Below are 72,089 nucleotides of genomic sequence, written 5' to 3' on the forward strand. Positions count from 1 at the left end.
GATGAAGATATATCTTTCACGACGATTCCCACAAATATGTAAATATGTTTTTTAGAAACATGATCCATGCACGTGCATGTTTCTCTACATAGGTGACAAGGAGACATTTTACCATGTACAATGAGGAGTGTCTCTTAGCCTTTGATGCAGAATCTTCTTCAAACATCAACATCTTCTCCGTCATTCTAGATAGGTGTATTACTGTATTATTCAGACACATATTTGAGAGGTACTTTCCCTTTGTAAAGAGGGGGGGGGGGTGCCCAATCTTCTACGAGTTCTTTTCTGTTTTAGTATAAAGAAAACTTTGAAGTATTCTGATGAGATATAACGACTATTGGAGGGACTTGCGAGACTAGTTTATCTTAGAAGTAGATCCGCATCATGCCGGTTTGCACCATAGGGGCATCTATGATCTTAAGCAAAGTGCCTAATGACAAGACTCAGTTCCACCATTTCCTTAAAGTTCTTATTATCAGGTTTGTGATGCTATATATGGTGTTCAAGTTGGTTGGCATCCTTTGTGGTTTATTTGCGGCATAAATAAATCTTTTTTCCCTTATTTAGATTTTGGATTATATCCAACACCTCCAAATTTCTTCCAAGTAATCACTTTCCTGAAATTCGTCCCAAACAAACCTCCAATCCCAGAGGTGTTTGAGAGAGAGAGAGAGAGAGAGAGAGAGAGGAATCCTCTGAGAATCTCCACAATGAGAATCTCCAAATTGTGGATACACTTAAAGAAAACTCAAAATTTGTGCAAAATCGTGAGTCTACAAAAAGAACACGTGAAAAGAATTAAAAATAGACTTGATCTTGGTGGACTCCAAAATTTTCCAATGGAAAAGAGAGATGGGTAATGGAGGGAATTCTTAATTTCATTATTTTGGGGGGAAGGATACTATGTTGGTCTCTGTAAATGAAATGATGATCAAAGTTTTTTCTTTTTTGACTTTATAGTTGACATTTTTAGATGTGCAAATGATAACATCATAAAGATATACAACAACAAATCAAGACAAGTCAACATGAAAGGAGAGGAAGAAACATGGGACCTAGTCTAGATAAGCTTCCGTTATAAAAGATATAATTTTTGTTGGTTAAATACGCATACCCTATAAAATGAATCTAATATTCTTCATGTCCTCCTAAGGTTCTGACAAGTCCACACGCACCCCCTAAAAATTCTACGTATCATCCCTACTTTTCCACCCAAAGCTAATTAAGTCCACACTAGGCGTTAAATGCTAAAAAATGACCAGACTACCCTTTCTTCTATTTTTTCTAAAATTTGAAAAGACCTAGTTTTCTTGACCTATTTGCTAAAATTTGAAAAGACCAAAATGCCCTCATCTTCCCCAAATCATCATCTTCTTTTACAATGTAGATACCCAATACTACTACTACTACCACTACCACCACCACCACCACCACCACCACCGCTGCCATCCACCATTAACCCCATCACCACCGTGAAGCCCTACCTCCAGCACCACCTCCAACTCCTCCACCTTTACCAATTCCACCACCGAGTCCCCCTCCCTTGCCTATTCCTCCACCAACACCGCCGCCCTAGTATGTGACTGAGAGAACGGGAAGGAAAACTGTAAGCGAACCAAGTGATTGCGCCTTTGGATCCCAATGATTCCCTTAGAATATGAGGATCCGCAAACATGCTAAGATCTCCCCAATCTCTCTCTCTCTCTCTCTCTCTCAGTTTCCCACTGATCCGTGCAGCAGAGTGGGTCTTCAAACGAACGAGTGCGAGCTCAACAGGTCATCTTGGGATGTGATTGTGTTCCCTCCCCAATCGAACTTCCTTTACCCAGACGAATACTTGGTCAAGAATCGATAACTTTTCTCTACTTAGTTCATGTTTTTTTTTTATTCTTCAGATCTGCAAAAAAATGCAATCTTCGCAGCCCACTCTTTTGCGACGATCAATAACATCTACTTCTTGTTCTTTTGATTACTTATTTTACTTTCGCGTCTAGGGTTTTCGTATTTGGGACTCTGTGTTGAAATTTGAGGGAACCCTAATCCCATTGCTTCAACCTGGAATAGCTTCTTGTGGTTTCTTGTATTTGTTTCTATCTCGTCAATCACTTTCTTAGGTCTTGTCTCGGTCCTCGGGGTTCACTTACAGCTTTGGTGACTTATGCAGGTGGATGGGTATGATATCGTTGCAGGAAATGGAAGCGGGGCCGAATCCCTGATTGCAGTGGACAGGTCGGTATTCTTATTTTGATTTGCATTCTCGTATTTGGTGGAGTATTTTTTAGGGTTTTGGTGTTGGTAGAGGAATAGGCAAGGGAGGGGGACTCGGTGGTGGAATTGGTAAAGGTGGAGGAGTTGGAGGTGGTGTTGGAGATGGGGCTTCACGGTGGTGATGGTGTTAATGGTAGGTGACGGCGGTGGTGGTGGTATTATTGGGTATCTACATTGTAAAACAAGATGATGATTTGGGGAAGATGAGGGCATTTTGGTCTTTTTAAATTTTAGCAAATAAGTTAGGGCAATTAGGTCTTTTCAAATTTTAGAAAAGATAGAAAAGGGTAGTTTGGTCATTTTTTAGCATTTAAGTATTTATCGCCTGGTGTGGACTTAAATGGCTTTAGGTGGAATAGTAGGGGTAGTATGTCAAATTTTCAGGGGGTGCGTGTAGACTTGTCAGAACCTTAGGGGGCCATGAGAAATATTGGGTTCATTTTAGGGGGTATGCGTATTTAACCCATTTTTTTTTTGGTAATGCATTATAAAAGACATAATGGGATTTCAATCTTTTCTAATCAACGCTAAAAACTACCAAACATCAAAAGCAACATTCTCTTGGATAATAATAAAAGGAGAACCATTCTCCACATGGGAGTGTAGGGGTCATGTGCAGCGGCAGCCAATGAGAACACGCGGTGGAACATTGGGGGCGGAAATTCCGCCATTCATGGGGGCGGGTTGGTTATTTCTACACCCAACCCCCAATGTGTCTAATTGTGGCCCCTACGTCCCATGCAGGGAACTTTTCTCCACCATAAAAATAACCCACCAAAATAGATAGATTCACCTTGGTCTCTACAAGTTATAGTGTTTCAGGGAAGGTGTTGGCATAAAAAACTAGAAATGTCATGTAGGGTTTGCAGCGCGGATTGGAACAAAGGTACAAGGACATAGAGGTTTTAAGCTACGTCTGGTAACGCTCCCAATGAACAACTCATCTATCATCTCCTGGTTAACTCAAAAGGATCAGGCGGGGTGCCTTTTAAATCTATTCAATCTCGTTTTGTCTATTACATCTTGTGTCTATGATTGCAACTCACTTTTAAAGATGATGCTACTGTGTCAGTTGCTATTAGGTTAATAAAACAGGCTAGGATTAGTAAACTAACTTATTCTATAGTTCATGATGTAGGTGAACTCATTTTCTGTTAATTTAATTTTCCAGTTTCCAACAAAAAGAAAATAGATAGATTCATAAATATAAGATTAAAACCTTTTGCCTTCTCTTGACTACAGTACATCACAGTGACTACAGTACTAGAGGAACTCAAGGGAGAACCTAGGGATTGGAGAGGGAAGTGGGGAGGAGGTAAGCAGGAGGGAGGAGATCGGTCCGAAGTGATGTCGCAAGCAACTTGAGCGAGGGACTAACCAAAATCAGTTCAGAAACAACAGGAAAATCTTCTTATTGGAATGGTTACAAAAAAGGCTTCATCAGAACTTCATAAAAGCTTCAAAACAATGCACAGATTATCATATGGTTACAGATCATCTAATCTTGCTGGAACCTTGCTAAGAGTTCTTGGACTAGTTGCTCCCTTTCATAGCAAAAGACATAGTAATAGTGAAGTGAAGTGGAGTACACAAATCATATTGAAGGTCCTTAGCTATTGTATAGTATACTACATTGTAGTGACTTAGCTCCAAAAGGTTTGAGGAGCATTATGTATCATATTCTTTTTCTCCGGCCAGAGGATATTAGGTCACTGTGACAATTATATTTCAGAATCAACAGATGCTGGGCATAGTTTATGTTCGTTTTTGTTTAAGGACACCGGTTTATTCAATCTTTTACTAATGTATATTTTGAATAGTGGATTACTGTTTAGGGGGGTTATTTGATATAACAATACATATTAGATTTGATATACACAAGGAAGAAAACATACTTCCTGGTAACTGCTGTCTATCATGTATATCAGCACACATGTTAAAATACAAAGAGTGTAAGAGTGCAAGTGAAAATGAAAATTTCCAGAAACAGTCTATATCAAATGGTCCTAAGCACCCACTGGATCAAAAATCATAGAATTTATTTATTGTAAACTGTATTCTATTTTGGCTTACAAACTCATACCATATGGTTAATTTCCAAAGTCTTGCAGAACATCTTTTTGGGATCATAGATGGGCTACTCAGCAGCAAAGCATTAATGTCAAAAGAAAAATATACTAAGACGAGAAGAAACTTGCTTTCATTTCAAATGAGAGTAATTTGCAAAAGAAAAACTGCACAGGGGATGATGAGCTGATTTCCCATGAAACAAAACTCATGATGACAGAGAGAAAAGAGAGAATGGACAGAAACTAAAGATTACATGTACCAACCATGGTCGATATCTATCAGTTCAACAGAGGAAAGAATTTTCCCTTCCCCCAATTTCTTACTTCTCACCAGAAAATCCAAAAAAGCAGACATCAAGCCACTTTTCCCAACTTTCTTGCACTGCAGGTTTTTACTGTGCAAGTCAAGAGGCCTTCAATGAACATGACGAAGACCCACTGGCTTCACCAGAAGCGGTTTGATTTGGTCTCATGGATGTGCCTTCAGCTGGACACTCAAACTCTGACACATCACCAATATCCAAGGAGTCTGGAAGATCAGGGTAGACCTGGAAACAGAATAAACAGTTCACTGATAAACTGATCAGCACGGATCAAGGACTGGTTGATAAGAGGTTTCTTTTCTCATCTTACACAAACAAGAAATCAGGTTGAGCACAATTCATTATCAATAGGAATTAAGCTGTTCAGTTTTAAAACATTTTTTACCGACTGCCAGTGTATGGGCTGAAATAAATAGTATAGCAGAATTATGTTAAAAATACTGATCAATTCTGGATGTTAACAACAATGTTAATAAAAAGGAGATGCTATTCCATAAAAAAAAAAGTTTAAATTATAAATTTTCTGTCATCAGATTCTTTGAGGTTCGTTCATTGACCTCAAATGACATATTCATTATATTGCAAAATCTGTGGACCATCTGACAGAAGCAAAAGCAAAGACAAAAAAAAAAAAAATAGAAGACAAATAATATTGGTAGCGGCCCCAATCTATAAGTTGAAATATATGCCGGTAGGTAAAAAAATGGAAAAAAGAAAACAGAAAGATAAGACTCTCAAAACATTCACAGTAACCCCAAAAAAAAAAAAAAAATCCAGTAAAGACACCTTAATAAAAAGAGTTTATAATGCCTATCACCAGATCAGTTCATTACCTCAAGTTGATGCAACATATCAACTGATGCTTCTAGGTCACCCTCGTTTACGGAGTACACATCAGCAAGTGACTGATCTGATATATCAGGAAAAATGACGCCGAGATATGCCAGATGCATCTCAGACTCTTCATGAATTCTCTGTATATCTGTCATACCACTTGGATTCTGTGACCATGAATCATGAGAACCATAAACTGATTGGCCCTTCTGTGTTCCATCCTCAGAATTGAGTAGTTCTTCAATGCCATGGATGTTGAAGGCAAGAGAAGCTTCTCCTCGGATCTGGGTCTGTTCAGTAACTTGTTGGTTCTCAGATGGAGATCCAGACCAGGCAGTTCCATTACCCCTCTCCGTACGTTCAGCAATTATCTCAAATGCTTTGTTTTCCTCCCCTCGTTTGGAGAGAGGTACGTAAGATACTGCATACGGATTCAAAGAAGACGTTCCTGGCTTCATTGTCTAAGCTTATGGAGATCTCCCTGTTCAAAGATGAACGTATCACCAGAAGGAATGCATGATTAATACTGTAGCAGATAACCCAGAGAATAGCCATTTCAATACACAAAGCAAACAGGACTACTCATACAAAAGTTTTTTTTTTTCCCCCTTTCTGGGGTGGGCCGGGGTATGGGGGACGGAGTCTAATCATTGGGTCAGGATAGCCACATAGATTCATTTAGTAAAATTCATCCCTCTAAAAAGCTTCCAGGTAAAAATAAAATGGGTTCAATAAAATGTGTAAATTTAAGACGCTGAAATAATTAGAAATCCATAATAATCACATGAAGACATCACCAAGCTAAGCATGACCACCTCAGTTACTGAATCAACAAAATAAGGGGGAAAACAGGGAAAGAACAAGAAGAAAATTCCCAAATTAACTGAAACCATCCAAAATGGTCAGTCTAAACTTTGGGGGCAGGGTACACCCAAGAAGAAAGATAGATAGGTCAATATAGGCAAGGGATTAACTTCGAAAAAATATTATGCTTCATAGGTAACTAAAGTTGTTATACAAAAACGACCAGAAAGAAAATATCAAGGGTAAAAAATACAGACAATTTATTCATGAAGACTTCAAATGGACATGATCTCCTCCCATGTAGTGAAGAAAATAAAGTTGTAACAAGGCCACTTTTTCAAAAATTGGGAAACTGATCGGTGAATCGGCTGAGACTGATCCCGATTATGGCCAATTCGACACAGCCAATTCACCCAAGAAACCCCCAGAATCGCTTAGTTTTCAGATCTGAGGGCCGATTCTAGGGTTCTTGATTAGGGTTCTGGATTGGAATCAGCAGGGACTGATTCGATCCCCAATTCTGTGTTCTAAATGCTGAATGAGGCTCTTCTGCAGCAATATGAAGAGAAAAAGGTACACAATCGGAGGAAGTCCAGAAGCTATGGAAGCATATGACCCTTTTCTTTGTATCTAGCATTTATGACCCCAGTTCAATACATACAGCTTGTAAGATTTGAGTGAGCAAGAAAAACAGAGTTAAAGGAAATTAGAATGTGTTCCTTTACTGAAAGTTTTGTCACCCTCTCTTTCCATCTCATCTCCAATTCAAAGCCAAAATAGTGGAAACAATGTATTACACTTCATTTCTTGTCACCGGGACCCACAAAAAAGGAAACTAAACTCAGAAAACATAAAAAATTCATTCAAACAAGAAAACAAGAATTTGCTCAGTCCAGCAATATGGATATATCCACTTGATAATTCCAGAAAGTTATTCAGAGTCTCATAGGGATAAGTACACACAACGAAAGATAACTAAATACATAAACCACAATCACCCAAAAAATATATATATATATAACAATAAAATCGAACTAAATTCAACCACCATACAGAGAGAGAGACTTGGGATTAGGGTTTCCTGCTCTGAAAGATAATCCGCGGCACTCGGCAGGGAATTTTTTTTATTGGTTTGAGCATATAACCTATGTGTTTTACTATGCGTACCTAAAATGGCTTCTGATGTCTGAGAGGGTTATTGAACCTTTTTGGGTGGTAGAATAGGGGCTACTAAACAAATCATAAAGAAAGAGAGAGAGAGAGAGAGAGAGAGAGAGAGAGTATTGGCCGCAGTTCCCGTTAATAGAGAGGATGGAGAATCTGAGAAAGAAGGAATTTAAGGCATTCGAAAGGCAGCGATAAATGCTATACCAAATTTATACGAACAATTTAACCAAAAAAAGAAGAACTAAGAAATAAATAATTGAGCAACGGCAATAATCAATCTGGATGGGAAATCTGAGATAAGACATTCCTTTCAAAGTCCATGAGGAAGATCAAGATTTCTCCTTAAATTAACCATCGAAAATGAAAATTCAATATAACAACTAATGGATCAAAACATTAACTTCTCCAACAGAGACATAAAGATTCAAAAAGAACTTTTCAGATGGAGAAATTACAGAGAAAATAAAGATACAGAAGCAAGAAAGGGAATCGATTTAAACCTATCTGTACTTGCAGGACGCAAAGCATTAGTTGAAACTTGAAAGCAATGAAAACCTTATTCGAAATCGGAGAAGACCTTTGTCTGCAACTTGAGGGAATTCAGAGAATTATGAATCGTATTAGGCGTCGGAAGACTGAAAATAAAGAATGGAGAGAATCAGACCATGAATGGAAACGTTAAGAAAGAAAGGCGTTACTTTACTTGATGACGCTTGTGATGTGAAAGATTAAAATTGAAAGTTAACTTTCTGAGATTTAATTATTTATTGTCGATACTAACCTAATCATTTCTCATAATAAACGAAATCAATTGGTGTGTGCTGCGGACAAATAAGGGTAGACATGTCATTTGGTCGTGTAGTTAGTCCCGGTTGACCCTGTAACAGATCTGGACCGGCTGGGCTTTCCAAAGGGTTGAGCCTTCGTCGATTCTCATGAACTCAATCACGTGTGGGAACATAACGATGGGCCCTGGGCTGGAAAAATTCCCGGTCCCAACATGGTCCCGGGCTTGTTACGACGGTGCCAGTCGGGGCCATGGCGATCCAAGCATTTGATGAATGGCGTGGCACCTTGGTTGTTGCAAAGGCAGTGAGTGGAGGCTTGTCAACCGGTATGGTTTCGGTAAAATGGTACGGTTTCGGTAAAACGGTATGGTTTCGATACGGTGTCAAAAATAGGTATCAAATACCGATACTGTACCGTACCGTTTAAAAATCCTATTTTCAATACCGCAATCGTACCATCACGATACGGTTTCAGTATGGTATGAAAACGGTATAAACACAACACAGTTTCGGTATGGTATGCAAACGGTACAAAAACGGTATGAATTCCATTTTTATAAAAAAAACTATAAAAACAGCATAAATTCGACATGAAATGGTTTGAAAATCGTTTTTTTTTTACCGGCATTAGAAATGACGCTTATTCGGTATTGGAACCAAATTTTTTTTTTTTTTTTGAGAAACTAGTCATTAAGCAGCAGAACATTAATTACAAGCCCAGTAAGAATTTAAACAACTTTACATGGTGTCCAAAATTAATTTTAATTTTGAACTTACTTCAATATGCAAACCCTAGATCAATGGTAAGCCAGAAAAATCAATCTCCATTTATCATTAGCGATTGAAAAGGAACCCTTCTTATCTCCACAAATGTTGAGAATTCTCTGTCCATTGGCTGTTTCCATGGTTCCCCATCCATCTGCAAATAAGCTTTTCTCCATTCCCCACCTCTAATTTCTAGCCTAAGTGCAGCAGCCTGCACAATATGTTTAACAAACAAAAGACACTGGTTCAAGTTCAACAAAGAGAGAAGAAAATCGGTACCCAGAAATATCTTTAAACACACCACACATATATATATATATATATATATATATATATATATAGAGAGAGAGAGAGAGAGAGAGAGAGAGAGAGAGAGAGAGAAGTAGCAGCTTTGAGGAAATAAATCAGAAAATAGAAGAAACCACATCACAGAGAAGGAAATCAAACTGAAATTTTTCACAAATTTTTCAGTGATTCACTTGAAAAAAAAACACAACTACACTCAGAGGTAACCAAGAACGAAAGAGAGAGAGCAGCAACAACATATCTTTAAACACACCACATAGAGAGAGAGAGAGAGAAAGAGAGAGCAGCAGAAAACAAGAAGAAACCACATCACAGAGAACGAAATCGAACTGAATTTTTTCACAAATTTTCCAGTGATTCACTTGAAAAAAACCACAACTACACTTAGAGGAACCAAGAACGAGAGAGATTCATTGTGTACCTGATAAATCTCCATCTTCGCGGTTAGGGTTTTTGCTGAACTGAAGAAGACGACCCTTGTGAGAGGAGTTGTGTTTGAACTTTGAAGAGGTTAAGGTTACTCCATTACTCCATTACTGTGAGACTGAAGTCTGAAACTCTGAAAGTCGAAAGCGTGAAATGCTCCATTACTGTGAGACACTGAGACTCAAAGTCTCAAACTCTGAAAGTCGAAAGCGTGAGAGGACGAGAGGCTAAGCTATTAAGAAATTAGGGATTTAGGTTTAGGGTCTTAGGAGTTAGAAATTGATTTTACAAATATACCCCAAAAAACGGTATGGTTTCGGTATGAATTCTGTATAACGGTACAGTAACTGTACATACCGATGATATTGTACCCAATACCGATACCATACCGTATTGTGGTCAAAACCGTTTTACTATACCGTACCGTATCATTTTTTCAACGGTGCGGCTTGGTAAGGTTTTACACGGGCGATTTCGGTTTCGGTTGCACATTGACACCCTTTGACTAATTGGTAAGCCAAGGTTGAAGCTACCGTAGCTGAAGGTGGTTACTTGGGCTTTATAACCAAGGGCATGTTGACACCTTTTAGGCCTTTCTCACCATGGGCCCTATGGACCAATGGGGGCTAGGCCGGTTTGGAACGGCTAGCTCACTTTGGTCAATGATGGCCATCTCTGAATTAGGCACCTCTCCAAATTCACTTGGTGACTTGGCCATTACATGCATTCTATTTGAAGCCCTCACTCCATACTTAATTTCCCATTCAAGAGTTTTGAGCCTATTACCCCCTTTTCCATCACTTGAATACCACAATCCTCCACTAAAACTCCAACATCAAATCCTAGAAACATCAATTCGGTGATTTTGATGCTTGGCCAATGAAGTATTCGAGTACAAGAGACAAGAGAAGCCTCCTACAAGTGGCGATACTTGCTCAACATACAAACCTCCTGAGTTACAAAAGGAAAACCTCCATACTTTTGTTTTGGTCTTCTCACTAGGTAGGAGATCCTCTCTCTTTATACTTTAACCAAGTTTTGTTGTTAATTGCTTAATCTTCGCATTGCATCTCCTGAAGGAGTGTGATCCCATATCTTTAGATGGTGATCACACCTCTTCTCTCTTCTCCTGTTTATGTTTATTTACAGTCTTTTTTATATAATGAAGATTTTACATCTATGCATGCATCTTCACATGATCCTCATCCCCCATAGTTTAAGACTGCTTCATGCATTCGTTCTTATTAATCTTTTCACCTGCCATACATATGCACTTTCAAGCTTTATTATTAATTTCCATCATTTTTCCATGTCTAGCTTAGAGTCATTTATGTTTAGGTTATTTAGGTTTTAAGTCCTTTATTTTACATTCCTGTATACTGACCCTCATCTTGCAGCCGAACCTCCGGGTATGTGTTTCTCTACCTCCCCTTGTATTTACTTTCTCGCAATTTTTCTTGTTTTTACATTCCTTCCCCAAAGCATGTTATGACTTTACCCAATTGTGCCTAGCAATGGAGAGACCGGCAAATCCGGGCGGAGTGGGGTGCCTAATACCTTCCCCGGATCGTAACTTGACCCGTACCCAGACCAACGAACCATTTGTCCCCAAAAAGGCATAGCCTGAGAGTCATTATATTTACAATTTTTGGGTCCTAGACCCTCCTCTAGGTGGCGACTCCCTCACATGCACCTCTCTCTCTCTCTTCTCCCCAAAGAGGGAAGAGGTGGAGGACACTTGGCGATCCCCCACCATGCCATTGTCCTCACAGTTGGCTGAAGACCAATTTCACCTTGGTCCGTTTTGGTTGGCTGAAGACTAATTTTTGATCAGCTGAAAACCAATTTTTTGGTTGGCCGAGAACTAGTTTCGCCACAAATTGTTTTGGTCAGCCGAAGACCAATTTTTGGTCAATCGACGACCAATTTCACCTTGTCCCGTTCTAGTTGGTCAAGGTTTTGGTCGACCGAAGACCAATTTCACCTCGGTCTATTTTGGTCGGCTAAGGTTTTAGTCTTGCTCAATTTGCATGTCATTGCACCTTGGTAGGTTATGTTCGGTTTTGTTGTCATGCATCCTCGGTAGGTTATGCTTGGCTTTGGTGCCTTGCCACTATAATAGGTTTTGGTCAACTTAGGTGTCGTGCCATCACAGTAGTTTTTGGTCGTCTTAGGTATTGTGCTGCCTCAGTAGGTTTTGGTCGGCTTTGGTTTCATGCCACCTCGGTGGTTTTTGGTCGGCTTTGGTGCCGTGCTACCTCGGTAGGATTTGGTTGGTTTAGTTATCATGCCACATTAGTAGCTTTTGGTTGGCTTTCGTGTCGTGTCACCTTGATGGATTTTGGTCGGATTTGGTGTCGTGCCTTGACTCAAAATTTACTCATTTTTCCTTTGGACTGTCTTGCTTAAACCAATAACTCAGTTCAATTATCCCAACTTCAATTGTCGTGACCATGATCTGAGGTCAGTCCAGTTTGAAGTTTTGTACTTAAGGCACGTGCCTAAGTTTTTACCTTTATCGGAATGGTTTGAAAAATAACTCACATCCATTTTGGCGACCTAAATCAGCTTCATTAAAAATTTTGAATTTGAGGATACAAATTGCACACAACTGCTCGTAATAACTGAACTGAAATTTATGAACCAAACTAAGCTAAACTAAGAGCTAAACTACGTTACCGATAGTACTTCCTCAGATTTTTTGAGCTTTAAGCTTGTAGTATTTCCTTACTCCCCAAAGTGTCCGGATGGTATGTAACTGATCAGATCATTCTAGTAACGTTGTAGTTACTCCGAGTAGGGTCAACACTCAGCTTATGTTCGACAACCTTTTAGGCTATACCAGGCATGTCCGAATCCAACCAGGCAAAGATATTCGATTTTTCCCTAAGAAAGCTGTTCATCTTATTGCGATGTGTGCCTTGTAATAACACCCCAATCTAGTCTTGTTCACCCAGTCGTTGTGTCACACTCCGAAACCACCCCCTAGGACGATCCGATGGTTGATCCGAATACCCGAAGTATTCAAACGCCTCCAGGATCTAGATGCAGTAAATACACCTCACAAACATATAATATTTAAAATATAACAAAGTTTCATAGTCAGAGTACACTCATAGTTAATATTTACATATAGTTTTAGATATATTGTCTTCTTCCCATTCCCTACATTCAATTACATCATATATACAATTTCCAAAAGGAAAATGTAACCTAACTAGTATTTACAATGGATTTTCATTCATCAAAAGAAATGTAGGGAAATATCCAAAAAGAAACAGAAAACGTCTTCATCATCAGTCCCTATTCTCCAGAAACACCTTGATCACCCTCATGATAGGGGTCACACCCCTCTGGGTTCACACTAGCATGCTCACCACCATCATCCCCTCCGCCTCGAAGTAATCCTCCCCGCCACCATAATATCCACCTGCATGATCATCTAAAAGAAATGATTACACAAGGATGAGCTCCACCGAGCCCAGCAAGTGAAGGATAAACCACACACAAACATAAGCAAACAAAATCATATATGCATGAATTCAATTTTATTTTTAATTCCACCTATCAAAATGCCTAAATCTCTAAGTCTGTGCTACACCAACAACTCGGGAAACATTTTCGGTTCCTTCTCACTTCCTCGAAACATAACCTCAATTGTTATATATATGGAGCCCGCACTGGTCGTAGTACCTCTGACCCCACCGTGGGTAGACTCCGATAATCATAGCCTGGATCCCATCCCAACGTACCACCACACTCCTCAGTGATAGGGGCCTATGATCACCCAACACCTGAACCCCTGTTGGTAAGGGTTGTAGTACGAAGGAATGACATTTCTACCCTTATGCAGACCAAATGGCATCGTACAAGGTGTACAATGCTCCTGCATCCCATACTACAGCACACCATACCTTTCGTTTTCAAGTCGACTACGACATCTATTCTAACACAAGAATTTACATTTTAAACCATTCCACATTACATCATTTACAATCCACAGTTCCATATCCATAAGCCATAAACAAGATAATCAATAGAACATTTCCAAATAAAAGCAGTTATTATACATGTGCATGACTCCTAATAAACAATTCTAAGATGAATTAAACATTCCCAACAGAATTCAGTGTCCATCCCCACTTACCTTGTTAATCTAATCTCTAAAAGTTCCCGCTAGCCTTCGCCGCGAATATTTGGTCCTAACCTATAGTGATTGATCAATGAAATAGCATTAAGTCATGTTTGGGGGCCTTAGGGAACCCAAGGCATACTTAGGACTTGATATGGGGTGATTAGAAGTAAAAAATAAGAGAGACAACAATTTTGGTGGATCTGGCTGGCTGATGGATTGGCTACTCTGATCGACCGGTCAGAGTCAAAGGCAACTTAGCTCGACTGACAAGATGACCTTTGCCCAGTACATTAGCCATATCTTGGCCAATAGACATCCGTTTGTGCCGAATCTTTTTGCGTTGGCAAGATAACTGAAATTTTCATTTTTTTTTTGTGTTTATACCATCTCCAAAATCTTACGAGAAGGTGACTCAAATTAGGCTAGAAGTTGTTGTACACAGTTTTGGGTTTACAAATATCATCTATCTTTATCTGTTACTTTGACCCATATAAAAATAGAATTGGACAATCTCTATTTCTATAAAAATGAAGTCCTATAAGTCTATTTTCAAAAAAGAATTGAAATCAATCATTTTTACTTGTAAATGAGGTAGATGTGCTCTCTGGACTGCCGATAGGTCAATCTATCAGCTGCCCAGAATTTCACAAAAATCAATTTTGAGATGGGATTTTGGGATGCATGCACGGGAATTAGCTTCTAAATTCCATGGATGGTGACGGATCAGACATGCATGCATAGGATTTGGTTTCGAATTCATGAATTCAACCATGCATGGCTGAAAATGGTTCCTAATTGTTACAAACTAGCATATAAGACATGGAATGGTTAAGTAATTAACTTAGAATTAAAATCAGATTAAGTTTTTAGGTTTGGATTCAAGTATGCATGAAGAAATTGGGTTCCAAATACCCAAATTTAACATGCAAATGATAGATTGATAAATTCTTTATCATAAAACAGAATTTCAACTTTACCAAAAAAAAATATAAGTTTCAACATGATTCATAAGTTAAGGAGAAGGTATTTAGATAGGGTTTTGGATTAGGGGTTTTTGGTTGGATTCAACCATTTGGTTTCTGGAATGATGTTTACTCAACTAATTCATAAATTGGAATCTTAATTTAGTCTACAAAGTGGGTAATTGATAAATTTGATATGGGATTAGGTGCATGCTTGATGGGTAGAGTTCTAAACACATGAATTCAGCTATATACGGCTGAAAATACTTTCTAAATGCATCAATTAACATATCAATGAGAGATGATTAAATGTTTCAACTAATCATAAACAGATGTAGGTTAATGGTCTAGGAATTGACCCATACATGTAAGGATTTGGGCTTGATTTGCATCCAAGTGAGCATGCATGAGATTATCTGATGATTCCTATTCCAAAACAGAATTTAATTTCAATTCTAGGCTTAGACAAATGAAATCTACAGAATTGAGTTAAGAGAAGGGAAGAATCCTTAAAGGGGTATTATAGAATAACATAGACTTGAGTCCAAGAGTGGAGAATTAAAGCCAAATTGAACAACATCACTACAGTCCAGGTAGAAATGGGAAAAATCAATGAATCAGAGATTGGATCTTGTCATGCATGTATGGAAATGGATTTTAAATACTAAATCCCTTGCATGCAAGATGAAAATTGGTTAGGAATTAAATCAGATTAGGTTTAGCTTTGTGCCAAGGGTTTGGATTTAAGCATGTATGAAGGGATTGGATTCTAATTGCACAATTCCATTGATTTAATCATGCATACAAATTTCATTCAAAAGCTTAGATTCAGAAATGAACTGAATTAGATTTAGGCAGCAAAATCAAAGAGGGAATTTGGGTTAAGCTAGGATCTATTTAAATCTGAAATCAATAGGTTGGGTTCTACAACGTAGTTTACCTTATACAAGTTGAAAGTCAGCAATTGAGATCAGATTTTTGGAGGGTTTATTAAGGAAAACTAGGTTTATTGAAGAAGGAAGTGAGAGGAGGAGATTCGTACCTGATGAACCACAAATCATCCCAACCTATCAGAAGATGCCACGTGTCCCTGAACAACAAGAGATCCACCCAGACACCAACAGCAGGAGATCCACCCGGACACTACTAGCAGGAGATCCACCCGGACACCAGCTACACCTTGGGCGCCATCCACCAGGGCGCCAGCCGCCCTGGGCACCACCCACCTTGGGCCAAGGACCACTTGGACATCTTTCCCTCTCAGGCCTCATCCACTGAGGTGTTGAGACCTCGACAGGGTGCAGGTACAAGCTGGACGACACCACCACCACCTCGCCAACAAGATATGCACCACAGCGAGGACTCCGGGCCATCACCTACCACTTACGTAACCCAGATGGACTCAAGCACCAGGGACCTTATCTACCACGTAGAAGGATCTATCCACCAAGAAGGACAACCCTACTGGGATACTAAGTCTCACGGGAAGACAACCAACCAGGGAGGAGCCCTGCTACTCAAGAGTCCTCCACCCACGAAGAAGACTCCACATCAACTAGGGACTCTCAACTCCGCCACAGACCACTATAAAAGAAGAGGTATCTCACACCCTCAACCCATCTTGAATAATCACTATTCATCTGTTTGCTCAGGAGATCTGACTTTGGCATCGGAGAGCCCTAGGCCGGAACCACACCGGTTCTCTCTGGTGACTTCTTGGTCATCTTGCAGGTGACGGCACTCGCAGGACCACCCGACGATTTTCTGATGCAACAATACCTCAGTTTTCAAAAAATTCGGGTAAGCAAACCCTTTCTTTCTCCCTCCTTTCTTCTTCTTCTCCTCCTTCTTTCTCTCTTCTTCTCTGCTTCTCTTCTCTAACGATGGTAATAGTAGAATGGGTTTTAGTTGGGTTGGCTTTTATATATATATAATGGGTCCAACGATGGTAATAGCAGAATGGGTTTTAGTTGGGTTGGCTTTTATATATATATAGTGGGTTCTAAGGGTAGAACTGGAAATGGATCCATTTACCCCAAATCCGATTTTATTAATCCGATCTTGTGTACACAGTCCGATACGCGGATCCTGCATACCCAATATTATTGAGAAAATATTCCTACTAGGTAATTGAGATGCGGTGGCGAGATCCTTGACTCAAGACACCGAGCTCCGCACTCTAGAGACCAAGATTTGCAATGGCAGTAGCACTGATTGATGTAAGGTGTCGACCTGTGTCACCGACCAATGGACGGTTCTATGTTGTCCAAGTGTCGGGACACCCTGAGCGTCGGTGTTTTTGCGCATTAACACATTCCCAATATTATTTATTTTCCTAAAATACCTGATACACAATTAAGGTTGCTTACCGTGATTGGTACATTTGATGGTGAACCTTGCAATTGCACAGGGGAGGTATCCGTCGTTTTGCCAGCATATGACGTGTTGCCGTATAGATTCCTTATTCATCATCTACCCATTTGAACATCCAACCAACGTTCCATAATGTACTCGATGCTACGACTTCGGGTTTCGGATCTACATTTGGATTTGGGTCAAAATAAGCCAAACTATAACACGTTGACAGAAGTCATCTTGAAGTTCTTTGATCATTATAAGTAGTGATTCTCCTGACTTGTCTTTTCCCCAAAGAGTCGTTGCATAACATCACCGATAGACCAGTAAAATTGACTCCCTTTTATGTAGGGAAGATCATCTTTAGGTGGCACATAGAGATAACAACCTTTAGGGTGCTGAGTCCTACCCGACCTAAGATAGCATTGTAAGCTGAGGGGATATCAATGACTAGGAAATTTGTCATTATTGTGGATTGTCGATAACCCATCCCTTCTTGATGACATTCATGAACTTTTTGCATTAAGTCAAGAATTCTTCTAAGTTGTTTGGAGGCTTCTTATAGAGGTTCCAATTGAAATCTTTGTCATTAATCCCAGCGAGAAGTGTAATATACTCAACCGAAGGATCCAGGTCTTCTATCTCTAATCTTACCCGGTTGAAGAGGGCTAAATAGTCTCTAATGGTCTCATTACTTCTCTGCTTCACGATTGTCAAACTGACCAGGGTTTTCTTGTGACTTCGGCTGCTTGGGAAGACGGGAGCGAAGGCAATGCTGAGGTCCCAAAACACCTCGACTAACTTTGGCGCAAGTTGGGTGAACCAGGTTCTGGCTGCTCCTCTCAAAGTGGTAGGGAAAGCTCGGCACATGATGGGGTCGAAGGTGCCATCGCAGTACTTGAACATTAGCATCTTAAATCCCTTTGGAAATGGCACACTCATGATTTTATCAAAAAATACCGTCTTGCTGGAGAAGACTGGCTTCTTGGCCCTGGCTTGGTTTTGCATCACTTTTTCGAACTGCTCCCAAAGTTCCTTAACTTGCTTATTAAGGTCTTGGTGGTCAGCCTCCCCTTTACAAGGTTCTTCTTGCTAGCGCTTGGAAAGCGCTTCGTCATGGTCTCCATGGAGCTTCGACCGTTTGTCACTTACACGATTCCTGGGGTTGTGGCCGAAGTTAGTCAATCCCAAGCTATTGTGTCTACTGATATGATTCTCTTAGGGCATTGGATCATGTACTCCATGTGAGTGGGCTTGTGTAAGTGCTTTAGAGTTCTATTGAATGGTCTGCGTCAGATCACAGAGTTATTGTTGCAGGGCATTAAACTATGTTTGAGTGACTGGAGCCTACAGATCAGGTGGTCCTGCATCTTGGGCAATTTGATTGCGCCGATGGTACATATGCCACATACCCCGGCTTGGGCTCCTGCCCCCATGGTTAGCAATGCATGGCACAATAGGAGGAATCCGTGAAGGATTAGGAAGACTTTTTTTAGGGTGCTGAGATTCTTGATTGCGTGCAAAGTTACTCTGACTCTCCTCACCCTAATTTGAGGCTGCTACTAGTGCATTTCTAGTAATCGTCATGATGGATGGATCTTACTCTCTTTGCTTCTCACAGACAATGCCAATCTGTAGCTACTGGAATCTGGTTGCCTGCAAAAAATGAAGGACACTAAAGAGACCTGAAGCGGACTCCAAGGAGGGGGACTCTTTGATGCCCAAGTCAGACCCAAGCAACAATAATAACTGTGAAGGAGTACAGAGAGACTAATAAGTCTGGGTGAAAGTGAATGTCATACCTGGGGACCCTCCTTTACTATATAAAGGAGGGGTGGTTGCAAAAGTAGTTATTGAAACGGTTCCTAGAGTTTGTGTGACGGTTGATAGCTCTCCTTATTCCGATATCCTCTTATACGTGTCAGAGTGGGCGCATGGTTCTATTGATTCAGGGATTGTGCTTTACAGTGGTTGTTGTGTGGAGTCCAAGTTCCACTAGAATCAGGATGTCCCAAAATCCATTCCCTAATGATTATTTTCAACTTTATCTTCACTTTCTGCATTGTGTGGTCTTTGTCAATATGTCGTCCATTAATTGAGAGGTTATTTTTATGTCATCACCATCAAACTCCTTCGTCACCCACAAAGCTTCCTCTTTAAGATTTGAAGATAAACATTGCAAAGGAACAAAGACTTTGAATATCTCTCCAATTCTATCAAGTAAAGGAACACTCAAAGAAGATGTGGTTTCGAAATTTTAAACATGCCCAACAAAAACAACAGGACGGCCACAACCTGGATGTTTCTTCTAATAAGGTGATCAATCGTTGGGAATGCATTGACATTACATCTCAAAGAAATGAAGGATTGCCAAGGTATGTTCATTTGGAACCATACTATTTTGGTCCATTACACCTTGGGGACAACCTGACAAACCAAGGCTCAAGTAAACTTAGAAGAGAAACTCCATGATTGGGAAGCTTTCTAAATGACTATTGAATTTCTCCATTTGCAAGCTCCTTCTAACCGAAAGAGCAGCCCAAAGCTCAAGGAGATCTTTTGAGATTGTGGGGTTCAAATCCCATTGCCCGTCCTTGAAAATAGAATCCACTAGAACCATATTATCGGATTTGGTAGCATAGCAAATATGGTCACTATATCTATTAAGGAGGACTCCAAACGGGTGTCAATGATCAAGTCAGTCAAAGACGAGTCTTAAGTCCATTTCCAATAATAAACTGCACAAATTGTTCCTCCTTGTATCTATACTTTGTATCTATGTTTCAATATCTTCCTTTATACCCAAAAACAATTCTTTAAGGATATATTTGGATGCCAAGATAAGAAAATAAAAAAAAAAAAAAAAAAGAATTTGAGGAGATAGATACACACATAAATCAATCATTGCATCATCATGATTTTGGCCTCATTATGTTCATCATGATTTTGGTCTCAGTATGTTTTTTATTTTCTTTGAATAAATTTCTTGTAACCTTAGAACTAGCCCATAACTCATGTAATCGCCATGTTTTGAAAAAAATACATGTATCTTACCATTTTTTAAAATTAATAGGATAAAGTACACGTATCCCCCTATAATGCACCCAATATTCCTCGTATCTCCCTAAGTGGTTCAATATTCCACGTACCACCCCTCAATATTCCACGTACCACCCCTGCTTTACTCCCCAAATGCAGGTCCAATCCGTTAAATACCACCGTTAGTTGCTAAAATTTTGACCATTTTACCCTTTGCTCCATTTTCTTAAATCTGAAAAGACTTAATTACTCTCACTTATTTGTTGCCCTAAACTAATCAAAATGACCATTTTACCTTTTGTTTCATTTTTATAAATGAAAAAACATAATTGCCCTCACTTAATGTATTACCCTAACCTAATATAAAAAGACTATTTTACCCCTAAATATTTGTTCCTAAAAACCAACCCAACATAACCGTTGCATACCCAGTGGAGAAAGAATTCAAGAAACGAAAAGCTTGGGAGGACCTGTTGCTCCGGCAAGGCGTCCAGCTCCCTGCTCCGGTGACTTCCTTCCTTCTCCGGCTACGATCTAACGCTGCAGGTAACTCTTCTCAGCTTCTCCTTCTTCTACTTCTTCTATGCTCTTTCTTCTCTGCTCCTTCTCTGTCTCTTCTTCTGCTTTCCTTCTTCTTCTCCTTTCTTCTGATTTCGCTGTTTAACCTAAAACAAGTGAGCGACTCTATCGAATTAAAACAATTTATGTTGCAGCTAGAGATTTCCCCGGTACGTCGGCTACAATCTTCTCCCACCGATCCTCGGAGTCCTCAGGATGAATTGCCAGGGCATTCTCGAACGCTTTCTCCTGCTCCCTACTCCACAAGGAGCTACTGCCCGTCTCATCTGTGGTCATCTAGCCTTGTTCAAATCTGCCCAGAAGGGTTTCATCCACAGGGAGATAGATAGCTTGAAAGGGGACACAGAATAGGAAATCTACCAAATTATGGGAAATCTACACCAGAGTCAATCCCCAAAATCATAAGTGAATGCACAAAAATTGAATGAAACCTAACAAAAGCAACTCTTTTAAGGGCTCAATCTCATGAAATCCCTATAAAAAATGAAATCGTCGAAACCCAAATTCCTACTAAAAGGAAAGATATTATTGAAACCTGAGCATCCGTCAAAATTTTCCCAAACGAATCCAATCCATTTATAGACGACACAAATATTTTCGATTACCGGAAAATCGGCCTCTCTGGTTGGAGACTTGAATGGTTCTCGAGGGTAATCTTTCCTGTTGAAGAAAACACCCCCCCCCCCCAAAAAAAAAAAACTTAAAAATGTAACCTTGCACAGAACTCCAAGATTTCAGCTGCTTTAAGCACGATTCAAGAAATGCCTTTCTTTCTAAGAAGTGACGGAGATTCAGGGTCTGTACTTGAAGATGAATCAAACCCACTTAGAATGTGTGGTAAAGAACGGATTTTTGAGCCAGAAAACGACATTCATTCACAAAATTTAAAAAATAAAGAATTAAAACGCGTTGTGGTCTTTTTGTAACCCCAGAATTTAACAGGATAAATGCATTTTATCCGTGAAAACGAGAAAGCAATCTGATTGGATGAGTTCATAACTTAAAAAGAAATTTATAAAAAAAAAAAAAGGAAGGAAGCGGCGGTGGTGGGTATGTAAAAGAAGATGATGATTTGGGGAAGATGAGGGCATTTTGGGATTTTTAGGAACATATATTTAGGGGTAAAATAGTCTTTTCAAATTAGGTTAGGATAATACATAAATGAGGGCAATTAGGTCTTTTCATTTATAAAAATAAAACAAAAGGTAAAATGATCATTTTCAATTCGTTTAGGGCAACAAATAAGTGAGGGTAATTAAATCTTTTCAGATTGAAGAAAATGGAGCAAAGGATAAAATGGTCAAAACTTTGACATCTAATGGTGGTATTTAACGGATTGGACCTATCTGACATTTAGGGTGTAAAGCAGGGATAGCACGTGGAATATTGAAAGATGGTACGTGAAATATTGAGCCGTTTAGGATATCACGAGGAATATTGAGTGCATTATAAGGTGGTACGTGTACTTGCCAAATTACCTTTAAAGAAGGGAAAACTAAAATTCATAATGACGGGGAAGTCCCCGTCCCTAATCTCTTGCCCATAAAAAACAGAATGAGAGTTTTGTTAAGAGTAAAAAAAAATTCAGCTGTCGATAGCGGCTCCACCAGACAACCCTCGGTCGCCGCGACACCAGCAAATGACGCCAGACCTCCGGCGAGCATAATCCGGCGTCTGACCGCCCATAAAACCCCCCTTTATCTTCTTCTTCCCTCCTTCACTAATCTTGCTACCGCCTTGCAACTCCCTATTTTTTTTAATAAAAAAAATCACCGGAGAATTCAAATAAGAGTTACATCTCTAATGCAGAAGAATTCAATAACATAACCCTAATTTGAGTTCAATGAATTGATCTCTATTAGGCTTATGACAAAATTTGAACTTGAAAATAATAAATTGGCTTGATTAGGTTAAGAGCAGGTCAAGGAATTAAACAAACAGAATGGTTAATAATTAGAAAACACAGGAATATTTAAATCAGAAGCTTAGGTTTAGGAAGAATTTTCAATATTTCAAAACCAGATCACAGAATAGAACTTGAAAATAGATTTTTCTATGACTAATAGGGTCTTATTGTACTGTAATGATTCTCAGAATTTTCCAGGGACCAGTTGCAGGTATTGATAGATCATAGAATAGGACTTGAAAATAGAAATAACAGGAATAATTTAACAGAAATCTGAGATTATGAAAACTCAGAGTAGCATAACAATCAAACTTAAATAAAATTTAAGTATCTAATTGATGCAATTAACAAAATTGAACATATCACTTGAATCGGAGAGGGAAAGAAGACTAAATCTCTGACCTGTTTGAAACCTGTTGCGTGTGAAAACCTCCGATGCCCGGTTCGCCCACGGATGAGCCTGCAAAAACCAAGCGATGAGCACAAGAGAGCCGGTGTGGCTCCGGCCTAGGACTCTTCGATGCTCAAGTCAGGTCTCCAATGCAACAGCGTAACAACTAGTAAAAAGCCAGATGATCAATGGTGCTCCATACCTGGGTATTTATGGAGTGAGGAGGAGATGAGGCGATTGGGAGAGTCCTAGTATGGTAGGAGTCCTTCTTTCGGAAGGTTCTCTCGCATAGAGTGGAGTGGAGAGCCATTTTCGGGGTCGGACTCTTATTAAGGTAAGAGTCCATGTAGAGTACGATTCCGTGTTGCTGGGATCGTGGCTTGATCCTTATCCCATGATTCTCGGGATGTGCTTACGTGGCCAGGAGATCCCCGGTGGGGCGTTATGGCGGCTTCAGAGGAGGAGGACTCAGCTTCGGAGGTCGGCTTAGGAGGGCGGCCTGATGGGTCGGCATTGGCCGTCACCTCATCCTGGGAGGTCGGCCTTGGCCATCACCTCGGCCTAGGAGGTTGGCCCGAGAGGTCAATCTCGGCAGTAAGCTCGGCCAGGAGTTTACGGTTGACCTGTATGAGCTCGGCCTTAGCCGCTGGCCAGCTTGCGCGAGTCTGGCTCTGTCAAGTGACTTATAGTGGAGATGGGGTCGGCCCAGTTTCCTGCTCGGCCCAACTCTGTTCTCGGATTGAGGTCGGGTCAGCCCTGTGGCAGCCTCTGATAGGTGGGGTGTTTTATGCCTCATCACAGGCCCCCCCACTCATCAGGGGTCGGCTCAGCACTGATGAGTGAAATTTCCTGGTCTGCTTGTCTGAAAGATTTTTGTGGTCGAGCCGAGCTTATTTTTTGCCTCGGATTTGACGTTGCACGGTCGACGGTTGGGTGTCAGTGCCACATCAGCGGAGTCATTATGGTAGGCTCGGGAATTCGAAACGTCCTTTGATCTGGGCCGTTGAATTATGCTGAGTTCTGTTCGGCCGTTGGATTAGTTCAGGCAAAAAATTATAAATAGGCGACTCCTAACTATTCATTCTTCACTGCTCTAAATTATTGACTCCTCGGCAAGCTCGGATTCTTCAGCTCTGTAGCGCTCGGCGTTTACTAGTTCGTGATCAGCTCGGCATTTGCTTCGTCCGCGCTCAGCTCACCCTCAGCTCTTCTTCAACTAGTAAGTCTTCTCTGCCCAGTATGTCAGTTGGTAGTAGTCTCATGGGCGAGCTGTTCGTCGGGGTGGCAGAGGGCGCTAGTTCGAGCCGAGAGCTCCCTGCTCGTTCTCCCACCATAGACTTGTTGGGCTCGACTTCGGATGAGCCCGATGTAGTAGAGCCTCGTCAGGCCCAGGTGGCCAAACCTCCGTTGCTCCTGGAGTTCTACCACGCGGCCCAGCCAATTGCCACAGACCGAGCCGAGAACTCTGGGTCGTCCTCATCCGATGAGGAGTCAAGTGAGGGAGATTCGTCTGAAGTGGGGGTTGGCTCGGTCAGCTCTTCCGCTGACGTCCCTGAGCTCGAAGAAGGGAGTGTCGGCACCGTTCCGAGCACGATCGCGAATGCCGACCTCGACTATCTGAGGATGACCTACGCCATCCTCGAGGACATCCAGCTCCGAGCTCCTAACCCAGGGGAGATGGCCTGCTACATCAGGCCCGGCGAGGTGGCTTTGTACGAGCTGCCCTTCAAGTATGCGTTCAGGCTCCCCGTCCTCGGCCTGGTGGACCAAATCTTGGACCACTTCCATCTGTCCCCGGGTCAGCTGGTGCCGAACTCCTGGCTGACCGTGTATGGCTTCTACGCCCTATTTTGTGAGTTGGGCCGAGGAGCAAGCGTAGCGCTCTTCTCTCGGCTCTTCTTCTTAAAGAAGTCTCCAGAAAAGGGTTGGTATTATTTCAGTCGCCGATCTGGGAAGAGTGCATCCCTGGGAGCCACAAGTTTTTAGTCGGCATGCCGAGCTTCAACAAGCAGTGGAAGCCCCGCTTCTTCTTTGCTTCAATCCTGAACAACCCTCTCCGAGCCGAGTGGAAGGAGATCCATTTGAATTATGTCAATAGGGTACTACCCCTGACTGAGAACGAGGTGACCTCGCTCGACCTGATCCTCCAGCGTCCGCCCTTCGATGTCCTCCAGCTTCAGGACGAGGGGTTTCTTCAGAGGTGCCATATGACCCCTGGTAGGAGCCCGAACCGAGCCCGTCTCCGTTGTCCGAGCTGACCCCTTTACTTAGCTTTCTTTTCTTTTTTGACTTATTTTTTATGTGCTCGGTTTCTCTTGCAGTGGTTGGCCACATTCCTCCTATGGATACAGCTCGGCTAAGGGCCGAGACCCTCGCGGACCGAAGGAAGAAGAATGCAGAGAAGAAGTCCCGAGGCGAGTCCTCCAAGGCCCCCAAGGGCAATGCCGTGATGCCGGGTCTGTCGGACGCTGTGGTCGACCTTGAGGCCGAGAAGAGTACGGGCCCAGTGGGGTCTCCGAGAAAGGGGAAAGGCCGAAAAGGCGAGAGAAGCCTGCCGAAAGACACCAAGCATCAGAAGCTCTCGGTCAATCTGACAAGTGGTGGTCTTCCGCCCGTGGCTTCACCCCCCAACATCTCCCGATACGTCTTGGGGAGGGCCTCGGCCAGCAATGTTCCTGTGAGGCCGACCTGGCGCCTCTTCCCAGGGGACTCGGCCTTGACGTCGACCACCCACGCCAAGGAATGGCTGGATGCAGGTCGGCTTCCAATCGACAGGGAGAAGCTCGAGACGCTGTCTGACCCCGAGCTCCTCTCCACCCTGTTCCAGGATTTCAACATGGTAAGTTTCCTGGTCGGCTCTTTTGATTAGATCTGATCTGTGTAGTCTGTCTTGACTTTTGTTCTCATGCTTTTTTGTAGGGTTTCACGAAGGCAGTGGAGACCATGCTTTACTTTGAGCGGCTCCTGACCGAGAACCATTCCTTGGGCGTCCAGTGCAAGAAGGCCTATCAGGACGCCCAGGATGCCGTTCAGAGGCGTCGAGAGACCCAAGAGAAGCTCACTGCCACCGTGGCTGAAGTAGAGAGCTCTCAGGCCGAGGTGATCAGGCAGAGAGAGAAGGTCCGGGCTCTGCAGGCTCAGCTTGCCGAGGTGAGGGAGAAGACCAAGGAAGATCTGGCCACGGCTCAGGACGAGGCGGTCAGCGACTATCTCCATTTGAAGGAGTACGCTGATGTGTGCCATGAGATTAGGAAGCCTCCCTACGCCGAAGGTTTCGAGGTAGGCCGAGCTGAGCTTTTGGCCGAGATCAAGGCGGCGTACCCTGATCTCGATCTCTCCCGTTTTGATGATGACGCGACTACCTTTGTTGGGGAGTTGGGAGATGAGGAGGGAGCCGAGGTCACCCAGGCTCTGCCCCTTGAGGAACCTACTCAAGCTGACGTCTCCCCTCTTGACGCTGGACCAAAAGACCCTCCTACCGAGCCTACTGCCGTGGACACCACCGAGGTCGCCTCCAAGTCCAACGCCGAGGAGATCGAGATGTAAAAATTTTTTTTTTTTGGGGGCCGAACTGTCCATCTTGTAACCGTGCCGATCAGTCGGCTTATAGTGAATGAAAAAAACTATTTTTGCCAGAATTTGTCCAAGTGTTTTTGCTCAGCACTCTTAACCTTCTTTTCCTTGTGTGCTCTGTTATATTTGTGGCCGAACTGCCGAGTCGTTCCGCTAGCCGAGCTTAGGAACTTGTCTCTTTTTTACCCATGCTTCACGGGGTCGGCGGCTCGGCCATGCCATGCCCGAGGTCAATGTGATCCTCGCTTTGGTTGGTTAATTCGCCGTTCCCTTCGGTCTGATTGGACAGGCTATCTTATAAGCGGACACGTGGCCGAGCAGCCTTCCTGGCCGAGCGTAATGCCTTAGCTTAGTTTTGAACTTTGTTAGGCTCGGCCAAAGGGGGAGTTTACTCTTGAGAGGTCGGCCAGGTTTATGAGAACCGGTCTCACGACTTGATTGCCAACCTATGAGGGTCGGTCTTCGAGGTCAGCCAGGTCTATAAGGACTGGTCGTACGACCTGATTGCCGACCTACGAGGGTCGGCCAGGTCTATGAGGACAGGTCTATGAGGTCTATAAAAACTTCTTCAAATTTTTTGAGTTCCAAGGTCTCGGTACCTTCTTGCCCCCCGGAGTCTGCAAGCGATATGTGCCAGGGCGAATTTGCTTGGAGACTATGTACATGCCTTCCCAATTTGGTGCTAACTTTCCTTGCTGCCTGGGCTGGGACGCGCTAAGCTTTCTGAGAACAAGGTCGCCTTGACGGAAGTGCCGCTCTTTTACTCTTGAGTCATAGTACTTTGCCGTCCTCTGTTGGTATGCCACGTTCTGGAGTAGGGCATGTTCTCGAACTTCATCGAGGAAGTCAAGGTTAGCTCTCAGTCCATCTTCATAGGTCTTCTCATCGAAGTTGAGCACTCGGTACGATGAGGCCATAACTTCAATCGGGGTGAGGGCTTTGGTCCCATAAGTGAGGCGAAAAGGACTCTCCCCGGTTGGAGTTCTTATTGTCGTCCGATATGCCCATAGGACACTTGGGAGTTCTTCCACCCATCTCCCTTTGGCCTCATCTAACCTTTTCTTGATGCCAGCGAGTAATGTTCGGTTGGACACTTCTACTTGTCCATTTGCTTGCAAATGAGCTACTGAGACAGGTCGGAAGTCATTGTAGAAGTGTTCGCAGAACTCTCGGAAGGCCGGGTTATTGAATTACGTGCCATTATCTGTGATGAGCACTTTCGGTAGCCCAAACCGATAGATGACCTTATCTCAGAAGAATTTCTCCATGTTCTTCTCGGTGATGGTTGCAAGGGGCTCAGCCTCGACCCACTTGATGAAGTAATCGATCGCCACTACCACGTACTTTCTGTTTCCTGATGCCGGGGTGAAATCTCTGAGAATGTCCATTCCCCACATAGCGAAAGAGATTGGGCTCAGCATTGAGGTCAACTTTGTTGTTGGTCGGCGTGGGATTGGTACGAACAGTTGACACTTCTCTCACATCTTCACATACCTCATGGCCTCTTCTTGCATTCTTGGCCAATAGAATCTTGCCGAAGTATCTTGTATGTAAGAGCTCGGCCACCCATGTGACTCCCGCATATTCCCTCATGCACCTCGGCCAATGCATACTCGGCTCCCTTCGGTCCAAGGCATCGGAGAAGAGGGGCCGAGATTGCTCTTTTGTAGAGCACTTCGTCGATCATGGTGTATTTGGCCGCTCGGATCTTGACCTTTCTTGCTTCGTCTCGGTTCTCCGGGAGCAGGTTATTCTCTAAATAGTTGACAATGGGGTCCAACCAGGTCGGCCCGTCCTCTTCAATGTGCTTTACGCTTTCTTCTTGTAAGGAGGGCTTCTCCAAGATTTTAATGTATACTGATCGGCTCAGATATTGGAGATCGGCCTCAGCCAACTTGGACAAGGAGTCAGCCGCGGCATTCTCTTTTCTTGGTATTCGAGTCATCTCAAAGTGCTCGAGTTCGGCGATCAGATCTCAGGCTCAGCTCAGGTAAGCTACCATCCTTTCGCCTTTCGCCTCATAGTCTCCATTGACCTGGTTGACCACGAGTTGGGAGTCTCCTAGCACCTTTAACCGCTTTATGCCCATTGCTTTGCTGACTTGAAGTCCAGCTAGGAGGGCTTCATATTCAACCTCGTTGTTCGAGGCGGGAAACTTGAACCTCAGGGCATATTGGATCAGAAACCCTTCGGGGCTGATCAGTATTAGGCCGGCCCCGCTTCCTCCGGAGTTGCTTGAGCCGTCCACATTCATGGTCCAAGTCGGGTCGGTCTTAGCCCCAACCTCTTCTACTGTCTTTTCTTGAGGTCGGGCCCTATGTATTCGGCGATGAAGTTGGCAAGGGCTTGTCCTTTTATCGCCGTCCTCGGATGATAGCTTATATCGTATTCACTTAGCTCCATCGCCCAGGTGATCAGCCGTCCCGAGACGTCGGGTTTGTGCAATATCTTCTTGAGTGGCTGGTCGGTCAGTACCGCGATCGGATGAGCTTGGAAGTACGGCCTTAGTTTCCTTGCGGCCGTAACAAGAGCGAATGCTACTTTCTCAAACCCAGAGTATCTTGTCTCGGCATCGACAAGAACGTGGCTGATGTAATATATGGGCCTTTGAGTTCGACTTTATTCCCTAATCAACACCGCGCTGACCGCTACAGGGGTAGCGGCCAAATAAACTTGAAGCTCCTCTTTTGGCTCGGGTCGGCTGAGAAGAGGCGGGTTCTCCAAATATTTCTTCAACTCTTCAAAAGCTTCCTGGCATTCGTTCGACCATATAAAGTCCTTTGGGTTCCGGATATTCTTAAGGGCCTTAAAGAACGGTAGGCACTTGTCGCCCGATCTCGACATGAATCGTGCCAACGTCGCCACTCGTCCGTTTAGCCTCTGTACTTCTCGGATCGTCCTTGGAGGGCTCATCTCTTGGATGACCCTGATTTTTGCAGGATTGGCTTCGATGCCTCTGACGGAGACCATGAAGCCGAGGAACTTTCCCAAGGTCACGCCGAATGCACACTTGGCGGGGTTCAACTTCATTTGGTTCTTCCTCAATACGCCAAAGGCTTCTCCCAGGTCGGCCAAGTGGTGTTCGGCCTTCAAACTTTTCACCAACATGTCGTCCACGTAGACTTCCATGTTTTTTCTGATCTGCCTGCGGAATATATAGTTCACGAGGCGTTGGTATGTCGCTCCGGCGTTTTTCAATCCGAACGGCATGACCTTGTAACAAAAATTTTCTTGGTCAGTTCGGAATGCCGTGTATGACTCGTCCTCCTCATGCATCATGATTTGACTGTAGCCGGAATATGCGTCCATAAAACTCATCATCTCGTGACCTACTGTGGCGTCGATCAAGAGGTCAATTCGAGGTAGCGGGTACTCATCTTTTGGACAAGCCTTGTTGAGGTCGGTGTAGTCGACACACATTCTCCACTTCCCGTTCGGTTTAGGGACCCGGACGACGTTAGCCAACCAAGTCGGGAATTTTTCTTCTCGGATGAACCCTGAGCGGCGAAGCTTCTCCACCTCTTGTTTGATCGCGGTTTGTCAATCAAGTGCGTAGTTCCTTCTCTTCTGTCGAATTGGTTTTCGACCTGGGTCCACGTGGAGCCGGTGTTCGGCTATATGCTTGGGTATGCCCATCATGTCGGTGGCCGACCAGGCAAAGACATCAGTGTTTGCCTTTAAGAAGGCTCCGAGTTGATTCCTTTGATCTTCATTCAGTAATGATCCGAGCTAGACCACCTTTGCTGGGTCATCTTTGCTGAGATGAAATGGGGTCAGGTCTTCCACGGGTCGTCCTCTCCTCTCGATAAGCTCATCCCGCTGATTGCCATTCCTCGGACATTACCTTTGTTTTACTTGACAAAAGTAGCATAGCACTCCTGCGCCTTCTTCTGGTCACCTCGGACCTCGTCGACACCATTCTCGGTGGGGAACTTCATCTTCAAGTGTGTCGGGGAGATGATGGCTTGGAGAGCGGTCAATGAAGGACGGCCGAGTATGGCGTTGAAAGCCACTATCGACCGTACCACCATGAATTTGACTTGAATCGTCGCCTGGCATGGAGCTTACCCAATCGTGACCAGCAGGTCGATTGAGCCTTTGATGGTTGCGGCAGCTCCCGAGAACCCGTGAAGTGAGGTGCCTTCTGGCTTGAGCGCTTCATCGTCGAAGCCAAATTGTCGGTACGCTTCTAGTGACATAAGGTCCACGGATGCGCCGGTATCGACCAATACACGGTGGACGGGTCTGTTCGCAATTTCTACCTGCACCACTAAAGCATCATCATGAGGTAAACTTATACCTTCGAGGTCCGCCTCGGTGAAGGAGATCGTCGACACTGGCTTGAGCTTCTTGGTGGGCATCTCGGCAACTCCAATGAACCGTGCGTTTGCCTTAGCCTTTCGAGTCGTCTCTTGTCTGGGCCCTCCGAGGATAGTGTATATGGGGGCTCCCTTGTCACTGCTCGGCCCAGACCCGTCCTCTTTCTTCTCAGTTCGGACTTTATCTTCCTCTCGTTCGACTCGCCTATTGTCGGGCCTCGGCTTGGCTCTTTTTTGATCCCACTCTTCGGGCCGCCGACCCCCACGATCTTCTCGGCCTCCTTTGACATATCGCTTTAAATGGCCCACTTTTATCAGCTCTTCGATTTCTCTTTTCAGCTGGTAGCAATCCTCGGTGTTGTGACTGGTGTCTTTGTGGAATTGACAATATTTGTTGGGATTCTGAGATGACCCCGCTTGCATCGGTCGGGGTCGGCGGATGTACCCCCCGTCCTGTATTTGCATCAAGATCTCCTTGCACGAGGTATTCAGTGGAGTGTAGTCGGGGCTCCGAGCTCGGTCCGACCTGTCAGCTCGGTGATCCGTCCTGGGCCGTTTGTCTTCCCTACGGTCTTCTGTTGTCGGCCTTTTCTTGTCGGGCTAGCCTTCGTTTCCCTTTCGGGCCTGGAGGACCTCGGCCATATTTGCAAATTCATTGCATCTCTCTAAGAGTTCGGCCAGGTTTTTGGTCAGCTTCCAGGCCAAGTCCTTGATGAGGTCCATATCGGCTAATCCGTTGCTCATAGCCGTATGGGTCGTGGCCTCATCCAAATCCTTGATATCTAAGGATTCCTTGTTGAAGCAGGAGATGAATGCTCGGATCGACTCGTCGGGCCTTTGCTTCACACTGAGGAGGTTGACCGTTGTCTTCTTGTGTTTCATACTACTCTGGAAGCATGTGATGAATGCTCGACAGAGTTGAGCGAAGCTCTTTATAGAGTTCGGCAGCAACCAGGAGAACCATGAGGTCGCCGCGCCCTTGAGGGATGCGGGGAAGGCTCGATGAGAAATGATCTCGGTTTCGCCGTACATGGTCATCATCGCATTAAAGTAGTTGATGTGACCTGTCGGGTCGGTCGTCCCATCATATCGGTCGAACGGGGGAGGTTTGAACCCGTTTGGTAGCAGCGCGGTCATGATCTCAGGAGGATATGGGTGACGCCCGACCAACGAATAGGCGTCCGGGGTCGCTTGTTTCTTTAACCCCTCCACTTGCTCCTCCAAGTCTCGTAGCTGCCTCTCCAGCTCGGTTTCAGGTGCTCGGCCAACTGGCTCCTCGGCCCGTGGTCGATAGGGTCGGCCGTCCCGTTGTGGTTGGCCATTCTGGTCAGCTCGGTCCTCACCATCCTTCCTTGTTCTTCTTTCTTCCTGGAAGTTGGACCCACGGGGGCTCCCCTGCTGTTCTTCTCGGGTAGGCGAGCTTTGACGTTGGGGGTTATGTCGAGATCTTTCTCTTATTTTTGCAACGCGTTGTTCATTCGGTTCTTTCCCTTGTTCTCGGACTCTTCTCGGCTATTCGTCCTCTCTGAGCCATCCAGAAAATACCGACCTCCTCGCTACCGAGCCGGCTGGTTTGATTTCCTACCCTATTCGCGGGCTTTGGCGATGCTCTTTCTTATCCCATCGAGTGCCTCTACTAGGGCGCGAAGGTGGAGTTTTCTGACGAGATGGGTGTGAGGACGCGGCTCGGCTCAGCTCGGCCCTACGCCGGCCGCCATTTTGCTGTAAGTTCCTCTCTGTGTGGACCGGAGCTGGAGGGGGCGCGGCCAGTGGTTGGCCCATCAGCCTTCCTCGGGCCATCTGGTTCATGAAGGTGCGCAGCATCTCGTTGGTGTGGAGCATCTGCAACTGCAAGTCCATAACCTGTCGATTGTTTGCCGGGGCTTCGGGGTCCAAACTCTCCGGCTAGGGTGGCGGCGATGGTAGGCCCATCCCGTCCAAGCTTGGCTTGGCTTGTACCCGGCCAGCCGCGATCGTGATTAGCACACCTCCCCCATTCCCACCCTCTGGTGGGGGAATGGCGCCTGTGATGGGCTGCACACCCCCTGCCCGAGGGGGTCTTATGTTTATCCCCTGCCAAGAGGCTTCGGGGGGCGGTGGTCGCCTCGTCTGCTCAACGGGTTGTGGGTCGTCCGTGCGGGAAGTCGAGCCATGCTGCCCTGATCTCGTGTGCACCATTATTGTTTCTCTTAAAGTTGGTAGAAACGACGATGCTTACTGATGTCGTTCCCACAAACGGCGCCAAATCTGTTGCGTGTGAAAACCTTCGATGCCCGGTTCGCCCACGGATGAGCCTGCAAAAACCAAGCGATGAGCACAAGAGAGCCGGTGTGGCTCTGGCCTAGGACTCTCCGATGCTCAAGTCAGGTCTCCAATGCAACAGCGTAACAGCTAGTAAAAAGCCAGATGATCAATGGTGCTCCATACCTGGGTATTTATGGAGTGAGGAGGAGATGAGGCGGTTGGGAGAGTCCTAGTATGGTAGGAGTCATTCTTTCGGAAGGTTCTCTCGCATAGAGCGGAGTGGAGAGCCATTTTCGGGGTCGGACTCTTATTAAGGTAAGAGTCCATGTAGAGTGCAATTCCGTGTTGCTGGGATCATGGCTTGATCCTTATCCCGTGATTCTTGGGATGTGCTTACGTGGCCAGGAGATCCCCGGTGGGGCGTTATGGCGGCTTCAGAGGAGGAGGACTCGGCTTTGGAGGTCGGCTTAGGAGGGCGGCCTGATGGGTCAGCATTGGCCGTCACCTCATCCTGGGAGGTCGGCCTTGGCCGTCACCTCGACCTAGGAGGTCGGCCCGAGAGGTCAATCTCGGCAGTAAGCTCAGCCAGGAGTTTACGGCTGACCTGTATGAGCTCGGCCTTAGTCGCCGGCCAACTTGCGTGAGTCTGGCTCTGTCAAGTGACTTTTAGTGGAGATGGGGTCGGCCCGGTTTCCTGCTCGGCCAAACTCTGTTCTCGGATTGAGGTCGGGTCGACCCTGTGGCAGCCTCTGATAGGTGGGGTGTTTTATGCCTCATCAAAACCTCAATAAATTTCTCACCACAAGGTATTCCTATTTAGAATATGCAAGAACAATGCCAGTCCTCATCTTTGTTGTTTTCAGCTACTAAAATCCTCCTCCTAATTTTTTTTTGTGGTGAAATCCTCCTCCTAAAATTGACTCCTATAGTTTCTCCTTCATCATCCGTCATCCTCCCCATTCATAATGATCATAGAGTCTGTTCTTGAAGTCTTCCATGAGATACTTAGCTTTCAGTTCTTCTTTAGATCATTTGATGCAATTTGATTGCAACATTTTTATTTCTCAGATTACTTCTTCTGGTCAAGATGACTATTTGTTGATTAATATGGAGAGATTCTCTTATATAGATCATATTCTGAAGGGATTAGGGCATGGTAGTCCATGGAGATCAGTCGGGAACCCACAGTTCTTTACCAAATATCCCAGCCAGAAACTTCGATGTGACGGATTTCAGTGACGTTTTTGGTGGCCCTCTGCGGGTTTACGGGCCTTGATGCAATGGTAAGATTGCTTCATTGTGACTAAGTGGTCATGGGTTCGAGTTTTGAAATAGTCTCTCTGCGAAAGCAGGGTAAGGCTGCATACTTTATGATTCACCCCAGACCTCGCAGTGGCTGGGTACGCCCCTTTTAATGAGGGTGGGCCTTGATGCAACGGTAAGGTTGCTCCATTGTGACCAAATGTCACGGGTTTGAGTCTGGAAACAACCCCTCTGCGAAAGTAGGGGTAAGGCTGCGTACATTATGGGTCTATGACCCTCCCCAGACCTCACAGCGGTGGGAGCCTCATGCACTAGGTATGCCTTTTTTTATTTATTTGGTGACCTTATGAGGCGTTCTTCAGTCCATGAACTGCAGCATAGTGTTGGTGATACTTTGGATTCCTATGCGTATGGAGAAGAAAGAAGAGAACGAGAAGGAGAAGCAGTTACCTCTTGCAGTTCATGGTTTCCTCTGGTGATACTTAAAAATATTTGTGCGAAGAGAGAAGAGGGAGATTCTTTACCTTCGCTGCTCAGGTCGCCGATAGGGGAAGAACAATGGTGTTGCAGGTCTTCAACGGTAAGTAAATGAGGTTTCAAACATATGGGATGAGTTATATAAAGGGATATAATAGGGTTAAAATGGTCTTTTTCTTTTTATTTTTCAAAGTTTTAAGTTAACACCATTACTCAAACTAGGTGTGGTTGTTTAAATTTTCTTTTCTTGGCATCCAAACATAGTCTAAGGCTGCGTTTGGTAACGGTCTGAACAAAGAACGCCCGTTCTTGACTAGAAACGTTCTTTTACGTTCTTGGTCTAGAACGGCATTCTGAGACCGAAAATGACCGTTTGGTAACGTTCTCAAGAACGCTGTTCAGAACGAAAATGGTGTTTGGTAAAATCTGTTCTTCCCTATTTGATATTAATTACAATAATACCATTTCTTTATCAATTATAGCAAAAAAAGACTTGTAAAATCCTTTTCTCTTACCAACCTTAAAATATCTCATTAAAATAACCAAGTAAGTATAAAAAGATGTCAAATTTCAAAGATGCCATTAAAATTGGGTTCTTGAGTGGATTAGTAGTATAACTAACTATGCTATGAATAGTTGAATAAAGAGGGCCGTGGTGGACTCGAACCACCATCCTCTTGGAACATGCTCATGTTCCCAGTGCTCTACCAATTTGAGCTAAAGTCCCATCAAGTTGTCAATGAATTAACACAACAGATTAAACCAAATTATATTCTCCATTCTTTTGGATTCTAGAAAGCCAAGAGATTCCATAGACTGAATGATCTTAACTAACTGAAGCACTTGGCTATTTTGGACATGAGAAGTAAGGAAATTTTTTGTTTTTCAAAGAAAAGGCTATTAATACAAACAGAAAAATGGTGGTGCCAATGCCAGAACCTTTTGAAATTGGTCCTAAGAGATAACATAGATGGGCCCTGCTCTTACCTGCCATTCATTGCTTCCTTTCTCAGTAATTTCTGTCTTCCCCAATCCCCTGTCTCCTATGTGAGTGGAAAAAAGTAAAGGAAGAAAAGGTATGGAAATGAAAGTTGAATCAACTTATAATTTGAAGGGCAATCATATGATAGTGGAGAGTCAACTAATTCCAGTTCAAAACCCAAATCAGAGGAAGATCAGGTATGCCCATCATAAAAACTCAGTTGTGGATTGCTTTTTTTTTTTTTTGAATGTTTTATGGCTTAAACAAATGATGAATTGAAATGGAATTATAGTCAGATTCATAGGAATAATAGATAGTTTGGGCACAAAAAAACTAAGGATTAACTGCTAAAATAAAAAAAAACCCTAATTATCTGACTCTAGGTTCCCAAATGACACACTGTAATAAGCTTGGGGAGCAATTTCTCACAATTGTCTTCCACAAGAGAACTTAAAACAAAAATCAGGTCAGAACAGAACAACTAGCAGTTCAATATCACAGAACTCAACAAAGCAAATAGTAGAATGGCTGCAATGCATACATATGAAGGCACAAAGGGAAATAGAGTATATTGCTGCTACAACATAATAATTCAGTGATCATAATTCGATAAAAGTTGAGTACTAGGATTCCTAGCCCGTGAACCCTAAAAGATGAAAATAAAAAAGGTAAAAACAAAAATAAAACATAAACAAAGAAAAGAGAGACTTGAGCTACCTTGATCACATTTTGATGGTGGAGATGAGACAGATGAGTAACTTCTCTAGTGAACTGCTTGTCCAGCCGAGCTGCTATGGCTCCATTTTCGTCGTCATCAGGTGGGCTAAGAATCTTCATAGCAATAGGTTCATCCTTATAAATTCCATGGTAAATTCGACTGTGAGCTCCAATGGCAAACTTAAGCCCATAGAACAACTGAGAGAGATCAACCTTGAATTCTGCAGTAGTTTCCACCGCAGTGACCCTTCCTCCTCCATGATCAAAGTACTTCGTCCATGATGACTCCCATCGGCTATTCAATTTATCAGAAATCGAAGTTGACGACGACGAGGAATCCGATGCCCAAGTACGATGAGAATCTCTAGCGAAAATCTTCCTTGGAATCTTTCTATCGGGTTCTTTTCTTCGCGGGCCTGGAGTAGAAAATCTCCTCTTCTCAGATTGAGCTTCCTTAAATGAATCCGAGAGATTAGTGTCAGGAAGAGGAGATAAAGATCTGGTGGTCGGATTACGTTGCAACTGTCCGGTATGCACAGAATCACGATTAAGCCCCGAATTTAACTGCGAACCGTGATCCTGTTGGATGGAATGCCTCGATTTCAACCTGGGATCACGATTAAGCCCCAAATCTCTGCAACAGCTTTCTAATCTTCTTCAAAGCATAAAAAACTCCTTCAAATTCCAGGTCTCACAATCGGATTCCTGAGATAAAACCGTGTGTAACAGTATAGATTTGTCAAATCTGGGCTTTCCAAAACCATAAACGAACTTCACAAATAGAGATGACTGAGAGAGAGAGAGAGAGAGAGAGAGAGAGAGAGAGAGAGAGAGAGAGAGAGAGAGAGAGAGAGAGAGAGAGATGAGAGAGTGGTTTGAAGTTCTTACCTTGAAGCCGCAGTTGCAGGTAGAGGTCTCCCCCTCAGCTGTTGCTTCTCTTCCCCTTCTCTTCCCAACGTTTGATTGCAAGGAGCCTTCTCCAACTTCACGGGTTTTCACGGGTTTTCATCGATTTTAGATCGTCTAATCGTTCTCGTTCTTTACAGACCGTCTCTCTGCAAAGAACATTTTTTGGTGCTCAACAGCGCCGGTTCGTTCTAAAAGAACGAAAAAATGAACCGCAAAATCAAACACTTTTTCATGTTTTTTTGTTCTTTTTGAACAAAAGAACTGTTCAGAACGTTGTTCTGAACGTTACCAAACACACTCTAAGGGTTAGAGTATCTATAAAGAACCATTGTTAAGGTACTTATGAGAAGCCCATTTTACCCTTGAGTCTCTACTTCATTAAGAAAGTCCAGGACTTTGAACCAGAATTTACTTATTTAGTTTGATTTACATGTTATTTTCATGCCAGGCTATGTTAGATGAAAAATTGCTTAATTTTTTTTTTTAAAAAAAAGCTAAACCCAATTAAGATATAAAGAATTAAGAGTGAGTATCTCAACCATTTATTTCTAAGGGTAAGCTTCAGTCAGTCAAGATCTTCAAAGTCCACTCAGTCTTTTTTCCCAATAGAATAGGAGGTTTCCTCTGTGTTCCTAACTAATTCAGTTCTGGCAACTACACATTCAAGGCTTTGGACATACCCAGAAGCCTCTTACCCTGAATTGAAGATGGCTGGCTACCTATGGTACCGTCCACCGTTTGTCAACCTCCTCAAGTTATGCTACTACTTAACCCGAAATGCAGGCAGACACAACACGCAAGCAACAAAGCGAATTCAGTCTCCTATGGTGTTGAAATTTGTGTTTTGAAAAGTGTTTTTCAAAGATTCCATTAGAAATGTCTTTTTGAAATGTTAATGTTTCAAATATGAAAAAACTCATTCCCTCCACTTTTGGTTTATTTGGAACACTTTATGTTTGTGTGTATGGTGACTTGAACTATGGACCTCTTGTGTAAACTTGTAAGGAAACCTGGAAAGGCTTGAGAACCTCTTCAAGTTTAGTCCCACATTGCTTACGGACAAGTGGAATGGTGAGGTAATAAGAGTTCATGTAGCTTACAAGGAACATAGGGTTCTAAGGGAAGTCTCCCTTGTCCCATGTGTGAGGTTGGGGTCCGGGATGCTTTTCACACATGCGCGCCGAGCCGGCCCAGGCCGTGGTCAAGGCCAAGGTGGGGTGGGGCTGGTGTGGATGTGGTCAAAGATGGTAAAAGAGATACATGCACCACATACATGAGCCCTTATCCGAATAGGCATCATGCACATGCATTGTTGTACGTATAGACACATGTATATACATGCATCCATACGTAGGGACATGGTATGTACACATACCTATATGTAGAGGGCTCTATATATGGGGGTGTACATGTACAAGTGTGTAAAGACACAACCCATACGTACAGTGTTCTCTCTGCATTCTATTTGTATTGCTTTCTTCTTCTTTCCTTCCTGATTGTTGAGTAAATACCTTCGGATACTCCGTATTGTAATCACTTTTGGGTGTTGTCAATAGTGATTGAAGTGGTTTTATCTTGGTGGTAGAACGCCAAGGTCAACCCGGATCTGCATGTATAGGGGGTGTACAACACCTTAAGGAAAATACTCTTTGTACGATTCCACTTGTGTTACTGTTTGCTACTTTGAAAGAAACAAGAAGACTGTCATTATGGTTGATACAACATAAAATCACCTCACCAATCAGAAGCCGCCACGTGGCCGAGTCGGGGTCACCCCAAGAAATGAACCGAGCTGAATCAGAAACTGGGCCAACCTGGTCTACGTCAAGTCGTATGTCTGGGCCGAGCACTTTGCTGAGCCCGCGACACATCACCCATGTCGACCTCCTTGGCCAAGCATACACAGGACGTCCTAGGCCGAGGTGACTGACGAGATCGACCTCCCATGGCCGACCTCCATAGCCGAGCCCTCCACCAAGGTCATCACAACAGCCTGCCAGGAATCGCGGAGCCACGTCAGCACCACCCGAGTATCCTGAGATAAGGATCGAGCCACGATCCCTACACGATATTGAATCACGCTCCCATTAGGACTCTTACCTTAACAGGAGTCCAACCCCAAAAATGTCTCTCCACTCCATTGTACATGGAAGAGTCTTCCACGAGAAGAACTCCTCCAACCGCCTTATCTCCCTCTATAAATACCCAGGTATGGAGCACAATCTCACAACTTACTTTCACTAGCTGTTACGCTATCGCATTGGAGACCTAACTTGAGCGTCGAAGATTCCTAGGCCGGAGCCACACTGGCTCTCTTGTGCTCACTCGATTTTTTGCAGGCTCATCCATGGGCGAACCGGGCACCGGAGGTTTCCACACGCAATAGATTTGGCGCCGTCTATGGGAACGACGTCAGCAAGTCATCATCGTTTCTACCAACTTCATGAGCAGCAACAATGGTGCACACGAGATCAGGTCAACATGGCTCAACTTTCTGTGGGGATGAGCTGCAGCCTGATAGGCAGGTGAGACACTCGCCACCTCCTAAGACGTCACGATTAGGTGCGACTGGAAGACCTCTGTGAGGTGGAACTGCACAACGGAGTGTAGGAATCGCGGCTGATCCGCTCCCACCACCGATGGGTGAGAATAGTGGGAGGGTGGAGGATGCGATGGCCGGGGAAGGGCGCCCCCAGGCTGAGCCTAACCCGGATGGGCTGACCTTGTCGCTGCCGTCGCCTTTGTCGGCTAACTTGGACCCCGAAGCTCTGGTAAACAATTGGCAAGTTATGGACTTGCAGCTGCAAATGCTCCACACCAACGAGATGTTGCGCACCTTCATGACCCAGATGGCTCAGGGCGGGCTAATGGGTCTGCCACCGGTCGCACCTCCGCGGGCACCCACGCGTGTCATAGAAGATCCACGACAGTACGGTGATTGACAGAGGGCCGAGCTTAGCCAAGCCACATCATCCCATCCCCGAGGCCGAAGAACTCCTCCTCCACAACTAAGTGGGGGTAATCGACGAGATGAGCTAGGACATCATCGAACCCCGAGGGCCGCAGAGGACATCGAGCCAGCAGGGTCAGCTGCGCGGAGATCGATCTTTTCTGGATTACTCGGTGATGACGAAGGACAGAGGAGACACCAAGACCGGCGTGTAGAGCCCTAAGGGCAACGTGCTACAAGAGAAGAAGAAGATTCTTGCCGTAGCTCCCGGCGACAAAGTCCACTTCGCCAAAGAGATGGACGAAGGAGCCCACATGAGTCTGACCATAGAAATGGCGGGCGCGTGGGGAGGAGTGATGTGGTCTGAGGTGAACATAATGGCAAGCCTCATCAACGCGAGCGAGAGGATTAGGATGGCCGACCTCATCAGGATAAGCTGGCCGACCAGAATGGCCGACTTCAGCAAGAAAAAGTGCAAGATCCCATCTGAGCTGAGGAGCAAAATGGCCAAGCTCCAGAGTCTAAAATGGAGAAAAGGCTAAGGGAGCTGACCGAGCAAGTTGAAGGGCTTAAGAAACAAGCCACCCCGGATGCTTACTCACTGGTCGGGCGTCACCCCTATCCGCTTGAGATCATGACAACACCGCTTCCGATAGGGTTCAAGCCACCTCCCTTTGATCGGTATGATGGGACTACCAACCCGACCGACCACATCAACTACTTCAACGCAATGATGACCATGTACGGTGGGACAGAGATTGTTTCTTGCCGAGCTTTCCCCTCGTCCCGAATGGGTGCGACAACTTCTTGGTTCTCTTGGCTACCACCAAACTCTATTACAAGCTTTGCCCAACTTTGTCGAGCCTTCGTCACGCGTTTCCAAAGTAGCATGAAGCATAAGAAGATGACAGTGAACCTCTTCAGCGTGAAGCAGAGGTCGGACGAGTTGATCCGGTCGTACGTCTCTTGGGTCAACAAAGAATCCCTAGATGTTAGGGACCTGGATGAAGCCACAGCTCACACCGCGATGAGCAATGGACTTGCACATGAGGACCTGATCAAGGACCTGGCTCAAAAATCGACCAAAAGTATGGCCGAGCTCCTTGACAGCTGTAACAAGTTCTCAAACATGGAAGACGTCCTCCAAGCACGCAAGGGGAAAGAAAGCAAAAGTGAGAAGAAGAGGTCATCCACTGGCGACCGAAAAGATGAGAAGAGGACCCGGACTGATTGTCGATCTAAAAGGGCTGACCGAGCTCGAAGTCCCAACTACACTCCCTTGAATGCGTAGCAGAAGGAGATCCTGATGCAAATTCAAGACGGTGGATACATCCACTAACCTCGCCCAATGCAAGTCGGCTCATCCCGAAACCCGAACAAGTATTGCCTGTTCCATAAGGACAATGACCATGACACTGAAGACTACTATCAGCTGAAATGAGAAATCGAAGAGCTGATCAAAGCAGGGCATTTGAAGAAGTATATTAAAGGCAACCGGGAAGAAAGGGTTAGTCACCGAAACGACGACCGTGACCAGAGGAAAATTGAGCCGAAGTCAGATGGTCAAGCAAAACAAAGGCAATGTCCAAGGAATGGCAATGTGCTTCGAGCACCTCCCTGAGGATCAACGGGATGAGCTCACCGAAAGGAGAGGACGACCCGTGGAAGACCTGACCCCATTCCCCCTCAGCGAGGAAGACCCAACAAAGGTGGTCCAGCTCAGATCATTGCTGAGCGAGGATCCAAGGAATCAGCTTGGAAACTTCTTAAAGGCAAACACCGATGTCTTTGCCTGGTTGGCTGCCCACATGTCGGGCATACCGAGGCATATAGCCGAGCATCGACTCCACGTGGATCAGAGCTGAAAGCCGATCTAGCAGAAGAGAAGGAACTACGCCCTTGATCAGCAAGCCGCGATCAAAGAAGAGGTGGAGAAGCTTCGCCGATTAGGGTTCATTCGAGAACAAAAATTCTCGACTTGATTAGCTAACGTCATCATGGTCCCTAAGCCGGATAGGAAGTGGAGAATGTGTGTCGACTACACTGACCTCAACAAGGCTTGTCCGAAAGATGAGTACCCGCTACCTCGGATCGACCTCTTGATCGATGCCACTACTGGGCACGAAATGCTAAGCTTCATGGACGCATACTCCGGCTATAACTAAATCATGATGCATGTGGAGGATGAGTCATACACGACATTCCGAACTGACCAAGAAAATTTTTGCTACAAGGTCATGTCGTTCGGATTGAAGAACGCCGGAGCGACATACCAGCGGCTCGTAAACTATATATTCCGCGAGCAGATTGGAAGAAACATGGAAGTCTACGTAGACGACATATTAGTAAAGAGCTTGAAGGCCGAGCACCACTTGGCCGACCTAGAAGAGGCCTTTGGCTTATTGAGGAAGAACTAAATGAAACTGAACCCCGCTAAGTGTGCATTCGGCGTGACTTTGGGAAAGTTCCTTGGCTTCATAGTCTCTGTCAGAGGCATCGAAGCCAATCCGGTAAAAATCAAGGTCATCCAAGAGATGAGCCCTCCAAGGACGATCCAAGAAGTACAAAGGATAAACGGGCGAGTGGCGGTGTTGGCACGATTCATGTCGAGGTCGGGTGACAAGTGCCTGCCGTTCTTCAAGGCCCTCAAGAACATCCGAAACCCGAAGGACTTTGTCTGGTCGGATGAGTGCCAACAAGCTTTTGAAGAGCTGAAGAAATACTTGGAGAACCCGCCTCTTCTCAGCCGACCCGAGCCAAAAGAGGAGCTTCAAGTTTACTTAGCTGCCACCCCGGTGGCGGTCAGTGCGGTGTTGGTTAGGGAAGAAGGCCGAGCTCAGAAGCCTATATACTACATCAGCCATGTTCTTGTTGATGCTGAGACGAGATACTCCAAGTTCGAGAAGATAGCGTTCACCCTTGTCACAGCCGTGAGAAGGCTAAGGCAATATTTTCAAGCTCATCCGATATCAGTGCTGACCGACCAGCCTCTTAAGAAGATATTGCACAAGCCCGACGTATCAGGTCGATTGATCACCTGGGCGGTCGAGCTGAGTGAGTATGACATAAGCTATAGCCCGAGGACTGCGATCAAAGGACAAGCCCTTGTTGACTTCGTCGCCGAGTGCACAATGCCCGACCTCGGGGCGAGGAAGAGAAGATAGCAGAAGAAGTCAATACAGAAGCTTAGGCCGACCCGACCTGGACCATGAACGTTGACAGCTCTAGCAACCCCGGGGGAAGCGGGGCAGGGCTGATCCTGGTGAGCCCCGAGGGCTTTCACGTCCAATATGCCCTAAGGTTCAAGTTCTCAGCCTCAAACAATGAGGCTTAGTATGAGACCCTCCTGGTCGGACTCCGAGCCAGCAGAGCCATAGGCATAAAGCGATTGAAGGTGCGAGGAGACTCTCAACTCGTGGTCAACCAGGTCAATGGAGACTATGAGGTGAAAGATGAAAGGATGATAGCTTACCTGAATCGAGCACGAGATCTGATCTCTGAGCTTGAGCACTTTGAGGTGACCCGAGTATCGAGAAAGGAGAATGCGGTGGCAGAATCCTTGTCAAAGTTGGCCGAGGCTGACCTCCAACATCTGAGCCGATCAGTGTATATAGAAATCCTAGAGAGGCCCTCATTACAGGAGGAAAGCGTCAAACACATTGCGGAGGATGGGCCGACCTGGATGGACCCCATTGTCAACTACTTGGAGAATGACCAACTCCCGGAGAATTGAGATGAAGCAAGGAAAGTCAAAATCCGAGCTGCCAAGTACACCATGATCAACGGGGTGCTCTACAAGAAAGCCATCTCAGCGCCACTCCTCCGATGTCTCGGTCCGAAGGGAGTCGAGTATGCCTTAGCCGAAGTACATGAAGGAATATGCGGAAGCCACATTGGTGGCCGAGCTTTGGCATACAAGATACTACGACAGGGATTTTATTGGCCGAGAATGCAAGAAGAGGCCATGAAGTATGTGAAGACATGCGAGAAGTGTCAGCTCTTTGCACCAGTGCTGAGCCGACCTGCAACAAAGCTGACCCCAATGCTGAGCCCGATCCCTTTTGCTATGTGGGGGATGGATATTCTCGGGGATTTCACCCCAGCATCAGGGAATCGAAAGTATGTGGTCGTGGCAATCGACTACTTCACCAAGTGGGTCAAGGCTGAGCCTCTGGCAACCATCACCGAGAAGAGCATGGAAAAGTTCTTCCGAGATAAGGTCATCTACTGGTTCGGACTACCAAAAGTGCCCATCACGGACAATGGCGCGTAATTCAACAACCTGGCCTTTCGAGAGTTCTGCGAGCACTTCTATATTGACTTCCGACTAGTCTCTGTGGCTCATCCACAAGCAAATGGACAAGTAGAAGTGTCCAACCGAACATTACTCGCCGGCATCAAGAGAAGGTTGGATGAGGCCAAAGGAAGATGGGTGGAAGAGCTCCCAAGTGTCCTATGGGCATATAGGACGACTGTAAGAATGCCAACTGGGGAGAGCCCTTTTTGGCTAGCATATGGGACCGAGGCCCTCACCCTAGTCGAGGTCATGGCATTGTCATACTGAGTGCTCAATTTCAATGAGAAGACCTATGAAGATGGGCTGAGAGCCAGCCTTGATTTCCTTGACGAAGTTCAAGAAAATGCCCTACTCCGGAATACAACATACCAACAGAGGACGGCAAAGTACTATGACTCAAGGGTAAAAGAACGGCACTTTCGTCAAGGGGACCTAATCCTCAGAAAGCTCAGTGCGTCCCAGCCAAGGCAGCAAGGAAAGTTAGCACCAAATTGGGAAGGCCCGTACATAGTCTCCAAGCAAATTCGCTCAGGGACGTATGCTTGCAGACTCCGGGGGGCAAGAAGGTACTGAGACCTTGGAACTCGGAAAATTTGAAGAATTTTTTTCAGTAATTTCCTTAAGTATTCTACTTGACACGGTTTATGATGAGCATATTTGTATTCGACTTCGGCCCCGACGTTTGATTCGATAAAACAAAGTCTCTCTCCACCACTTAGCGTATTTTCAAGCTCCAAAATTAAGTCGTAAGACCGGTCCTCATAGACCTGGCCGACCTAGAGGACCGACCCTCATAGGTCGGCAACCAAGTCTTAAGATCGTTCCTCATAGACCTGGTCGACCTCGAAGACCGACCCTCATAGGTCGGCAACCAAGTTGTAAGACCGGTCCTCATAGACCTGGCTGACCTCGAGTTCTAAGACCAGTCCTCATACACTGGCCGACGTCTAAACCAACAACTACAAAAGTGCATTACGGCCAAGCTAAACGAAAACTAAAGATCAAGTAAAATATCTAAGGCATTGGGCTCGGCCATAGCGTCAGATCGGCAGCATAGCCACTCAAATGGTATTCGACCTGAGCTGACGTATGGCGTCCATGCTATCAGGCCGGCCGTCCTTGAGCTCGGCTACAAGACCGGGTCGGCAGCTCAATCTTAACATTCAAAACTATAAGGAAAAGGAAAATAAGCAATTACCGAGCTAAAACACTTAGATAATTTGGAGAAAAAGAGATTTTCATTCATTGCAAGCCGACTGTTCGGTATGGTTACAAAAGTGGGTAGCTCGGCCCAGCAAAAAAAAAAAAAAACAAACTTTACATTTCACTCTCCTCGGCAGTGTTCTTAGAAGCAACCTCGGTGACCTCCACAATAGTGTGCTCGACAAGGAGGTCTTGGGGCTCAGCACCAAGGGCGAGGGGATCGGCCTGCATAGGGTCCTTGGTTAGCAGAGCCTGTGTGACCTCGACGCCCTCCTCATCTCCCAACTCCTTAGCCACAGTGGTTGCATCATCGTCAAAGCGCGAGAGATTGAGATTGGGATAGGTGGCCTTGATCTCGACCAAGAGATCAGCCCGGCCTGCCTCGAAACCATCAGCATAAGGAGGCTTCCTGATCTCATGGCATATGTCAGCGTACTCCTTTGATAGGAAGTAGTCATTGATCGCCTCGTCCTGAGCCAGAGCCAGGTCCTCCTTGGCCTTCTCCAGCTGAGCTTGCAGAGCCTTGACTTTCTCCTCTGCCTGGTCACCTCGGCCTTAAAGCCCTTCACCTCAGCCTCGTCGGCAGTGAGCTTCTCTTGAGTCTCCCGATGCCTCTGAACGGCCTCCTGAGCATCCTGCTAAGCCTTTTTACACTGGACGCCCAGGGAGTGGTTCTCGGTCAAGAGCCGCTCAAAATGGAGCATGGTCTCCACTGCCTTAGCAAAGACCTGCAAGAAAGCATCCGAACAAAGGTCAGGTCAGACTCCACAGGTCGGATCCAGTCACAAGAGCCGAACAGAAAACTTACCATGATAAAATCCTGGAACAGAGTAGAGAGGAGCTCGGGGTCGGACAGAGCCTCGAGCTTCTCCCTGTCGGTCGGGAGCCGACCCGCGTCCAGCTGCTCCTTGGCATGTACGGCCGATGTCAAAGCCGAGTCCCCTAGGAAGAGGTGCTAGGTCGGCCTCAGCGAAACATTGTTGGCCGAGGCCCTCCCCAGGATGTATCGGGAGATGTCGGGGGGGTGAGGCCACGGGCGGAGGACCACCACCCGACAGATTAACCGAGAGCTTCTGGCGTTTGATGTCCATCGGCGGGCTCAGCTCGCCCTTTCGACCCTTCCCTCTTCGGGAGGGGCTTAGCGGGGCTCTATCCTTCTCGGCCTCGAGGTCGACCACCGCGTCAGCTGGGCTCAACAGCGTCGCCTTGCCCTTCTGCGCCTTGGAAGACTCACCTCGAGGTTTCTTCGTGGCGTTCTTCCTCCTTCTCTCCGCAATGGTCTCGGCCCTGAGCCGAGCTGAATCCATTGGGGGAATATGGCCGATCACTGCAAGAAAGATAAAACATTAGATGCATACCAAAAAAGAAAGAAGACTAAGCAAATGGGTCAGCTCGGGCGACAGAAAATGGCTTAGCTCGGGCTCCTACCAGGGGTCATATTCCACCTTTGAAGGAACCCCTCATTCTGAAGCTGGAGGACGTCGAAGGGCTGACGCTGGAGGATCAGGTCGAGCGAGGTCAGCTCGTTCTCGGTCAAGGGCAATACCCTGTTGACGTAGTTCAAGTGGATCTCCCTCCACTCGGCTCGGAGAGGGCTGTTTGGAATGGAAGCAAAGAAAAAACAAGGCTTCCAATACTTATTGAAGCTCGGTGTACCAACCAAAAACTTGTGGCCGCCCAGGGCTGCACTCTTCCCAGATCGGCGGGTGAAATAGTACCACCCCTTCTCTGGCGACTTCTTCAAGAAAAAGAGCCGAAAGAAAAGCGCTATGCTTGCACCTCGGCCCATCTCGCAAAACAGGGCGTAGAAACCATACACGGCCAGCCAAGAGTTTGGCACCAGCTGACCTGGGGACAGGTGGAAGTGGTCCAAGATCTGGTCCACCAGGTCGAGCACGGGGAGCCTGAACGCATACTTGAAGGGCAGCTCGTACAAAGCCACCTCGCCGGGCCTGATATAGCAGGCCATCTCCCCTAGGTTGGGAGCTCGGAGCTGGATGTTCTCGGGGATGGCATAGGTCGTCTTGAGGTGGTTGAGGTCGGCATCAGTGATCGTGCTCGGGACGGTGCCTACACTCCCTTCTTCGAGTTCAGGGGCGTCAGCGGATGAGCTGACCGAACCAACCCCCACTTTTGAAGCATTGTCCTCACTTGACTCCTCATCATCGGATGAGGATGATCCGGAGCTCTCGGCTCGGTCTTCAGGAATTGGTTGGGCCTCGAGGCTGGACTCCAGAGGCAACGAAAGCTCGGCAACTTCAGCCTGACGAGGCTCCCCTACACCGGGCTCGTCCGAAGTCGACCCCAACAAGTCTATTATGGGAGAACGAGCTGGGAGCTCTCGGCTCGGACTCGCGCCCTCTGCTGCCTCGACGAGTAGCTCGCCCATATGACTACTACCAACTGACATACTGGGCGGAGAGGACTTACTGGTTGAAGAAGAGCTGAAGACGACCTGAACACGAATGAAGCAAAAGCAGAGCTGAGCACGAACTGGAAAACACCGAGCACTGTAGAGCTGGGAAATCCGAGCTAGCTGAGCAGTCAACAACTTGAAGCAGTGATGAATGAACAGGGAGGAGTCACCTATTTATAACTCTTGGGCTGAACTGATCCAACGGCCAAGGAGAGCTCAGCACGATTCAACGGTCCAGATCAAAAGACGATTCAAATTCCAGAGCTCATTTATGGCGATAGATGACGGGGAGCTGGCAGCTCAACTGTCAGACCGTACAATGTCATGTCGCCGACAAAGTAAGGTCAGCTCGACCACAAGAGGAACCAACCGAGCTGACCAGAAAACTTCATTCATCAGCGCTGGACCGACCCTTGATGAGTGGGGGGGCCTGTGATACAACATAAAATCACATCACCAATCAGAAGCCGCCACGTGGTCGAGCCGGGGTCACCCCAAGAATCGAACCGAGCTGAATCAGAAATCGGGCCGACCTGGTCTCCGTCAGGTCACATGTCTGGGCCGAGCACTTTGCTGAGCCCGCGACACATCACCCATGCTGACCTCCTTGTCCGAGCATACACAGGACGGCCTAGGCCCAGGTGACTGACGAGATCGACCTCCCATGGTCAACCTCCATGGCCGAGCTCCTAAGCCGAGCCCTCCACCAAGGTCATCACAATGGCCTGCCAGGAATCGCAGAGCCACGTCAGCACCACCCGAGTATCTCGGGATAAGGATTGAACCACGATCCCTACACGATATTGAATCACACTCCCATTAGGACTCTTACCTTAACAGGAGTCCGACCTCGAAAATGTCTCTCCACTCCGCTCTACATGGAAGAGTCTTCCACGAGAAGAACTCCTACCATATCAGGACTCCTCCAACCGCCTCATCTCCCTCTATAAATACCCAGGTATGGAGCACAATCCCACAACTTACTTTCACTAGCTGTTACGCTGTCGCATTGGAGACCTAACTTGAGCGTCGGAGATTCCTAGGTTGGAGCCACACCGGCCCTCTTGCGCTCACTCGATTTTTTGCAGGCTCATTCGTGGGCGAACCGGGCACCGGAGGTTTCCACACACAACAATGGTATTGTAAGTTATTTTATTTCTGTATTTATTTCATATTTCATTCAGGTATATATATACATTTATATACAAGCAGATTCTGTTAAGTCTTATATCGATTGCCTAGAATCCTATTTCTAATATATGGTACTTCAGCATCCCCTTCTCAACCCCAGAGGCTGCAACTATTAGAATCATCAGGAACTTAGGAGTTAGTGATGATATTTTTGTGAATGAGGAGGCTTCTGCAGCTGGGGAATTGGTTCCTCCAGTGTACAAAAAAGTCCACAAGGACCATGACTCTGAATCAGAGTCACTTATTTAGTTTAATGTACTAGTATATTACGTTGTCCCCCAACTCAGTGAAATTAAAAAATGCTCAATTGATTTACCTCAATACAAAGATCTACAAAGAACTAACTTAAATTCTCGAATTGAATTGATTTAAATCAAAGATTTTATGTCAATTTTACAAAACAATACATTCCCTCATATAAAAAGATCAACTTATACATACAGAAAAGGCTGCCTCTGTTTCAAAAGTTTCAGCTTTGGCCTATCCACGGCTTTCAAATTCAATGCAACTCCCTACTACTATTAAAGATGTTCTTCAAGTACCCTCACCATCTCTGATTACATTTCATTCTTGTGTTAGTTTTTCAAAATCCTTCCTGTGGCCACCATCGAGGCCAAGGGAATTTCATGCCCAGTCGTTCGGATGTTTCTAAAATGTCATCATTTCTGAGATCATTAGTTGCATTCTTTTTCCCCAGAAAATCCGATGATGGCATCAATTAAAGACTCCAACGACTGATTTTTCAGAGGAAAAGTGTCAGGAACCAAATGCTTAGCTGCATTCTGCATTAGTCCTTGAATTTTTCTACAACATTATCTATATAAGCTCCGCAAGAAGTAGCTCTAGTCCCATCTACCCTCATCGACTGTAAATCCAAAACTTCCCTCCTAAAAGAGAAACCATTGTCTGATAGAGATTTTATTGGTGAAAAACCAGGATCATCATCATTACCCAAATAAAAGGTTTCAAAGTATTTAGTACAAACATCTCCTTTGGCTTTAAACTCTTTGTGATGATCAATAACTACTCTACAGGCAAGATTCACTGTATGTTCTTGCGAGCTCAACAAGAAGGTTTCTTGTGCTGTTTGAAACTCCTCTAATGGGCCACCACCACCACCACCATCGCTTGGAGTTTCCGAAAGAGAGCACATCCTGATTCCGGCGGACGCAACTGAGACTCCATCACTTCATTCCTGCATTGTTTCAAAACTCTTATTTTTTTTTTGAGAAATTTTTTCTGCGGGGAGTGTATTGCCCATGCCTAGACAAAGTTTTAGGCAAAATGACAGCCCTGCCTCCTATGAAAGGCAGAAATCCTGTCCCCCATGATGCTTCTACTCTCATTGGCCCTACATGCATACAGGGGCCACACTCACCTACAAAGAATGCTCCACACCCCTCCTGCCTTTTTGTGATAAATACTAGGACTCTTGATGCTGTTTGTAAAATGGTTTGAGGTAATAGGAGGGAGCTCAAAGTTTGTGATCAAGTAGATTTTAATTTTACAATTCTTGTGTTAAGTTTCAATTTAAGCAGAGTTTATCAAGTGGACCAAGTTTTCCTTCATCTTCTCCCTTGACCGAGGGGCTTCGAATGGTGTTCATAGCGTATCATGCATGAATGGAGGTATTTTTGACCATTCATCAATGAAGGGCAAAGATTGATGTGGTGTGAAGGAAAACTTTCCCCTCATCAGGTGACAAAATTGAGTTCTTCAAAATCCAATATTATCAAAGAATGTGCTATAATGGGTGTAATATCATAAATGTGCATGGATACACATCAAGATGCATGGTCATATATGCTAGATATTTGATTAAATTTTGATCTAAAACATGACACAATATGAACGTTGACTTGTCCATCTAATGACTAGAATTTCTACATTAGCCTACCATGTGGCACAACTAAGTGGACCATAAGGGTGATGGACCAATGTTATAGCATTCTCCCCTAAGTGGAATAGCATGTAAAATCATTGATTTTTTTTTTCTTTTTCCTGATAGTTAATATTATTGGGTTAGGTCTTTTATGGTCCATCGTGAGCCTTCGCTAAATGACCTACCTTTTTATTCCATGTGGTATGGTTAGATGATATTCAAATTTTGTGGACAAGTAGAACCTAAATTCTTTTATTCACATGTCAAGTTTCTATCTAAACAAAGTTCGCCAATTAATAAAAGGAAGCATTGAATGTTCTAGACTATAGAGAAATGTATAAAATTACAAAGGAGATAATGAACATAAATCAGGATGCATATGGTTGACCTTGAATATTAAATTTTACATGTGCCCTATCTAGACCTTCCATTGTCTATCCAACCATCAAAATTGCATACCACATCATCCTGCCAACTTGAAAAAATAGAGGCTTGCCATGAAAAAAAGTTTATCTACATTGGTTGTGTGATGAAAATTTTGCCTCATATACACCGTCGTCTAGACATAACTTCACAACTAACTTAATTCACCATTGATTTTCAGTGGTGGCACATCAATTAGATCCTTAGATGGTCATTAAAAAAAAAACATTTTTCGAAAGAAATGCAATAAATAGGCTTTGGTTTAGTGCATGGCACACCTAGGATTTATGGTCTTCCTATTCAACCCTATTATCTGCTATGTTGTAGATTAGTTGGAGCCTAATTGTATGGACAGGTAGGGCCTAGGAATCCGTAAAATTTTGCCCTAATAGAAGTTGTCTATGTGGCAAAACGAAGCTTTAAAAATCCACTAGGGAGAGGAAATTTTTGGAAAATTGTTGAAAACAAATGGAAAATGAAAAATCCCAATATATGGAGAGCTATATGATGAAAATTGGTAATGAAATTTGATGAATGAGAACTTCAGACTGTATTCTATATCATCAAATTTGTCACATTGCTCTTTCACGTAGCACAATTAAGAGGGCCGTATAAAGAACCTTTTTTCATAATAAAAATCATTTTATAAATAAAACAGGTTATATTAATGTCTTATTTTCATTTTTTTAATAGTGTAAACAAAATTTCAGTACCTTGATCAAATGCATGAGAGGTGTGATTGAACAACCATTGAAACTTTAAAGACATGTATTTCATGAGCAATGGTTAAAAAAAAAACCACCTTACTTTGGCATGATATTTGTTTATAATAAGTTAACAACTCAATGACCCCATTTTTCTATTTTCTTCTTCCAACCCAAATGTATGTTGTAAGAATATGAGAAAAGAATAATAATGACTAAAACATTGGAAGAAACCAAGCATTAGATTTGAGTAAATTTTATAAACAATACTTTTAAGGTATCAAGAGATTGAAGAAGATAATAACATCAATGTATTGATATGCTGGTTTAGAGATTATTGGCATTGTCGAGGCTGCTAGAATTGGAGAATTAGATTATGTACTAGAGGAGCCGAAGGAAATAAGAAAAACATAAAGAACTACACACAGTAGGAGACGACAGAGATAGAAGACATTGTTACCCTGTTGGAGTTGGGGAAGAGTGTTTATCTTAAGGAAATTCTTGTACACAAGTAGCACAAATACTCCTGATCAAAGAGAATTCGGCAAGTGGACATGTCTATCATGTCCATAAGACACCTTGGGGAAAGCTATTATTAATTTTTTCTTTTTGAGAGAACTTCAACAAGTGTTCGCTACTGTTTAAAACTCCAAAACATAGTTTGAGCAGTCTAATGTATGGGTCTCTTCCATTGGGTTAAACATCTTGCTCAAAAGAAATGCATTGACCGAATAAAATGTTAGGGATTAACTCAAATAAATTGTACATGGAATGTATGCATGCAAGATGTCTTCTCTTACTGTCGGAAAGTTAGTAGTATCTTTACCATCTTTCATATGCATTCAAAGGAAACAATACTTAGTCATCAACTTCTATCACTTCAACTAAGATTCAAGTTCCAAGTACGACGAATTTCTTTTGAATTGAGCAATTGTTTCAACAATGTCAATAATTTATCAATGGTAATTTTTAGTAGGACTGCTATTCATTGCCTCGACCGCTGGTGAATTGGGAAGATAAATTTAATGAGTACAAATTTAATTCTGATGGTAAAAAATTTAGACATATGAAAGACTCTTAATTTGTTGAATATTTACTCTAATTGTTCCTTAATGAGGTACACCAAGGCTTAAAAAAAATGATGGTGATATGTGAATATATTTTCTGGCAGATTATTCAACATATGTAGACTTGAACTAGATGTCGTTTCCACCCTATAATGATTAATAGTTTGATATATATATTTTTATTAAAACCAAATTTCATATATCATAAAAGAAACAGGGAAAGCAAGAATCAATGAATCAGAGTTAAGCTTTTGAGACAATATTTTCAAAATGAACCAGAGAACTCACCTAACCAATTAAATATAAGATCACTCTCTCCGGCATATATCAGAAATTTTATTCCACCCTCCAGAAGAGCAGGTATTTAAAATTCTAGATTCTTCATCAAGTCCACCATCATGGCCTGGGGAATTATTACTATGTCTAATGTGTAATCCAAATATATGATTGGTAATTTTGGATTCCAGGATCTGTGATTCCATTTCCAATTTCCATGAATTTTTCTATGAAAGTGCTAATTTTTTCCTTCCTTTTAACCTTTTATAATAGTCTTATATAGTGTCATCAAGAAAAACCCATGCCCAACCTACTCTGGTATGCCTCACACAACCATATTCCTCTCTTCCCTTAAATTTCATTTCGAACAGAGGTTTTGATGCAGCAAGTTGAAAAAAAAAAATTTAAAATTGTGGAATCCCCTAAAAATTTGCATTGCATCCAAATGCTTGAAAAAAAAAAAATTAATTTTCATAAATTTTTTTTTTAATTTTATTTTACATCAGTCAGTCTTTTCCATAGAATAGAATAGGCGGTTTCCCTGTATTACTAATTCAGTTCCAGTGTCACTCTCCATTGGAATACTTATCATTCTTTTTTATGTAGTATTAAGAGTAAGTGATGATCTTTTTGTGAATGAAAGAGGCTTCTGCAGCTGGGGAATTGATTCCCCTAGTGTACAAGAAAGTCCACCAGGACCATGACTTTGAAGCAGAGTATCAATATCAACCGATAGGAATCCCAATTCCTATAGTAGTCCTATAGTCGGTTGATACTGTCCATGGATACATTTTCACGCATTGGTTGGCCCTTGGAAGTTTTCTTGCTTGAACCTCTCTGCATTACTGTATACTTCCGAGCCTCTGTATATGTCAATCTCTGTCTATTGCTTTCAATGGTAAAGATGAAACCCCATGAGCTGCATTCACTGCACCAAATTGGTAATCCTCAAACTGCTCTTTCTGCAGGTGAGATTCTTCATGCGAGTTGTCAACAATAATTTCTCCAGCGATGACTCCACATTGCAGAGTAACAATCTGACTCAATTTTTTTTTCCTTAAAAACCCTTATATTTTTTCCCAAAGCAGAGTCGTCAATTTTTTTTGGACAACAGTGTCTTCTCGGAATCCCAGAAATTATCCTCTCTAACTCCCTAGAGCTCGGCAGTGCTAGGTGGAGATGCCAACATGTGGCAGCTCGGACATCGAACGGTTTGAACTCATTGATTATATTGAGCTCGGACCATTGGATATCCAAGCTGCCACGTGTTGGCATCCCCACCTAACACCACAAGCTCTCCAAATAGGAGCTCTAGCCCCATTTTCCCTCATTGACTGCAAACTCAAAATTTCCTCTAAAATGCTCTGGCTTACAGATGAAGACTCATATGAGAACACCAAAACCTCATTCCCAAGGGAGAAACCCTTTTCTGCTAGAGATTTTTCCAGTGAAAATCCAAGATCACTATCTTTCCCTATATCAATGGTTCTAATGTTCTCAGAAGAAACATCACTGTGATAATTATCAACTTACTCTACCGGCAAGATTCATTGTTTGTTCTTAGGGTTTCTTGTGTTGTTTGAAACTCCTTCAATGGAGTTTCAAACATTGATTGGCACTTGGAGGTCTTCTTACTTGGACCTCTCTCTTCATTACTGTGTACTTCCGTTTCTCTAGGTATATTCATTTATGGGTCTTTATTCATTGCTTTCAATGGTGACGTTGAAACCCCATGTGTTGCAATCACTGCTCCAATATGGTGGTCCTGCTTTCTCTTTTTTTGCAGGTGATTCTTCCTTTAAGTTGCTAACAATAATTTCTCCAACCATTCCTCCACATTGCAGACTAAATAATAATCTCCCAAATTTTCCCCAAAATAGAGTCACCAGATTTTTCTATGAAATTATTAATGGGGATCTTCTCAAGAGAGACTGAGGATCGCTCAATGGAAGAGAGATTGAATAGGGTAGGCGGGCTGTTAACAAGTGTGATGATGAAGGGGTGGTGGGTTTTATATTTTATGTGGGTTTTGTATTTAGGAGGAGAGGGTAACGTGGAGGGAGAGAGAGATGGAGGGAGTAATGTGGGAGAGAGATTAATGGATGGAGAGAGAGAGAGATAATGGGGGTGCGGGGGGGGGGGGGGGTAACGTGGCTGGTGTGAATGAGAGGGGAAAAGAAGGTGGAATGGGGAACGTGAGGGTGGCACGGTGGAGGTGAAGGCCGCGGCTCTTCTAGGCCGTGGTGGTGGTGGCTCTCTTCAAGGAGTAGAGGGGTGGCGCTCTTCTAGGCGTTGGCTGCTCTTCAAGACTGCCGATGGGTGGCTCTTCAAGGCCAAGGAGGGGTGATCACAATAGGATCGATTGGAGCAAAGGCTGCACAATATTTCTCTTCAAAATTCTGTCCCAATTCCATTCCATGGTTGGGATTTATAGCTCAAGAATTGGTTACAAATATTTGGTAAGATTGAAAAATAAAATCTAGAAATAATGGAAACTTTCCTAAACTACTAAACTTGCAACCCAAGTTGCATATCACAAAAAATCCTAAGCACATAAGGAAACTAGTAAATAGGAAAGCCAATAATCCTACATACATATAGAAACTAATAAATAGGAAGGTAAATATTCTAAAATCTATAAGATATGCTAGGCCCCAATATCTTGTGCTCCAAGGGATGATGTGGCACCTAGGTGATGTGGCGAAGGAGACGAGACGGTTGGCGTGCCCATGTGGAACGCCTATGCTCTTTGGGGTGGTTCCGATCATGGTCCACATGATCTGCTGATCCGCGTCCTACATCATTCCCTTCCGGTTGAAGAAAAGTTCATCTTCGAACTCTTGTTCTGATCACTGGTGTTCGTCGTCCACCCGGATCAAACGAAAACAATTCAAAATGTACCTTGGTGTTGTTGACTTTCACAATCAACTCGAACACTAGATGAAAGAGATCCCATTTTCTCTCTTCTGATTCGTTGATGGTAATGTTGATGCACAACGTGATTAAATCTGATCTGTTGATGAAGTCTACAACTCGTTGAGATTGAAGTTGACACGGCCGAATAGAAATTGCCAAATATGGATCGTCATACGCGTTATAATCGATGATCCAATGGGGAGTATAACCTGTGTACCATACATCCTCATACAACATAATATTGCTCATAACCAAGAATAAGTATGCAACGTACTTGAGCCATGGTAGATGTTGTTGTACCATATCAATGCATATAAAATCTTCAATATTATGCTGCTTTACCATATCAAAGTCTCTAAGAGCATTACCATTCATCAACTTCTCCATTGAGAATCCTAAAAAAAGGTTAACTAAATCTGCCAAATTGGAAACCATATCACCTCGCATGATGCAATCCAAAAATGCTAAGCGAGACAAAACTGAATCCAAATATGTCGGATCCTTTTCCTTCTTACAACCTATCAACATGAATATGAGGGAGGATATGCCAGCTACATATTCATCTTTTAGAAACCAGAAAAAATGGAAACGCAAACCCATACACGTGGAGAATGAATCTGCGCTGTACGCTATAGTTGGTTGCAATCTCCCTGCTAGTAGAAACACTCTGGAACCATGGGAAAAGATCACTGACCAGATGGAATACTCACATGGGCCTTCCACAGATGGACACCATCATTTATCCCACTGATCTAAACTTCCATCCATTGTACCACTATGATTCTGGTGAAGGTAGTAGCTGTCTCGCTTGACAAAGATGAACCAGATTTTTTCTCGTAACCCATTGTCAAATTAGTCTGCAAGAAGTTGATGGTGAGATCCCTAAAAGTGGAGATTTTCAATTGAATTGTCATGGAGCAAGTAAGAAAGCTATGTAGATTGAGGACTGCTGGCGCGCTGTGTTGCGGCCAAAATTTTTGTTGCGGTCCCGATGCAAGATCTGATCCAAGCTTATCAAAACCACCATGTTCGTCAACTTCCTCGTCTGGGCACTCATCGAACATCGGAGGTTTGCTGAAATTAACTTGTGTGGTGAATCGATCATCTGTAACTTGTTGGCAAAGTTGTCGATCCTCCTCTCCAAAATTGATCGTTTCAGCTGGGGTTGTGTGGTCGCCTCTATGCGTGGGTGCCACGACAAATCTCGTTCGTTGAGAAATAGTGCGCATCAACTCAAGTTCACGGGTGAGTTCCGCAACCTGACGTCGAAGGAAAGCTGTCTCAGCTTGGGCAACATCGTCCCATGTCTCAATTTCTGCAACACGGACCGTACGTCCTCCACGGTGTGGGGCCATGAGAACAATCTTCTCTTTGTTCCGACTCTGATACCAAATAATGGGGATCTCCTCAAGAGAGATCGAGGATCGCTCAATGGAAGAGAGATTGAGTAGGCGGGCTGTTAACACGAGTGATGATAAAGGGATGGTGGGTTTTATATTTTATGTGGGTTTTGTATTTTAGGAGGAGAGGGTAACGTGGAGGGAGAGAAAGATGGAGGGAGTAATGTGGGAGAGAGATTATTGGATGGAGAGAGAGATGGAGGGAGTAATGTGGGAGAGAGATTAATGGATGGAGAGAGAGATAATGGGGGGTGGGGGGGGTAACGTGGCTGGTGTGAATGAGAGGGGAAAAGAAGGTGGAATGGGAAACGTGAGGGTGGCACGGTGGAGTTGAAGGCCGCGGCTCTTCTAGGCCGTGGTGGTGGTGGCTCTCTTCAAGGAGCGGAGGGGTGGCGCTCTTCTAGGCGCTAGCTGCTCTTCAAGGCAGCCGATAGGTGGCTCTTCAAGGCCAAGGAGGGGTGATCACAATAGGATCGATTGGAACAAAGGCTGCAAAATATTTCTCTTCAAAATTCTGTCCCAATTCCATTCTATGGTTGGGGATTTATAACCCAAGAATTGGTTACAAATATTTGGTAAAATTGGAACATAAAATCTAGAAATAATGGAAACTTTTCTAAACTACTAAAACTTGTAACCCAAGTTACATATCACAAAAGATCCTAAGCACATAAGGAAATTAGTAAATAGAAAAGCCAATAATCCTACATACATATAGAAACTAATAAATAGGAAGGTAAATATTCTAAAATCTATAAGATATGCTAGGCCCCAATATCTTGTGCTCCAAGGGATGATGTGACACCTAGGTGATGTGGTGAAGGCGATGGGACGGTTGGCGCGCCCATGTGGAACGCCTAAGCTCTTTGGGGTGGTTCCGATCATGGTCTACCTGATCTGCTGATCCGCGTCCTGCATCAATTATCTAAATAAGCTCCGCAAGTAGGACCTCTAGTCCCATCTACCCTCATCGACTATAAATCCAAAATTTCCCTATACATTTTCTGCCTCACAAATGAAGACCCGTTCGAAACCAGGATCCGTATCTTTACCCAAATCAATAGTTCCAACGTATTTAGTACAAGCGATATTCACTTTATGTTCCTGCGAGCTCAACAAGAGGGTATCCTACGCTGTTTGAAACTCCTCCATTGGACCACCACCACCACCTACCAACGCTTGGAGAAGAGAGCATATCATGATTCCAGTGGAGGCAACTGAAATTTCCCCTTGATTTTCCTTTAAAAATGAGTTTCTTTTATTGTTTTTACCCTTTGTCAATACCGTATCATCGATACGTTATTGACATGGTATCGGAATCGATGACTAGCCAAATCAGTACGTATCGCTCGATACGAGTGATACGATATTGATACCTCAAACCATGGTCTCGGTCAATACCGATCTAGAATGTTCCATATCAATCAGTCTGGATTGGACAGATTACCTCAATTTTCTTTAAAAAAAATCAGATTTGTTTTTTACATTTTTACCCTTGATCAGTACCAATCTACTAATACGGGATTGACCAAGAATTGGTATCAGATCGGTATTGGTAGAGACCACTACTGATTCCTCAAACCATGGCTAGATTGTAGACTCCTGATGCTATTTGTAAAACAGTCCTATAGTGAATATCATGAGGGTGCCTTTTTAAGAGAGAGTCCAAATGATTGGGTGAGCCCAAATTTTGTTAACAAGTTGGTTTTAATTTTACAATTCTTGTATTAAGTTTCAATTTAAACAGGGTTTATAAAAGTGGACCGAGTTTTCAGCTTCTCCCTTGACTAAGAGGCTTGGAATGGTGTTCATAGGATATGGTGCAAGAATGGGGTATTTTCAACCATTCGTGAATAAGGGGTATAGATTGATGCGTGTGAAGGAAAACTTTTCCCTCATCAGGTGCTAAAATGGAATTTTGAAAAATCCAACATTATCAACAAGTGTGCTATAATGGTTTGTAATATCATAAATGTGCATGGATACACATCAGGATGCATGGTCATATATGGTAGATATTTGATTGAAGATCTAAAACTTGATCGTATGGACAATATGAATGTTAACTTGTCCATCTAATAGCTAGAATTACTACATCAACCTACCATGTGGCACAACTAAGTGGACCATCAAGGGTGATGGGCCAATGCTATAGCATTCTCTCTTAAGTGGAATAGCAATTAGCAAGTAATATCATTCATTGGGTTAAGTTCCTTTAGTGGCAATTGAGAACCTTCTCTAAATTGTTTACCTTTTAATCAGATGATATTCAAATTTTGTGGATAAGTTGACCCTAAATTCTTTAACTTACATGTCAAGTTTCAATCCAAACAAAATTTGTCAAATGGCAAAAGGAAGCATTGAAAAATTCAAGACTAAAGAGAAATGTATAAAATTACAAAGGGGATACATGAACATAAATCTAGGTGTATACGGTTTACCTTAAATCTAAAATTTTACATGTGCCCTATCTAGACCTTCCATTGTTTATCTGCCTGTCAAAATTGCATGCCACATCATCTTGCCAACTGGAAAAATAGAGGTTGTCCATGGAAACAAGCTTATCTACATTGATTGTGTAACTTGATTTCCAATGGGTCGAACTAGGGCTGCAAGTTTGGCCCTGTCGGCCCGAACCCGCCCTGAGCTCGAACAGGGTCTGGGCTAAGATTTCTGGCCCTGAGGGCGAGTTAGGGCCAGAAATTCCTGGCCCTAAGTCAGGGTCGGGTCAGGGTTGAGACCTCAGGTCAACCCGACCCTAATTTTGGCCCTGAAAAAATTTCTTTATCTATTAAAAAATAGAAGCAATTATTCATATAAACAAGTGCTTAGTGCATTTGACAGTTTGTGTTGTGTAAAAACCAATTGTTACAAAAAGGCCTTGGGTTCAAGCCTCCTCTCTCACCATCTTCCATAGTCTTGTTATTTTAATTTAATTATTGCAAGGCCAGGGCCAATCGGGGCGGGCTTGGGTTGGGATTAGCCCGTCAGGGTCAGGGTTAGGGTCAAGGTATTTAGGCCCTGATGAGTCAGAGTCAGGGTCAGGGCGGGCCTGGGCCTAGCTAAGGGGACTCAGGGTTGGGCTAGGATTTTAAAAAGCCCAACCCAACCCGACCCTGTTGCAGCCCTAGGTCGAACATTAGTTAAATCCCTAGAATGCGATAAATAGGCTTTGGTTTCGTGCATGACACACCTAGAATGGCCTTCATGTTCAAACCTTTATCTACTATGTAGTAGAATAGTTGGGATCCTCTAAGGCTTGCTGCCCCTAGCGGCCATAGCAGCGCACACACAAGGCGCGGCGCAATGACCGCCATACCCCTGCCGGAGCACACACGATCCTTACATTTTTTCTTAATAGAAGTTGGCCATGTGGCAAAATGGAGCTTTAAAAATCCACTAGGGAAAAGAGACTTTTGGGAAACTGTTGAAAACAAATGGAAAACAAAAAATACAATGAAAAATCCCAATAATGGAGAGCAATATGATGAAAATTGGCAACGAAATTTGACAATGGGAACTTTAGAGTGTATATCCTATCCATCCAATGGTCAAATTTGTCACATAACTCTTTCACCTAGCACAATTAAATGGGACGTGTAAAGAACCTTTCGCCAAAATAAAAATCAATTAAAAATAAAAATAGGTTTTGTTAATGAGTGACTTATTATCACTTTTTTTAAAATGAAAATAAAATTTCAGTACCTTGATCAAATGCATGAGAGGTGTGATTGAACAATCATAAAAATTTGAAAGACATGCATTTCATGAGCAATGAATATAAAAAACCACCTTACTTTTGGAATGATATTTGTTTATAACAAATTAATAACTTATTAACTAAACTGTTCAGTGTTCCCCATATACCATTTTTCTATTTTCTTCTTCCAACTCAAATGTATGTTGTAAGAATATGAGAAAAGAATTATGATGATGACCTACCATTGACAATACTAAGACATTGGAGGAAATCAGGTATTGGATTCGAGTAAATTTTATAAATAGACTTTAAAGCTATCTAGAGATTGAAGAAGATAATATGATCAATGTATTGATATGATGATTTGTATTTTTGACATCGGTGGCCTGAGGAAATAAGAAAAACATGAAGAATTACCTATTCAAGTAGTCTCAGGCTTAGTTAGTTGACTGTTGAGCCTGTTGATGTTGTAGAAAAGGACTAAGTGTTTCTCTTAAGGTAATTTAAACTACTGATTTTTCCCTTTTTGATCGAGATCATGCCAATATGTCTTACTTATTCAAGTGCATTTACTTTGCCCAGACACCCCATCTGTGATCACTCTTGTTTCACACTCCAAAACATTGTTTGAGTAGTCTAATTTATGGGTCTCTTCCATTGGGTTAATATGCATTTCAAATTAATGTTCAGCAAAATTATATACCTAGAAGTCACACTAATTCAGTGAGGTTAAACACCTTGCTCAAAAGAAATGCATTGACAGGAGAAACTGTTAGGACTTAATTCAGATAAATTCGAACTGGTTAAAAGGAAAGAACATTAGAAACCAACGATGAAGTACTTGAGCCCTATTTGACTTTTAAGGCACTGGTACTTGGAATGTATGTGTGCAAGATGTCTTCTTTACGGTAGAAAAGTTTTTTGATATCTTTACCATCTGTCATATGCTTCATGCATTTTGAAATCATCTCCAACTATTGAGTACGGTGTGTCCTTAAATTTAGATAGAATTTCAAGCTATGCTTCATTAGAATCAAAATAGATTGCACCATCTTTCTAATTATCCTCAAGAGACATGTGGTACATCCTTTGTTTTTTTCCTTTCAATGCAAATCTTGACATTTCCGGAAGTCACTTCTCGTTCAAAATACGAGTTAAGAGACTATACTTGATTCCAATAAACTACAACAGAGATTGGGGTATTCAAGGGAAACAACACTTAGTCGTCAACTTTCAAAGTACTCAATTTCTACTTGTGATGAATCTCTTTTGAATCGAAGCAATTCTTTCAATAATGTCTGTTAGTGCTCGTGGCAGTGTTGTCATTGTTGGCAACAAGGTTTGGCAGCGGTGGTCATCAGCATATGATTGTGGGTACAGTATTCTATTGGAAAGTATATATATTCACTTAGAATGACCGAAAACGCACTTTTTGTTGACAATAACAGCCGCAATTGCAAATTCCTTATTACGCCTGAGGTGGAGTAATAAATAAGATAATGAGAATAATAAGCCACATAAGGGTAAAATAAATCATGGTAATACAAGTAACTTGCCACGATTTCAAATTTGATGAGCAAAAAACGGGTATACATTCATCACTAGAAACGAGAAGTGACACTGTAATCTGATGAGCAATCATATGTAAGCCACCAGCTGATCACCTTGTTAAACTACCTGCCCTGGAGTCCATCTCTTCAGCATCTCCAAGGCAGCCTAGGGATGATATATTGGGACCATGTGAACAGAATTATGGACCTGTTAGTCATCACAATGACCGATTCTTAATCATTAAAGAGAAACAATTGATATAATTAATCCATTTATGGAGAGAAATTTAAGCAACAATGAGAGATAACAAGGTGAGAGTGAATTTGAGGAAATTGAGAGGCTCGATCATGATTTTCAATCAGTCCAACTTCTCCACCATCAACCACATAAGAGACAGTTTGAGCCATGACAAACTATTTCTGATCAGACCATTCGATGGCATGTACCCACCTTGAGTTCCCTGCATAGCAACGACATATACAATGGTGTGAGGGTTGATTACTCATAATTGATATGGAATGTTGGAGCCTTCTGTGCTTTAGTGATTACGTCTAGAGGAGACTATTCCCTTTGGTTGAAGATGAGATCGTTCCGGGCCAACCATAAGAACCAACACATAAAGGAAACCCGGCCTGCTCAAAGTTTCGATTCCATCTGATTTTGATGAGAAATGGAATTTGTCCCAGTTTTGGAGCCATTTGTAGAATTTTGGATCTGCCACTTGAGGGATTGAGAAGGAAAGGGGGCTTCCAAACCAAGATACTTGGGCAAATGGGCATTCGAGTGGGATATGATCAATTGATTCGAAGTCCTTCCCGCAACTCCTACAAGAAGAATCCACCACGATCCTTTGTTTGGAGAGACCCACACCTATAGCAAGACCTTGCGTACACACTTTCCACAAAAAGGAGCGTATTTTTTGAGGAGCTTTGCAGTGCCAAATCCTTTTCCACACCACTGATGGAACGTCGTCCCAGGCATGGTTGGAAGAGGTTGAAGGTTGGACGTGTGCTTGAGCTTCTCTCTGGTTAGACAATAGATGATAACCCGATTTGTAAGAGAAAGTGCCATACCGGGCTACCCTCCCAAATCTGATCAGAATCGTTCATTGGGTAGATACTTAACGTGATCTTCTTAATGGACATTAAATCTGCTGGCTGCAGCTATTGTAGAAGTAACTCATCCTTCCATCGCTGATTCTCATGATCAATTAAATCTTCAACTTTGAAGAGAGGACACCCCACAGGCCGAGGGGTTTGGATCTGGAAATTTGGAGAAGATGGGAGCCAGTTGGTCCCCCAGATCTCGATATTTGCACCATCTCCCACATTCCAAATAAGGCTTTTTCCAATGACTTTTCTTCCTTCAAGAACACTACGCCAGCCAAGAGGGGCGGTGACCGAGACATGCTTTGAGAAAACATGAGTTTGGAAAGTAGATCGCTTTGATGAAGCGGGCCCAAAGAGAGTTAGGATGAGAAATGAGATGCCATGCCACCTTAGCGAGGAGAGCTCTATTATGAAGGATAGGGTCTCTGAAACCAAGCCCTTCCTTCTCCTTTGATTTGCAAAGCTTCATCCAAGAAATCCAGTGAAGCTTATTTTCATCCTTCTTTTGACCCCAGTAGAAGTTGACCATAGAGTTGCGGATTGTGTCATGGTGGGATGCAGGTAAGATGAAGTGGGAGGCAGCATATGAAGAAATGGAAGATGCCACAGATTTAATAAGAACTTCCCGACTATTTCCACCCTTTCAATCTAGAACAAGTCTTGGAGGTGATATCTCTAAAAACCTTCGCCTGGTTACTCCGAAGTCAATGGGGAGTCCCAAGTATTTGGATGGGCCCTCTCCATAAGGGATCTTGAGCACACGAGAGAACCACCTCTTAAATCTTGAGGGAGTGTTGGGACTGAAGGTTAAGCCGGATTTCTTCAGATTGATCTCTTGACCACTCGCCTTACAATATAATTCAAGGCACACTTTAAGATGAGAAATGTTCTGAAGTTTAACCTCTGAAAATAGTATACAATCATCCGCAAACATAAGCTGAGATATTGGAGGTGCCCATATCCTGACTTTGATTCCTTGCACTAGATTAGCTGATTCTGCCTCCTGGATGACCGATGTGAGGACCTTGGAACAAAGAATAAATATAAATGAAGAGGGGGGGTCTCGCTGTTGAATCCCCCTAGAAGGTTGAAAGGAACCCCTTTCCAAACCATTTACAAGCAAGGTCTAAGAAACAGTAGAAATACATTTCATCACAAGATTAACCCACTTGTTACAAAAACCCAAGGCCAAAGGCCAAGAGAGTTTTCTTAATAAAAGTCCATTCCAACCTATCAAATGCTTTTTTCATATCAAGCTTAAGGGCTAAAACTTTTTTTCCCTCTTTTTGCATGCTTGATGTAATGAAAAAAATTCATGAGCAATAAAGATGTCAGAAATTACCCTGTCAGGAACAAATACCGATTGGACTAGAGAGATGATGTCCTTAAGAGAGCTTTTAAGTCTGTTGGCCACGATCCTGGAGATGATTTTGACCGCCACCCCACATAGGCTGATGGGACGAAATTGTTCCGCACGTTTCGGGTACTGGACCTTTGGGATGAGACTAATGAAAGTGTGGTTTAATTCCATTGGGAGAGTGCCTGTGGAGAAGAAATCTGAGGTAAGCTTGAAAAGGTCTTCCTTAGTGACATCCCAAAAGGTTTGGAAGAATAAGGGGGTTATATGTGACCAGCCATTGTGGGTTCACCATCCTTGGATCTTATTGTTCCCCTAGTCAGAGTGATTTTACTAGTTCTTGGGACAGGATGCCTATGCTGGTCAGGTGAGTTCTTACAGATGAAAGGATCTTTAAAGTTGCAGTAAGCTTCCTAGCTATCAGTAGGTTCATCAATCAACCGAGGGCCTCTATTGCCACGTTTGAATTATCCTGGTTGTACTTCAGCTTCATTGTTCATTGTCTCCAAGAATGATTTTCTATTCAATGGCATAAGATCTCATCTGTTCACAGAGAGGGCTCAACATTTGGCACTCTTTTTCCTTAGCTGAATGCTGAACCTGTTGCATGTAGGAAACCCTCTCCCTTAAATAATTTAGTTGTTTAAGTTGTTTACTTACTAAATGGAAATGTGGAAGAATGCACTATGAAATCTAGTAGCATATTGGGAATGGTTTTTAATGAAACTTCACCAAATTCTTTCTACTATGTCTATGAATTCTAGTGGCTAGTGACATATTCATCGGAGTAGATTCCAATAACAGTTAAACTAAATTCTATCTGTTGGAGTTCTCAATTATGTGGGCGTAATTAATAAGAACCGGTAGTCTGGTCGAAGTCTATATACATGAACAAGTTTGGTTTGTCTCTGATAGAGATAGGTCAATCCTATTCATTGTGAAAGTGAACTAGGGTTGAAACAGTATTATAAATACTACGGTCTTGGTCTATGTTCAACACTCTTCTCTTCCTCCCATAAAGAAGATAAACAATGATTGACAGAAGGTTATAGAAGACTCGGATCAAAATTTTGATCGTTGAATATTCAAAGAGGATTTCTTGATTATTCACCATCAACAAACAAACGGTGCAAGGTAAGTCCAATCTTTTCTTTGTATATTGTTACATGGTGTTCTAGTTTCACTGTGTAGTTTGAGATCAGAGTTTCATCCCATAGATTATTATCTAACAATATCTTCTATACAACAATCTGAGTTGCTTTCTTGGGGAATTGTGTCATGGTCACAAATCACAATAATCCTTTGTATATGTAAGTCGAATTGGAAGGAGAAGCTTTTGCTGTGCCTTATGGACCTTGGGTCTGTCTAAGCCCAAAATGTTTGGTATTCCTTATTGACTCTACTATCCCATCAAAATCCTTAATTCTCAGTAGCCGATAGCACCTCTATTGCTTTTACCAAACCCAATGGAATTTGAAATGCTCTTACTTCTAAAACTGTTTTTATAGAAGTAATTCTTCCATTTGTCTTTGAAGTTTCTTTACTGTCAATGCGTAATTGGATGAAGTTGTTCTTGACTTTGTTTTAAGAGTTCATTGGTAGGTATACTTCATTAAGTATTCCTTTGGTCATCAGAATTCTAATGTCCTTCGGACTTCCTACCAAGTATAGGATCCCTTGAAAATTACCTCTTTAACATACTATCATAAATTCATAATTCTTTCAATAGGAATTCTGAAATTCCCTTAGAAGTCTGAATTCATGCTCTCGAAGGGAGAGTACCTACTATGCTCGACCTTTTATTAGTGCTTAAGAATGAGAGAAACCAATCAATATGTTGTTTTAATTCACCATTTACTTTTGTATTTTATTGTAATTTTTATGGGGAAGATTTTGCTATCCGATCGCGTGGCTCCTGCATCAGTGTGGGGGCCAATGAGGGGGCACATAGGGGCATCCAATAGGAGGTAGGGCAGTCATTTCGGTCTCCTTGGGTGTGGGCGTAGGAAAAACCAACCAGGCATTGTTATTTTTTCCTTATATTATATTAATTCCAAATCATTCTAAATTTGGTCATTAAATTTTATTTTTTTTATTTTCTGCAACCAAATCCCTTCAGTTTTAAGAGATCTAGTTGGTGTGACCATCATGATGAAATACAAAATTAAACTTGTGATGGATATTATGATTTCTAAAAAACTAGGAATTGAATCAACTTCCGTAATGCATATGTAGTGTCTGTCATGGAGTTATTTGGAGCAAACCATTAGAGGGGTGGATTAAGATCAACATTGATAGATGGTCCTTGGGAAATCCACGTCATTCAGGTTCGGGTGGAATTTTTGGAAGTTAGGAGGGTTTTGCCAATTGGAGCTTTCTCGGGTTTCAAATCTAATTTTATAGCTGAATTTCAAGCCTTTATCTATGCAATGGAAAGATCTAAAGTGGCTGGTTATACTCACATTTGGTTTGAAAGTGATTCTCAAGTCGTTGTATCTCCTATTTCAAATGCATATATCCCTTTGGAATTTCAACAACATTGGATGCACTCAAGTGCTTTTCTATCGTCAAAACCATGTGAAAAAATTTCCATTGTTATGGAGAGGTGGAGCGACTAGGATCAAGTCGCTGACTCTTTAGCAAACCATGCAACAAAGTCAAGGAGATCCCAATTTGGGATGAGGTGCCGTGATTATGTGAAAGAAGACATTGTACATGATGCAAATGACAGACCTAGATCCCGATTTGGGTAATCTATGGATTATATTCATGTTATCCTTGACCTTTTTTTGTACGAATATACTTGTCATTTATGATTGGATTGAAAATTCTATTGGTAGCCATGCCAAAGGAGGATCCCCAATCTGATCATCTGACTCTCCTCTTTGCCGATAGGCATGTTGAAGGTAGAGTTGAGGGTTTCCAGTGTATTGTACCTTGTCTGGGTATACTTGGACGTTAATCCTGTATTTTTTTTTCCTCTCTACTTAATATACTCATTGCTAACCTTAAAGAAAAAAAAATCCTTTGATTATGAATAAATTTTGAAAAGTATCTTTATCATATTTAATAAGAGTTAGTAATTACACAATCATGGTTTTGAAACTTTCAATTTTCTTTTTAAAACTAATGTCACTTTCCTTTCCTTTACACCTGTATGTTTGTTTGCTGATCCAGGGTTGCTCTGGTGATTGACACTTCTCTTTTAAAGAAGTACTTCAAGGACATGATCAATGAATCAAGTCCCTTGAACTATTAATATCTTTGCTGGTTTCTAAGAAGGTTATGGCTTTCTTGGTCCTCATTTTTGGCCCACCATGGGTCCTTTCTTTCTTTGACATCTATGTGGGTCCCTTGTATAACTCTAGTGGGCCTTTATATATATATATATGGAAAAATGTTCTTTGTGCTGGGGTCATAGGCTAAGTCTAGACACATGGGGAGTGGGCAAAATGATCACCCTGCCCCTTGAATGGTGGAAATTCTGCCACTATATGTTTGGGCGTAGCCTGCGCTGCAGTACAAAGAACATCAATCCTATATATTATATATAAATACTTTCTTTCATGTAAAGTTTATATATATATATATATATATATATATATATATATGTTAAAATAAACAACGAAAAATCTATTTTATAAAAAAAAATAATATCTTTTTGGAAGAATGTTCTCTGTGCCACAACGCAGCTTGCGCCCAGGCACATGGGCAGCCTGTGCAAGGAGGCAGGGTGGTCATTACACCCACCCCCATGTGCTTGGGCTCAGGCTGCGTTGCGGTACAGAGAACAGTGCCCCTATCTTTTTTTTATGGGAAAATTTCACGAACACCCCCTGAAAGTATCCAATATCTCAGAAACTTACCATACTTGGTCAAAATAGCAAACTTCCCCCTGACGTTAAGCAGGGTGACCCCCCAAGATAAAATGTCGATTTTACCCTCTTAGTTATTTAAATAAAAAAAAATAACACCCAGGGTACCCAACGTTTTGACATTTGTAACACAAGTACCCCTTCATCATCTGCTTCTTCTTCTTTCTATTTCCTGCAACACCACCGTCCCCCCTACCTAGAAGTTCTCCTTCCTCGACAACTGATGCTACTTCCTTGGCTCGAAATCAAAATAGTAGCGGAAATCCTTACCCTCTTCATCCTTGTTACTTGCATTATAAGTCGTAGCCAAGCAAATGCTCAAATCCATCACGAATGTTCTGTTCAGATATTGAGCCTCCACTTTCTGAAAGCTGTATCTGACTGAATAGTGGGTATCGTATCATTAATCTCCTCATCACGTACAGGCGATGAAACTCTTGGAGCTTTGCCCTTCCTCGGAGAAGAACTCGAACTCTTACCCCTTGTCCACCTGGCATTAGTCCCTGACTGCCAACCGCTAGCTTTAGCTACCTCATAGGTGTAGTTCTCTCCAATGCCAAGCCTAAACCTCCTGAAGTCTCTATACTTTCTCCAAGACTTCTCCTTCTTGTTCTGAAATTTCCATGCCATATCACACTCGTTCGGCTTCGATCCAGTCACAGGGGTCTGATACCCTAAGAAGACGATGAATTTAAATACCTTGATATTGAACTTCTCTATCGCAATGAGAACACGCGGATCCGAACAATTAACTTTCTTCAAGCTATAGTCACAGTCCAAAGTCGAGCTGGAATTAACAATCTTCTCCTCAGACTTCTCGATGGTGTTTGTGGTGATGGGAACCTCGGCAGCAGCAGTAGGAGAAACGGCAAGGGCGAGTGTGGATAGATCCTCGCCAATCTGGATTATCGAAGAATCGATTTAAAAAATGGCGTTCTCTACTTGGGTGAAAAAGTTAGTGAGGGCTTTGGAGGGTTCAAACCAGGGATCCTAAGGTTGGTATGTGATGGCAATTGCAGTAAATAAAAGAACAGAGAAGACAAAGATGAAGAAGCATACATTACTGATGAGTTTAATTAGATTTTGCCCAGATTTTGCCCTACAGGCTCTATTGAGCTCGCTTCTTTCATGGAAGTTCCTTTCTAGGGTTTCACGGTGTCTGAGAAAGAAGAAGAAGCCCCTTGTTCTTGCTTCTTCCGCCGTCAGATCGAAGATGATGAAGAGATAACCCTTAAGGGTATTATGGTAAGTTCATCATTTTTTAAGGGTAAGTTGGTCATTATAAAATAAATAACAGCAACTTAACTGCACAAGCCTAACGGAGTGGACTAAGTTCATATATCTTCATAAAATAAGGATAGTTTGTGCCTTTTTAACCAAGTATGGTAAGTTTTTGAGATATTGGATATTTTTAGGGGGTGTCAGTGAAATTTTCCCTTTTCTTATTGGAAACAAACGGAACTTGACAGAGGCATAATAATTGAATGGATTGAAAACCATAGCGTAGGATTACATAGGTCCCTTTTTAGGGTGGGAGGTGGGGGGGGTGTGAGAGGAGTACTGTGAGCTAGGAGGTCCTTGCCACAACCAAGTGGGAACTGTATTCTCTCCAAAGAAGAAGCTTACATGGCCAAAAAGGACCCTTTGAGACCATTGGTTGGCACAAACAGTGGCCGGTGCCGTTCATCTGCCAACATTCATCACCAGAAAATGGTTGAATAGATGGAGATGGCGATGGGTGTGGTAGGCATCTTAATCAACTCTATGGGTAGCTTTCAAAAACTACTCTTTTGGTAGTGTCTAAATATAGATACAATGGACCTGCCCAATAAGGCTACTCTTTTTTTTTCTTTTTTTAGTGCAATGTGGCATTGAGAGGTTTTAAGTGGTTAGGGGACCCTTCCTTCCATGTGCTTATATTGGTAAGGGAATTGCTACTCCTCATGAAAGGGAAGATCCCATTTGCTCATGTGGGTGGGGTACCATATCTAGTTTAAATTCTTCCCACTTTCTGAATTTATCAGCTCCTGTTATTTGGAATTTTTTATTTGTTATTTTTGATATTTATGGTTCTCAAATAATATTTAAGAAATCAAAACTGGCTATTGAAAATTGAATCGAATCACAATAAATCGGTTCAATGTTGGTTTCAAAATATAGAATCTTTTTGG

At 43.3% G+C, this 72,089-nt stretch overlaps 3 protein-coding genes across 7 annotated transcripts; 1 reads left to right on the forward strand and 2 right to left on the reverse strand.

The window, feature by feature from the left end:
* Positions 1–4,446: 4,446 nt before the first annotated feature.
* LOC122638348 (polyadenylate-binding protein-interacting protein 6-like) lies at positions 4,447–28,184 on the reverse strand. 5 transcript variants are annotated; one of them, XM_043831265.1, is made up of 5 exons: positions 28,173–28,184; positions 17,591–17,600; positions 5,878–5,960; positions 5,494–5,842; positions 4,447–4,885 (listed from the first exon to the last, which is right to left on the reverse strand). In XM_043831265.1, the coding sequence occupies exons 3-5, from the start codon at positions 5,919–5,921 to the stop codon at positions 4,742–4,744; spliced, it is 537 nt and encodes a 178-aa protein (XP_043687200.1). In that variant the 5' UTR covers positions 5,922–5,960; positions 17,591–17,600; positions 28,173–28,184; the 3' UTR covers positions 4,447–4,741. The 5 variants fall into 5 exon arrangements, with proteins under 5 accessions (XP_043687200.1, XP_043687199.1, XP_043687201.1 ...); XM_043831264.1 differs by having other exon boundaries at positions 5,494–5,960; XM_043831266.1 differs by lacking the exons at positions 17,591–17,600; positions 28,173–28,184 and adding an exon at positions 7,980–8,027 and having other exon boundaries at positions 5,878–5,975.
* LOC122672170 lies at positions 9,071–39,742 on the reverse strand. The gene is made up of 3 exons (XM_043869669.1): positions 39,702–39,742; positions 36,693–37,326; positions 9,071–9,229 (listed from the first exon to the last, which is right to left on the reverse strand). The coding sequence occupies exons 1-3, from the start codon at positions 39,740–39,742 to the stop codon at positions 9,071–9,073; spliced, it is 834 nt and encodes a 277-aa protein (XP_043725604.1).
* Positions 39,743–41,077: 1,335 nt separating this feature from the next.
* LOC122672171 lies at positions 41,078–41,842 on the forward strand. Its single transcript, XM_043869670.1, has one exon. The coding sequence runs from the start codon at positions 41,078–41,080 to the stop codon at positions 41,840–41,842; it is 765 nt and encodes a 254-aa protein (XP_043725605.1).
* Positions 41,843–72,089: the final 30,247 nt, after the last annotated feature.

The sequence above is a fragment of the Telopea speciosissima genome, chromosome 8 (genome assembly GCF_018873765.1).
Source record: "Telopea speciosissima isolate NSW1024214 ecotype Mountain lineage chromosome 8, Tspe_v1, whole genome shotgun sequence".
Lineage (NCBI taxonomy): Eukaryota > Viridiplantae > Streptophyta > Magnoliopsida > Proteales > Proteaceae > Telopea > Telopea speciosissima.

Coding starts and splice junctions, on each gene's coding strand:
- LOC122638348 (XM_043831264.1), bottom strand. CDS start 5,952: ATGAAGCCAGGAACGTCTTCTTTGAATCCGTATGCAGTATCTTACGTA. Junction 4,886..5,493: donor ATATGTTGCATCAACTTGAG/GTAATGAACTGA, acceptor TTCTGTTTCCAG/GTCTACCCTGATCTTCCAGA.
- LOC122672170 (XM_043869669.1), bottom strand. CDS start 39,742: ATGGAGTGGAGAGACATTTTTGGGGTTGGACTCCTGTTAAG. Junction 37,327..39,701: donor GGGGTTGGACTCCTGTTAAG/GTAAGAGTCCTA, acceptor AAGCTGTTGCAG/AGATTTGGGGCTTAATCGTG. Junction 9,230..36,692: donor ACCATCAAAATGTGATCAAG/GTAGCTCAAGTC, acceptor CATATTGTGCAG/GCTGCTGCACTTAGGCTAGA.
- LOC122672171 (XM_043869670.1), top strand. CDS start 41,078: ATGGAGAAAAGGCTAAGGGAGCTGACCGAGCAAGTTGAAGGGCTTAAG.